This window comes from Cnephaeus nilssonii (genome assembly GCF_951640355.1).
Source record: "Cnephaeus nilssonii genome assembly, chromosome: 14".
NCBI classification, from domain to species: Eukaryota; Metazoa; Chordata; class Mammalia; order Chiroptera; family Vespertilionidae; genus Cnephaeus; species Cnephaeus nilssonii.
The window spans coordinates 77,626,086-77,694,290 of record NC_137085.1 but is presented as its reverse complement, the minus strand read 5'-3'; the positions used below and the strand labels follow the sequence as shown (position 1 = coordinate 77,694,290).

At 59.6% G+C, this 68,205-nt stretch overlaps 3 protein-coding genes across 17 annotated transcripts in view; 2 read left to right on the top strand and 1 right to left on the bottom strand.

Moving 5' to 3' along the window:
- Positions 1–19,578, top strand: part of SUSD3 (sushi domain containing 3) — a 27,888-nt gene extending 8,310 nt beyond the window's left edge. Inside the window, exons 2-5 of the mRNA XM_079790597.1 lie at positions 5,757–5,945; positions 7,009–7,156; positions 8,760–8,909; positions 14,600–19,578. Of these exons, the coding sequence (XP_079646723.1) occupies positions 5,757–5,945; positions 7,009–7,156; positions 8,760–8,909; positions 14,600–14,867 (755 nt within the window). The 3' untranslated portion in view covers positions 14,868–19,578. The remainder of the gene's footprint in view (positions 1–5,756; positions 5,946–7,008; positions 7,157–8,759; positions 8,910–14,599) is intronic.
- An 11,161-nt stretch (positions 19,579–30,739) lies between these two features.
- On the top strand, positions 30,740–48,497 carry CARD19 (caspase recruitment domain family member 19). 15 transcript variants are annotated; one of them, XR_013814545.1, is made up of 7 exons: positions 30,740–30,859; positions 39,369–39,511; positions 40,677–40,830; positions 41,666–41,725; positions 41,914–41,985; positions 42,498–42,733; positions 46,621–48,497. XR_013814545.1 is itself a non-coding variant. In XM_079791191.1 (6 exons), exons 1-6 carry the CDS (start codon positions 30,853–30,855, stop codon positions 42,611–42,613), a joined length of 552 nt encoding a protein of 183 aa, XP_079647317.1. In that variant the 5' UTR covers positions 30,740–30,852; the 3' UTR covers positions 42,614–42,775. The 15 variants fall into 15 exon arrangements, 2 of the variants coding, with proteins under 2 accessions (XP_079647317.1, XP_079647316.1); XR_013814547.1 differs by adding an exon at positions 44,813–44,875 and having other exon boundaries at positions 41,666–41,985; positions 42,498–44,768; positions 44,920–48,497; XR_013814546.1 differs by having other exon boundaries at positions 41,666–41,985; positions 42,498–44,748; positions 44,900–48,497.
- Positions 48,498–54,656: 6,159 nt separating this feature from the next.
- NINJ1 (ninjurin 1) lies at positions 54,657–62,207 on the bottom strand. The gene is made up of 4 exons (XM_079790388.1): positions 62,039–62,207; positions 56,587–56,812; positions 55,874–56,034; positions 54,657–55,104 (listed from the first exon to the last, which is right to left on the bottom strand). Exons 1-3 carry the CDS (start codon positions 62,111–62,113, stop codon positions 55,880–55,882), a joined length of 456 nt encoding a protein of 151 aa, XP_079646514.1. The 5' UTR covers positions 62,114–62,207; the 3' UTR covers positions 54,657–55,104; positions 55,874–55,879.
- Between the last annotated feature and the right edge of the window lie 5,998 nt (positions 62,208–68,205).

Sequence of the window (68,205 nt, the reverse complement as noted above, 5' to 3'; positions counted from 1 at the left end):
GACCCGGGAAAGGAGGAGGGCGTCCTGCGTGAGGTCGCCCGCCCCGCTTTGGCCCTTGTGGAGACACCGGTCAGCTCAGAGCCCAGACACGGGGCTCCGCCATGGCCATTGCCCCTCAGCGCGGGGCCACGGCGAGGGTCCGTGGGAGGGTCCTGGACATGTCTAGAGGGGCCCCCCGCCCTCCACCCCAGGGGTACCCCTCCCCCTAAGCCAGCAGCAATCTGGTGAGCTGTTTGTCTTTTTAATCTTGACCAAGCTAAGAGGCTAAAATCTGTATTTTAGGTTTCAAATTTGCATTTCTTTGACATCTATATTTCCCCTGAGTTTTTGTAATAACTTTATGGAGGTATAAATTACATACCATATGATTCACCCATTTAAATTGTACATTTAATGTGTACAACTCAATGGCTTTTAGAATATTCACAATTTTGAGACATTGTCATCACCCCAGAAAGAAAGAAGACCCATATCTCTTAGCACAGTCAGCCCCACCACCCCCAGCAACTGCCAATCTGCTTCCTGTCTGTGGGTTTGCCTTTTCTGGACATTTCACAGAAACGGATCGTACAATTCTGTGACTGGCTTCATGCGCTGATCGTCATGTTTTGAAGGTTCCTCCACATTGTAGCATGTCAGTGCTTCATTCCGTTTATTGTCAAATGAAATTCCATTGTCTGACGGTCATACTTCAGTTGGTGGACATTTGGGTTCTTTCTCCTCTTGGCTGCCGGGAGCCTTGTGCACAGGTGTGTGTGTGCACGTGTTTCCTCTGCTTATGTTCCTGGGAGGGCGTCACTGTGACCTGTGGTGATGCTGCGGGTAACTGCTGGAGAAGTCATCCGAGCAGCCCCGCCCCGCCCTCTGCAGCCCCGCCCTCTGCAGCCCCAAGCCCCGCCCCCTGCAGCCCTGCCCCACCCTCTGCAGCCCCGCCCCCTGCAGCCCCGCCCCCTGCAGCCCCGCCCCACCCTCTACAGCCCCGCCCTCTGCAGCCCCACCCTCTGCAGCCCCGCCCTCTGCAGCCCCGTCCCTGCAGCCCCGCCCTCTGCAGCCCCACCCCTACAGCCCTGCCCTCTGCAGCCACGCCCTCTGCAGCCACGCCCCTACAGCCCCGCCCCCTGCAGCCCCGCCCTCTACAGCCCCGCCCTCTGCAGCCCCACCCCTACAGCCCCGCCCTCTGCAGCCCCGCCCTCTGCAGCCCCGCCCTCTGCAGCCACGCCCTCTGCAGCCACGCCCCTACAGCCCCGCCCCCTGCAGCCCCGCCCTCTACAGCCCCGCCCTCCGCAGCCCCGCCCCTGCAGCGCTCCTGCCCTGGGCTCCGCATGTCCCTGGTACACCTGTCTTCTGTGTGCAGCCGATGACGGGGCTCCCTGGGGTTTCGGTGTGCATGCCTCTGAAGTAACAATGCTGAGCTTCTTTTTATGTGGGTATTGGCGGTCATCAGTAAACCTTTAGAGAACTGTCTATTCAGAGCTTTGGCCATTTTAAAATTGGGTGATTTGTGTTTTTATAATGCGGTTGTAATGATTTATACATTCCAGAGACAAGTCCTTTATCAGATGCATGATTTGCAAATATTTTGTGCCACTCTGTAAACCTTTTCATTTTCTTGGTCATGTCCTTTGAAGTACAAATATTTTTAACTTTGCTGAAGTCCAGTTTATTTTTTCTTTTGTTGTTTTGCTATTGTTATCATAGCTAAGAAACCATTGCCTAATCCAAGGTCAAGAAGACTTATCCCTATGCTTTCGTCTAAGAGTTTTAAAGTTTTGGCTTTTATATGTATGTCTTTGATTCATTTTCAGTTAATTTCTGTATAGGATGTGAGGACAGGCCCAACTTTATTCTTTTGCATGTGGGTATCGTCCCAGCACGATTGTTGGAGACCGACCCTGCCCATCGCATCGTCTTGGCACCCCTGTCAGAGGCCGAGGGTCTGTCCCACCCGCCATGTGTCTGTCTCTATGCAGGACCTCTGTTTCCGGCCCCATAGCTCTGTGGTAAGTTCTGAAATAGGGAAGTGTGAGTCTTCCAACTCTGTTCTTCTTTTCCCGTCTGGTTTTGTTTGGCTATTCTGAGGCTTTGCGTTTCCTTGTGAATTTTAGGAGCAGCTTGTCAGTTTCTGCAGAGTCAGCCTTGGGGCCCTGCTCCGGGCGTGGACTCAGCAGAGCCAGCCTCTGCCCTCTTCACAGCGAAGGCTTCCGACCCCGAGCACGTGGCAGTTCCCATTTATTTAGGCCTTTAATTTCCTTAACAATGTTTTGTAGTTTTCAGGGTTTACGTTTTGTGCTGCTTTTCTTAAATTTATTTCTACAAATATAAGTAATACTAGATGCCCGTTGAATGAAGATTCGTGCAATAGGCCTTCTTTCCCTTGGCTTCCAGCACTGGTTTTCCTCCAGCACCTGGGACCCAGGCCTTGGCTCCGGCTGGAGTCTGCCGTCTTTGTCTTTGCTGCGGCCGGTGCCGCTCCTGTGGATCCCTTTGCCCTCCGCCCTCCCTCTCATAGCAGGCGTCCTGCCCCGCCCAGCCACTCTGCGCCTGGAGCAGCTGGGCGGCTGCCATCTTTGTCCTTCTAATTTGCATATTTCCTCCTATTTGGCTGGTGGGTGTAGCAGAGTGATGGTCAATTTGCATGTTTCTCTTTTATTAGTGTAGATACTTTTCTTGATGCTCTTGTAAATTGACTTGTTTTCTTAATTTCATTTTTAGTGTGTTCCTGGCCACTGCACTGAAATGCCTTGGGTTTCATATATTGATCTTGTATCCTGCCACCTTGCTGGGCTCATTTATTAGTTCCCATAGATTTTTAGCAGATTCCTGGGGATTTTTCTGGACACAAGACTATGTTATCTAATAGAGAAGTTTTGCTTCTTTCTTTCTGATTTGGATGCTATTCATTTAATTTTCTTAACTATCCTACACCCCTGTTTGGGGCTCTTTGTCTTTTTTTTTTTTTTTTTCTAACTTAACCTTTTCTGTTGCTGTGATTATTTTTTATCCTCACCTGAAGATGTGCTTATTGTTTTAGAGAGAGGGATGGGGAGAGAGGGAGAAACATCGATGTGAGAGAGGAACACCAATCAGTTGCCTCCTGCGAGCATCCTGCCTGAGGGCCGAGCCTGCGGCCTAGGCACGTGCCCCGACGGGGACGAACCCGCAGCCTTGTGGTGCACAGGGTGAGCCCCCCGCGGAGCGCCGGCGGGCTGTTGTGACTGTTGTCACGTCTTACGAAGGACGTGGGTTTATGTCGCAAGTGCCGCACTCTGGTAGGCTGCACGCCCCCAGGCTGCCCTCGCTCTGTCGTGGGAACTGTGGATGCTGCCCGCCTGGCGCCGCTCCCTCTGTCTCGGGCAGCGGGCGTGCCAGCCCCCGCTGCGCTTGGCCTTCCCGTTAAAGCGGGGAGAGTGCTGCTCCCCGGGGCCTCGTGAGGCGAGGTATGCGGGCCGTGTGTGCGCTGCGGCCGGGCTGCTGACGTGTGAGCACCGCAGGGGAGGCGTGCTCCCCCACCTTCCGCTGGTGCCTAGCCTATCATCCAGCCTTGCCGTGGCTCAGTTTCCCCGTCTTAAGGTGGAGATGGCCACCTTCCTCATAGGCTGCAACCCATCAAACACCCATCAGGTTCCTAGTGCTGTTTGTGGGGATCCAGAAGTCAGCCCCCAGCTCACACTGAGCCCGGTTCCTCGTGGGGCAGAGGCAGGGTGGGCGCAGGCAGCTGGCCAAGCCCGGCCACGCCCGGCCTCCTTGTCACCCGCGAGGGGCGTGGGCAGCACGGCCTCCGAGCCCCGGGCCTGCGTGTGAGCTGGCCGCGTGTGTGGTCCCCACCTGTGCGGAAGGGGGCCTGTTTCACAGTGGAGCCGCCCCGGCTGCCGCAGGTGGACCTGACTTTGGGGCCCTCCGCCCAGTCCAGATGGCCGGCGTGCACTACATCGGGAAAGCAAGTTTGCTGATAGGTTGGTCGTGGATTGAGAAAGAGTCCAATTAAATTCTAAGATTTGGGGCCAAAGCCAGTAGAGAATAGAGGGTTTGTGAATGTGGGGGCGGCCACAGGGCAAGCTGGGAGGGAGCACTAGAGCGGGGCTGGGTGTGTCGGCCGAGGTGCAGGGCGGCAGTGTGTGAGATCTCTTTATGAATCAGGGTGTTGAACCTTTGTCCTGTATTCTCCAAATACCTTTTCCTAATTTTTATTTTTTTTTAATTAAAAAACACACACATATTTTATTGATTTTTTACAGAGAGAAAGGGAGAGGGATAGAGAGTTAGAAACATCAATGAGAGAGAAACATCGATCAGCTGCCTCCTGCACACTCCCTACTGGGGATGTGCCCGCAACCAAGGTACATGCCCTTGACCGGAATCGAACCTGGGACCCTTCAGTCCGCAGGCTGACGCTCTGTCCACTGAGCCAAATCGGCTAGGGCTTTCCCTAATTTTTAAATCCGAGTTTATGTTTGTTTTTCAATTATTAGGGAGTAACAATCCAGCACTCTCTTTGCTCTTCATGCTGCCCCCTCCTCCCCGCCCAGCCTGCCTTTGGAGCTGTGCTTGTGCTGAGACTCCAAGGTGCGGGCCAGCTGTCCTCCTCAGAGCGGAGGAGCCGGATCCACCCCCAAAGCTGTCTGCAGGAAGAAAGGCTTAGTCAACATTGCTAACATATACTGTTTGGCTAATTACACTTTCATTTCTTTGCAGTTGGCTACACTTATCTGGTTGGGTTCCTGTCAAGGTCCTCCTGTTTACAGCTGGTCTGCAAAATACTGTGCTACATTTTAACGTGTAGCAAGAATAGCATTCAGGGAGGAACGCCCAGACCCTGGGAACCTCGGCCTGTAATACGTGGATGATCCTTGTATCATTGCTTTCATTGTCTTCTGATGCGTGTTTTTTCTTTTTCTTTTTTCTGTGTGCCAAGCTTTGCACATGCGTTTTTTTAATTTTTCCCTGTAACTATAAAATCTACCTTTTTTTATTCGCAGGTGTGTATTACATCTCTCTTTTTAAAGAACCTCCCTGCTCAGAATTTTTTTTTTTTAACATTGGATTGTCTCCTTTAAAAAAAAAAAGTCTTACCCATCCCCCATTCCCGTCCCACAGGACACCACCAGCCTGTATGTACAGGTCTGTTTCTGGTTTTTGTTTATTAATTTGTTTTATTTTTAATTTTTTTAAAGTATATTTTATTGATTTTTTACAGAGAGGAAGGGAGAGGGATAGAGAGTTAGAAACATCGACGAGAGAGAAACATCGATCAGCTGCCTCCTGCACACCCCCCACTGGGGATGTGCCCGCAACCAAGGTACATGCCCCTGACCAGAATCGAACCTGGGACCCTTCAGTCTGCAGGCCGACGCTCTCTATCCACTGAGCCACACCGGCTAGGGCAATTTGTTTTATTTTTTAAATTCCACATATAAGTGAAATCACATGGTATTTATCTTTCTCTATCTGCCATATCACTTAGCATAGTCCTCTCTAGATCCATCTGTGTTGTTGCAAGTGGCAAGATTTTATTGTTTCTATTGCTGAGCAATATCCCAGCATGCGTCTTCCCCAGCACTGGCTCAGAGCACGGACAGTTTGCCTCAGGTGGGGTCAGCTCTGTGTCGGTTCCCAGCCCCTGCTCTGCCTGCCACTCCTGTCCGGGGGTGGATGACCCAGGGCTTCCCACGGCCGTCGGGCAGCCATGCCCATCCCAGCGAGGCTCCTGCAGAGCCCTGCCTCGGGAACGGGGCTCATGCTGTCACCTCTCTCCCTAGGCACGTGCACCCAAGTGCAGCCGCCCCAGAGGGGTACCCTCCAAGTGCTTCGCGGCGATGGGGCCTCTGTGGGGACTGTCGTCGTGTTCCACTGCCCCTCAGGACACCAGATGGTGGGGTCTGGCCTCCTCACCTGCACCTGGAAGGGGAGCGTCGCTGAGTGGTCTTCAGGGACCCCTGTGTGCAGAGGTGAGACCCACTTCCCTCCGCTGCCCCCGGACCCGCTGGCACCCTGGGAGGGGCCTGGTGCTGTCATGTGGACAGCGTGGTGTCCGCAGAGATGGTGCCGTGGATGCCACGTCCCGGCTGGGCCTCTGTGTGGGCTCCTGCTCCTGGTGCTGGTGACCCTGGTGGCTTCACGTCCGTAGTGTGGATTCAAGACCCAGGAGCTGCTCCAGGCCCTAGGCCTGCCACTGACGTGGCCGCCACCTCCCCGAGGTCACCTTGCTGTCTGAGCGAGCGCTTACTGTTCTGCATTTGTTCATTGATTCAGGCTCTAAGCATGCGCGTGGCAAGCCCTAATAGAAGGCTCCATGTGCCAAGAATTCTAGAACTGAACACGGAGGGCCAGTCTGCATCTGGCCCTGGAGCCTGCCGGGGGGAGGCTTTCTATTTGTATTTGTAGTGCAGGGTGATGCCCCGCACAGCCGTGTTCAAAGGGAGGCCACGTGTATTGTGTGATATAAAGGGCTCAGTAGTCAAGACAGTTTGGAAAAGGCCAAGTTAACTTAAAGGCTGCAGGACTTCTCAGAGCCTTTAAAATGCTCCTGTGTTGGGTGAATTTTGAGAAGGGGGGTATCTGTTAGGATTAGATTCCTAGAGTTACAAAACCCAAGATAACGGGAGTCAGCCAACAGGGGCTGTGGGAGATTTCTCTTGCCATAGCCCTCAGATTGGGCAGTCCTAGGCTCATATGGTGCCCACAGAGGGGACCCTTCCGTGTTGTGGCTCTGTTGGGTTTGGCCTTGAGCCCAGGCTGCAGTGGGTGAGAACCAGAAGGGCCTCCTGGCACCCGTCAGAACTTCTCTGTGTGCCCCCACGAACTCTTACACACGCTCCAAAGCCCTGCTCCACCCACCCCTTCTTGCGAGCAGTCTTCCCTGATAGCCTCACTCCTACAAGGGTTGGCACAGACCTTCCCCTTAGCAGCAGCTGCCCTGCCTCCCTATGGCATGGGCTCCTGAGGGCAGGGTGGGCACCACTGCTGGGCCTCAGCGGGCCATGCCAGGAGCTGGTCTTGTCTCTCTCACAGCTGTGACGCCCCACGAGACCTTCGGCTTCAGGGTGGCTGTGATCGCCTCCATCGTCAGCTGCGCCGTCATCCTGCTCATGTCCATGGCCTTCCTCACCTGCTGCCTCTTGAAGTGCGTGAAGAGGACCGAGCAGCGGCGCTTCGACAGGCATGGTGGCCCCAGCATCCTCGAGGGAGGGAGACGGTGGCCTTGAGCCCTGACCACTCCCCGGAGCCAGGAGCCGGCCCGGCACTGCGCCAGGGGTGCCAGCACCCACGGCCACCTGGGCCTCCTAAGGGTGCCCAGGGGCATGAGGAGCGGGGTCACCCTACCACAGCTGCCCTCACAGCCCTGACGGCTGCAGACACGGTCGGTCAGGGTCTGCACTGCGGCTGGGGCGTGGCATCGTGGTCATGAGCGCCGTGGCCCTGGCGGGCGTGTGGGCTGCGGCGCGCGGCACGAGCCATGTGTGCTCCGCGTGGGGTGTGGGCTGAGGGGAGGCTGTGGTGTCTGCAGCTCCAGGCGGACTCCGCTCACCGCCGCTGCTGCTCCCCTGTAGTTCGTCCTTTTGGGGAGTCCAGGGGAGCCTCAGCTCTCGGAAGGCTGTTCAGGAAGCGATGTGTTTGTAAACGGAACCGTTTTCCCCATTAGAATAGTGTCCAGTGAATTAATCTGCTCCAGACCCCCAACGATTCGTCTCAGCCCTCCTCACTTGTCTGTGATCATTGCTTCTTTCACACCCTTTGTACATCAGCTTTTTTGACGGCCGCTTTATGTTTTAAAATTGTGCTAATGATTGATTTCTCCATGACATACTCAGTAGCCAGATCAGACATGCAAACACTTCTATCCTACTTTGCAATTATTTCTTTTTTAAGCTCTAATGTTTTTCTTGCAACTTTCCTTTTCACTTTGTTGCTATCACTAACCTCAGGACCTGTGGTGACTTACTGTACATATTTAATAATAATCAGTAGCAACAAAAGCAGAAAAACATGGAGATATTCACAGCACCGTTTCCTGAGATGTTAACAATGCGAGGGTTAGCAGTAAACTGACTCTACTGGAGTATTTTCTTTGTTTGTCACTTGAGAGTCACGTGACTGGTCATACAGGTACAGCATGAAAGGGTTGTCAATCAACAACAGAGATTTTTTAAAATATATTTTTAATTGATTTCAGAGAGGAAGGGAGAGGGAGAGAGATAGAAACATCCATGATGAGAGAGAATCATCAATCGGCTGCCTCCTGCATGCCCCCAGCTGGGGATCGAGCACGAAACCCAGATATATGCCTTGACCGGAATTGAACCCAGGACCCTTCAATCCACAGGCTGACGCTCCATCCACTGAGCCAAACCAGCTAGGGCGACAACTGAGATATTTTTCTGTGAACAGCTGGGCTGAGAACTGAATTGTTTGAGGTGGGAGATGTATGAGAACTGAGGTTTGACTGTAGTTTTCAACATGGTGGTAAAATGTTTGTAACATAAAAGTTGCCATTTAACCATCTTTGTGAGGAGAATTCAGGGCGCTAGTTCCGTTCACTGCACTGTGCCGCAGTCCGTGACGACTTGTCTCTAGAACGTCCCTCGCCTGCCTGGCAGGCAGAGTGGTCTGGCATGTTCTGATGGACCGTGCCACGTCCTCACCCCCGCCCCACGCAGAGCTGAGGGGGCCACAGGCCTCCGGTGCGCCCAGCCCAGCTTGTAGAGGCTCAGGGTGGCGGCCCGGGCCTCGTGCACTGACTGCCTCGCATCTCCTCCCCACAGAGCGGCCCAGCTGTGGCTCCAGCTGCGAGGCGAAGACTTGGAGACGCTGCAGGCCGCCTACCTGGGCCTCCCGGGCGTGAAGAACAGCAGCGGCAGTGCGGGGCCCCGAGGCCAGCCTGGCCAGGAGCGTGACCACCACAGCTTCACCACGTGGGCACCGGCCTGGGCAGTGGGGCAGGGATAAGGGCGGGGGCCAGGGTTGGTCAGGACAGGGCTGGAGAACCAGGCCCCGCGGGTGCTGGCTGCCCCTCACGCTGTGCCGCTCCCCTGGGCCTCACATCCTGGCACGGAGACAGGCTGTGGTCCTGCTGGCGCCTGTGCCGAGCCAGCACCCTGCTGCGGGGCCGCCCACCCCCATGGCTTTATGTGGAGAGCCCACACTTACCGAGAAGGGAAGCTCCTGAGCCTGAGCGTCCAGTCCGCCCAGCCCCGCAGGCTGCGCGGTGTCCTGCGGGCTCGCTCTGTCCTCCCCCCTCTCCCTCTGTCTCCCTTTCAGTGCGCACGCACACACGCACACGCACACACAGACACACACACACACACACACACACACGTACACGCGTGCGTGCACACACGCGCGCACACACACACAGGGGTCAGGGTTCTCTCTCTGACTCCGGGCGTCTGGCCTGGCTGAACGTGGCCACCCGCTCTGCGCGCCCTCTCGGGACCCACGTGGCGCCGGCAGCCGGGTCGCGGCTTTCCGTCTTGGTGGCCAGCGGTCCCTGCAGAGCCCGAGCTCCGGACTGTGGGGCGCTGGCCCTCGGGCTGCACTGCGTTTCCTGCGCAGGTGCCTGGGGTGCTGGGACGGGTCGGGCACCGCCACGCACATGCAGACGGGGCTCCGTGGGCCGAGGCAATGAGAAAGGGGCTCTGCAAGGGGTCCTTGCTGGCCGGGACCGCTCCCCTGGCCTCGGCTCCTCCCTCGGCTCCTCCCTCGGCTCCTCCCTCGGCTCCTCCCTCGGCCTTACCAAAGGGTGGTTTTAGTTCTGTTGTTCTGTCCTTTTCCCTACGAGGAATAAGGACGGGTTCTGGTTTTCCCTTTTCATTTTGTCTGTTGTGTCACCATGAACTCGAGGCTATTCTCTCTAAAGCTTTATTTTGGGGAAATGTCACAAATGCAGAGGCGGAGGCAATGTGTGGGTCTCCTGTCCCGGCTGCTGTCCTCAGCAGTCACCGTCCTCAGCAGTCACCGTCCTCAGCAGTCACCGTCCTCAGCAGTCACCGTCCTCAGCAGCCACCGTCCTCAGCAGTCACCGTCCTCAGCAGCCACCGCCCTCAGCAGTCACCGTCCTCAGCAGCCACCGTCCTCAGCAGTCACCGTCCTCAGCAGTCACCGTCCTCAGCAGTCACCGTCCTCAGCAGCCAGTCACCGTCCTCAGCAGTCACTGTCCTCAGCAGTCACCGTCCTCAGCAGTCACCGTCCTCAGCAGTCACCGTCCTCAGCAGCCAGTCACCGTCCTCAGCAGCCACCGTCCTCAGCAGTCACCGTCCTCAGCAGTCACCGTCCTCAGCAGTCACCGCCCTCAGCAGTCACCGTCCTCAGCAGTCACCCTCCTCAGCAGTCACCCTCCTCAGCAGTCACCGTCCTCAGCAGCCACCGTCCTCAGCAGTCACCGTCCTCAGCAGTCACCCTCCTCAGCAGTCACCGTCCTCAGCAGTCACCGTCCTCAGCAGTCACCGTCCTCAGCAGCCACCGTCCTCAGCAGTCACCGTCCTCAGCAGCCACCGCCCTCAGCAGTCACCGTCCTCAGCAGCCACCGTCCTCAGCAGTCACCGTCCTCAGCAGTCACCGTCCTCAGCAGTCACCGTCCTCAGCAGTCACCGTCCTCAGCAGTCACCGTCCTCAGCAGTCACCGTCCTCAGCAGCCAGTCACCGTCCTCAGCAGTCACTGTCCTCAGCAGTCACCGTCCTCAGCAGTCACCGTCCTCAGCAGTCACCGTCCTCAGCAGCCAGTCACCGTCCTCAGCAGCCACCGTCCTCAGCAGTCACCGTCCTCAGCAGTCACCGTCCTCAGCAGTCACCGCCCTCAGCAGTCACCGTCCTCAGCAGTCACCCTCCTCAGCAGTCACCCTCCTCAGCAGTCACCGTCCTCAGCAGCCACCGTCCTCAGCAGTCACCGTCCTCAGCAGTCACCCTCCTCAGCAGTCACCGTCCTCAGCAGTCACCGTCCTCAGCAGCCACCGTCCTCAGCAGTCACCGTCCTCAGCAGCCACCGCCCTCAGCAGTCACCGTCCTCAGCAGCCACCGTCCTCAGCAGTCACCGTCCTCAGCAGTCACCGTCCTCAGCAGCCACCGTCCTCAGCAGTCACCGTCCTCAGCAGTCACCGTCCTCAGCAGTCACCGTCCTCAGCAGTCACCGTCCTCAGCAGCCAGTCACCGTCCTCAGCAGTCACTGTCCTCAGCAGTCACCGTCCTCAGCAGTCACCGTCCTCAGCAGTCACCGTCCTCAGCAGCCACCGTCCTCAGCAGTCACCGTCCTCAGCAGTCACTGTCCTCAGCAGTCACTGTCCTCAGCAGCCACTGTCCCCATCACGCAAGGCCGTGGGCTCCGCCCCTTCCCTGGGAGCCCCGCCCCCTACTGTGCCTGCGCCCCCCGCAGGCTCCCTTCTCCCATCGGGTGCTCTCCGGGGCCCAGGTGGCGCCCCTCCCGCGCTGGGTGGAGGCAGCCAGGACCAGGCCCGCCTCACAGAGCAGGCGGCCGTCCGCAGAACCCCGGGCGCCCGAGGCTGCTCCCCTAGGACCGCTCCCACCACGGCCGCCTCCCTGGGCCGCCTCCCTGCGCAGGGAGGTCCTGGCAGTGCTCGCCCGCCGCTGAGGCGCCTGGAGTGGGCGAGGCTGAGGGCGTGCGGCGCCGTCGGTGCCACTCTTGGTGCTGCTCTTGTCCCACCGCACAGATGAGAACGCAGGCGCGGGGTGGGCCGGCCGGCTGCCCAGGGTTGCGGGGACACCGGGCCTGCCCCACGGCGGGGTTGATCCCCTCTCCCACCCTCGGGTCCCAGACCTGGGCCTGCCTGCTGGTGGCCATGCCACCCGGCTGCCTTTGCCGCTGTGGTTGCGCGACCGGTGGGCCCCGAGCTTGGCTCCAATGGTCAGTGTTCGCGAGACCCCCTGACCGTTCAGGTTTGGGTAAATGGTGCTTAGAGCTGTTTCTCTTTTGTGAGATGACATTTTGGGGTGATCCTAGAAATAGACTGTTTAGGCCAAAGAGTCTCAATATTTTTATTACCAAACTAGAAGCCCAGTGCACGAAATTCATGCAGGGGGGGGTGTGTCCCTCAGCCCAGTCTGCACCCTCTCCAATCTGGGACCCCTCCGGGGATGTCCTAAACTGGCAGTCGGACATCCCTCTCACAATCTGGGACTACTGGCTCCTAACCACTCACCTGCCTGCCTGCCTGATTGCCCCTAACCACTCTGCCTGCCTGCCTGATTGATACCTAACTGCTCCCCTGCTGGCATGATCGTCCCCAACTGCCTTCCCCTGCCAGCCTGAAAGCTCCCAACTGCCTCCCCCTGAGGGGCTGAGGGGACTGGGGGACTCCAGCTGGATGAAGCCCGGGGCGCCTGCTACCCCCCGGCGGGGCTGAGGAGAGTGGGGGACTCCAGTTGGATGAAGCCCAGGGTGCCTGCTGCCCCCCGGCGGGGCTGAGGGGACTGAGGGACTGAGGCTGGATGAGGCGGAGCTGAGGGGACTGGGCGCCTCCATCTTGTGGCTGTGGGCACCGCCATCTTGTGAGGGTGTGACAGCCAATTAGCATATTCCCTCTTTGTTGGCTGTGGGTGCTGCCATCTTGTGAGGACATGATGGTCAATTAGCATATTCCCTCTTTGTTAGCTGTGGGTGCCGCCATCTTTGTGAGGGCATGATGGTCAATTAGCATATTCCCTCCTTATTAGATAGGATTCTTCAGGGACCCAGCACAGGTAGGTGGAGACATTTTCCCCCCGCGGACTGGCAGGGCTGCCTTGCGGGAGCCCCTCCATATGCCGTCGCGTTTCTTCATTGACTGCAGGAAGGGGTTTCCTCTGGCCCTTGCTTGGTGGCTGCATCCCCATGTGGTCTTCTTTTGCTTTGCTGACGGGCCTGCTGGTGTTTTCCCGTGCGTGCGGGGAGCGCTGTGCGCGCGTGCGGGGAGCGCTGTGCCCAGGTGGAAGTGAGCCTTACCCCAGAGCTGGCACAGGTCCTTCCTTTCCGTGCTGGTTCAGTTGGGGTGGTCCTGCTCATGCCTTTCCTTTCCGTGAGTCAGATTCCTCTCAGGCCCCGCCCGTGCGGCCCCTCGGGGTTCACCCTGACAGGTTGTCCAGGCTCAGCTGGGAAAGCCCAGCGGAGCGGCCGGTTGTTTCCTCCCCGGCCCCAGGCGGCACGCATCCTGGGCGGCCGGCGCTGCTGCGGGCTGCATGGGTCTCCCTGGGTGGGCGCTGCGGGGTCGGGGCCTGCCCATGGATGCCCGTCCTCAGACCTGGCCTTGTTCTCTCTCCTCTGATTCTGGCTCAGAGCCATGCAGGGGACTGCGTGACCGCCTCCCCCGAGAGCGATGTGGGGGCCACTCAGAGTCAGCTCTAGTCAGGGCAGCTCAGGCAGGAAGTAGGAGGCAAGGCTGGGGGAGCACTGGGGTCAGAGCCCTCCCCGAGCTCTCCCATGTCCCCCAGGGCCCGCTCTGAGCCCAGCTCGTGGGGACCAAGGAAGGCAGCGCCTGCCAGGACTGCACAGCCTGATGGAGGAGGCAAGGCCCCCAGCCCCGGCCTTTGGGTCTCCGGCAGGGACCCTGACTGCAGCCCAGGGTCTGGGCCATCCTAGCCAAGGCCCAGGTGCCCTTCTCGGTTCTCGCACTAATTGGCGGTGCTTGTCATCAGCAAGGCAAGGTTTGCCCGTGACCTGCTTTTACTTCATAAAGATGCCCCAGGGCGAGGCACGGCCGGCACTGTTCTCAGCTCCCTCAGATCTCCCGGTTCTAACCGCAGGGGTAAGCCCTGCTCTGATTCCATTTCAAGGAACTTGTCCAGAATCACGCACAGCTACTAAGCATGAAGCTGTTTTAATTCAGGCTTTCTGGCTCCAAAGTCCACAGATTTGCCCCCAAGCTGTCTTTCCTCTCCACTAATTCATTAATTGATTCATTCACGTATCCACGAAGCCAACAGATAATTTTGTAATTCCTACTACTTCCAAGAGCTTTTCTGAGGATTAGCTGTGGGTGGGAACAGAGAGCCAGGAAGGCTTCTCGGAGGAGGTGGTACATGAAGTGAGCAGACGGGGAGAGCCTGGATTTTGGGGAAGGAGGGAGACAGCCCCTGCGGGAGGGAGCAGCCTACAGAGGCTGGAGGTGGAGCAGAGGCCAGTGTCGGGGGAGAAAGAGGAGCCAGGTGACATCTCAGGCCCGGAGCTCAGGCCTGATCAGCCTGGGGACTGGTTGGTTTGTGGGTTGGGGAGTAGGGGCCACAAGGGAACAGAAGCTGGAGAAGGCAGGTGGCCTGGCCTCCCGCCCCGGCCTGGGGAGGCAGCCTGGCCCTGTGGTCTCACACACTGAGCAGGTCCCTTCCTGACACGGCCTTGGGACCCCCCCCCACACCTGGGAAAAGCTCGGGAGGCAAGGTCCCTGAGGCCTGGGTGTCTCCTTGGGTCACTCCCTCACACAGCCGAGGGGCCTGAGGCTCAAGGCCGGGCACTAACGGCAGGGCCTCTCCAGGAGGAGAAGTGGGGCTCCCCAGCCTTGGGTGATGGTCGGCTCCAGGCCCACTGAAGGCCATGGCTGGGGACCTGGGGGCCCAGCAGGGGGCAGTGTTGGGCCCATGGAGTCCTGGCTCGCTCTGCAGCTCACTCCTCCTCTCTCTGCAGAGACCTCGGTGAGCGCACCAGAGCGCTGGCTGCTGTGGCCTGCTGCGTGGACAAGGACCCCTGGGCCCCCGGCAGTGCCGCCTGCTCGCCCTGGGCCCCGGTGGCAGTGCACAGTGAACCCCAGGCAGACCCCGCCTGCCCCCGGGCCCACCGCTGCAATGCCCAGACGGCCCGGGCCCGAGCCGCCCTCCACGCCGGGGCGACCCGGCCGACCCATCAGCTGGCCACCTGTGTTGCGACGTGTGTCCAGCTCGAGGCGGGCCAGTAAAGGAAGCGTCTGGTTTCGGGAGCCCCAGGCCTGGTGCTGAGCTGGGAGTGCCCTGTGCGGCCAGTGGGGCTCCTGGGAATCGCCCTGAGGCGGGCAGAGCAGCTGCAGCCCCAGCAGGGACCTCAGAGGCTGGACAGAGGACACCTGCTCCGCACAGCCAGGAGGGAGGACAGCCACGTCGGGCAGTCCCAGCGCGAAGCTGCCCCGCAGGGAGCGCTCCTTCCAGGGCCTGTCAGGCTGCGGTGAGGGTGCGAAGTAAACGGTTCTCACACTGAACTCACCAAGGGAGCCCGCTGCTCAGTTCCGTCCCTGCAAACACTCCAGGGACGTGCCTACACGCAGCCTTCATCCCCCCCCCCCCCCCCCGGGCTCGGGCAGCGCGCTCAGCAGGGCGGGTCTCAGGGCCTCTCCTGGGGAGCCCTCTGCGCCCCCCGCGTGGGGGCCCGTCAGCGGAGGAAGGCGCTGGCTCGGGGTGCTGCTGGGTGTCGGCAGTTCCTGGGGCGGCGGCACCTCCAGTGCCGGGCTCCTCACGGGGCAGTGGGCTTTCCCGGGGAGAGCCTGCCAAGGCCCAGGAGTCCTGCTTGGTCTGCTGGTCAGCACAGAGGCAGACCCCACTTTGGGGGAGGGAGCACCGGGCAGGAGCTCCCTCAGGCCCGACAGAACCATCACAGTCCCTGACCCATCCTTGTCAAAGCGATCAGATACAGAGATGTCACGTCTCTTGCCCCCAGCCCTGCGCCCAAAGGGGATGGTTGGAGGGAGCCCCATCACAGATGACCCCCCTCAACCAGAGCAGCACAGGGTCTGTCCTGGGGTCCCCGCAGGCTCCGCTCTCCGGCTTGTCCCGGAGTGGCCAGCAAGGCCCCTCAGCCACGTGCGACACGTCCTGTGGGCAGACAGAGGTGGACAGCCCCCGTTCTTGGCCCTGTAGAGGGCGACGGGAACGGGGTCGCAGCTCCTCACAGCTCAGCAGCAGCCAAGGTCGGCACCGCTAGAAAGGCTGCCAGTTGCCTGCCGTGGGGGCTGGTGAGGGCTCAAGGAGGCTGGTGCTTTGTCCCTGGGTGCCTGCCTGACCCTGGGCAGCTGGTCAGAGGACAGGAGGAGTGGGGTGAAGTGGCAAAAGAGGGAGGCCCCATTCCCCTCAAGCTCCCAGGAGCTGAGAGGCCTCCAGAGGCCCACAAGGGCTGCAGGGGCAGAGGCGGGGGAGGCGGTGGTGCCCCCCTGGCAGGGTGCCGCCTGGATGCAGCCATTGCCAGGAGGCCTGGGGCAGGCGGCCTCAGCAGTGTGGTGCGTGGGCCCTGTGGTCTGGGGGGTCTCAGCTGGGTTGGGAGGTGCCCCCACCAGGAGCAGAGGGAGAGCTGTCTTCCTACAAGCATTCCCGAGCACAGCAGCCTCACCAGCCATGAACGTGAGGGGACGGGCAGCTGGCCCCAAATCACAGCTTGTCCTGGGAAGAGAGAAACCCTTTCTCTTCTGTTTCTTGACCCCCACCTCACCGTGGGGCTGTGCACCCGCTGCCCCCCTGCCTGCAGCACTGCCCTTGCTGGCCACAGGGCTCCCCTGCACCCCCTTCTCAGCTGAGAAATGGGGACTGTGCTGCTGACAACACTAGGCTCCGTGGAGTCAGGCTGTGAGACAGCCCCTTGGGCAGCTGGGCGCCCACAAAGCCACAGCCCCTCATCGCCTGGCCCTGGAGGCTGGACGCTCTGCCTCGGTGCGGGCGAGTTGGCCCCTGGGAGGCCCTTGGCTGGCCTGCGGACGGCTTCTCCCTGGGTCTTCATGGGCCTTTTCTTGGTTCATGTGCAGAGAGACGGAGAGGAGGACAGAAGTGAGCTCTGGTGTCTCTTCTTATGAGGACACTAACCCTATGGGACCAGGGCCCCACCCTTAAGACCTCATCCCCTAATTACTTCTTCAGAGGCCCATCTCCAAATGCAACCAGGTGGGAAGGTAGGGCTTTGATTGTGTGCATTTGGGGGCACACAAACATTCTGTCCATGACAACCCCCGTCTCCCTACCGCCTCAAAAGCTCAGACAACCTCATCTGCTCCTGCAGGTCCAGTGTGACGGGCAGGGCTCTGCCCCGTGGAGGCAGGGGCAGCATCCGCTCCAGCACACGTCTTGTTACAGGACTGAGGGGCTGTCTGCCTGAGCTTCAGACCCCAGTAAGACACACGCAGGAGTTCTCGGCACAGACAGCAAGGGCTTATTTTTAGGAAATGGCCCAGCCTAGAGACGGGGCTACTGCCAAAGACCTGGCTCCCGATGCTCCCAGGGAAATCATTAGTCAGGTGGCAGGGCCGGGCCTCTCCCAATGGGTCGGTGCTGGGGGCGGGGGCATGATCAGAGCCGCTGGTGCTGCTTTTCTGAGCCTGGAGCTGAAACACAACTGAGGCCTCGCTGTGATCTCTGGTTTGACTGAAACTGGGTCTCTGGAGTCAACAGACCCAGGTGTTGTTCCCAGGATGAGTCCATGCTGATGGGAACCTCCTTGTCCGGGGCTAAGGCCTGCGGGAGCGGCCGCAGGGGGGAGGAGGCAGGCGAGGCAGGTGCTGGGTGAGGCCATTCGAGTCAAAAGGAAAGAAAGGAGGTCTGCACGGGCACACCTCCAGGTCTCTGGGAGGGGAGGGAGCCCTGCGGGGCGGGCCCAGCAGACCAGGGTCTGCGCTGGAGGGACACGGCTCCCTGGTGGCTCCCTGGCGGCCCTGGCCACGGCAGGAGGAACCGCCGGGAGCGGGCGGGGCGGGCGCAGCAGGGAGAGCAGCACCCCTGGGCACTGGGCGGCGTCCTCAGGCCTGGGTGCCGGTGACCCCACGGGTGCAGCGGCTGTGCCGGCTGAGCCTGGGAGAAGCCCTCAGCCGTCGCTGCTGGGGCGCCCTCATCCGGAGAGGAGAGGCCGAGCAGAGCAGGGTCAGGCCGGGCGTCACAGCGCCTCAGGGCCAGGCAGCAGGCTCAGGGGCACAGGCTTCCGAAGGCGAGCCTCGGGCCTCCTCCGCAGCTGGTGCCTAGTGTCCCCTGACCCGCTGCGGGGAGAGAGCCAGACAGTGCCGACTCAGTGGCTACACCACAGCTGCCATGTTGTCTCATCTCTGCTGTTCCTGTCGGTTCTGCGGGGACCCCCTCCCCGCCCCCCCCCCCCCCCCACTCCCCAGCGCAGAGGCTGGGACTGGGCTCTCACCCCAGACACCGCCACGCATCTGGAGCTCAGCTGGTGCTCAGCAGGAAGCCAGTGCCTTGAGCATCCCTCCCGCGTGGGGCAGGGGCAAGGGTGTGTCCCAAGAATCAGGAAGCGGGTGCTACAGCTCCTCAGGCCTGAGCCCAGACTGTGCCCATGGGCCGAGCAGTCAGAGGGCGCTGCGCTCAGCCTGCCAGAGAAGGTCTAGGGATGCCCCCGCCCCCGCCCCCGCCCCCGGCAGAACACCCTGACACACTTGCTCTCAGACCCACATCCAACCCTGCAGCAAGTCCTTTAGCTCAGCCTCAGAGTCCGTCTGGGAACCATCTCCCCGCCCACAGCCGCCACTCTGGCCCCCGGCCTCAGCCTCTGCCTGGACCAGGGTAGGAGCCGCCTCCTGGCCTCCCTGCCTCCAATCCGGTCCCTGTCCCGGATTCAGTTTCCACACAGCTATCAAAGGGTTGCTTTTCTTCATTGTGGTAAAATATATATAACATAAAATTTTAGCATCTTAGTTATTTCTCGTGTACAGTTCAGTGGCATTAAATACATTCTCACTATTGTACAACCATCCCCACCATCCGTTTCCAGAACTTGCTCAGCTTCTCAAACCAAAACTATCCATTAAGCAATACCCCTCCCCCCCACCCCATCTCCTGTCTGCCGTGAACCCGACCGCTCCGGGAGCTCGCGGGACTGGAGCACCCCGGCTTTGTCCTCTTCTGGCTGCTGATGTCACTGGGCGTAACGTCCCTCAGGTGACCCTTGTTGCGTGTGTCAGAATTTCCTGCCTCTTTAAAGGCTGAAAATAGTTCCCTGCATGGATATACCGTGGTGTGGGGCCCTGTTCAAGGCCGCGCTAAGCATGGGTCTCATCGGAGTGCTCAAGGCCAAGATGCTTTTATGCAGGCGCAAGGTCGCCGCAAGCCTTACGCTGCAAAGACGTGCCCTTCTGTAGCCAAAATATGATTGGTGTAACTATTGGCACGAAGCCTTCTTTGTCCAAGGAGCACGATACAGGCTACTGACCAGCTAGTCGGAAGAGGAGTGTGAAGGAGACTAAGCTGGAGAGACGGAGCTGAGAGCTGGCACTGCCGACGGGAGGCTAAGAGCGCACAGGGAGCTCAGCTGTGGCTGCCCTGTGGACCAGCCAGTGTGCTGCGCGGGAGACGGAGAAGCTGCTGAGCCGGAGAGCTCAGGGGCCGCGACCGCGTGAGGCGTGAGTCTGGGGGCTGCGTGCGGCTGCTCAGGTAGCAGCTGTGGGGACGGAGATTGCTAATACTGTGCAGGGAAGATGTCTTCACCAGCTGCGGCCCGGCTGCCTGCCGTATGGACTTGGCTGTAATGAATGGTCCTTGTCTGATGGCTGTGTGGCCACTGGCTTCTGCAGTAAGACTCATCCTTGTACACCCTCAACTTCTCATGGCTTCTCCATCTAAGACCCGGCGTCCTAGAGGGTCCAGCCCCAGACAGAGAGGCTCGGACCCAACACCTATAACTAGTGAGCAGAGGATAAAGGAGGAACGTGGACTAAGTTCCCGCGGTCAGCACAGGGGGCAGGGTTCAGGCAGGAGCCAGCCCTGGCTCAGTCGGGAAGAACTGAGCAGATGCATGGACTCAGAGCAGCAGAGCTCAGCACGGCTCCAGCGGCTCTGACACGTGGTATCCGTTCGTTGTTGATGGCTGGGCTGTTTCCACCTCGGCTGCCGTGAATAGTGCTGCTATGAACATGGGTGGCAAATATATTTTTGAGACTGTGCTTTCAATTCTTGTGTAGACAGAGGTTGTTTTAAAAACATAAATCAGAGCAGATCATCAACCCTCCCTCAACTCCTAACTCTCAGACTATGGGCTCCTGACTGCCTGGCCTGCATGATCCACCCCTCACCGCCTGACTCCCCCCCATCACTCCCCTCCATCCCCCTGCTGTCCCACATGCACAGAAAGGTCATCCATGCCTGGGCTCTCATATGCGCGTTTCCTCTGGAATATTTTCCCAACTATCATGTGACTTGATCCCCCACTTCAGCTAGTCCCCCAAATGTAGTGGCTCAAAAACAATAATCATTTATCATTTCAGTTTTCAGTGAGGCCTGGCAGAGCGACTGTGGCTCCGGGGTCTTTTGTGAGGCTGAGGTCAGACAGGCCAGGGTTGTGGTTTCATTTGAAGGTTTGACTGGGGCCAGGGATCCACTTCCACATGATTTACTCCCTCATTGCTGGTGGGTGCTGGCCAATGGCTGGGGACCTCCTCCCCACATGGGACTCTCCTTACGACATGGGCGGGTGGCTGGCTCCCTAGAGCAAGTGGAGAGAAAGGCCGAAGCCAAGTGCGCTTTGTTTCCCAGCCTCCGAAGTCCCGACCATCACCTCTGCCCCATTTCACCGGTTGCACAGACCAGCCCGATTTGCCATAAGAGGAGTTTGCAGAAAAGTGTGACCCAGGGTGTGACGATTGTGGAGCCATCTCGGAGTCTGACTGAGGCCCACATGGCCCCTAACCTTGGGAGCTGATGTTCCAGTGGGGAGAGGGACAGCAAGAATGCCAGCGAGCCCTAACCGGTTTGGCTCGGTGGATAGAGCGTCGGCCTTTGGACTGAAGGGTCCCAGGTTCGATTCCGGTCAAGGGCATGTACCTTGGTTGTGGGCACATCCCCAGTAGGGAGTGTGCAGGAGGCAGCTGATCGATGTTTTTCTCTCATCGATGTTTCTAACTCTCTCTCTCCCTCTCCCTTCCTCTCTGTAAAAATTCAAAAAAAAATATATATATATATATATATTTTAAAAAGTGCCAGCAATAGGACTGGGGGCTTGGGGAGGAGCCCTGTGGCAGGTGTCCCCCAGGATGGACCAGACCCTTGGGTTTGTGCTGGATGGATCTGTGAAACATGCAGTTCTTATGATGAATGGAGTTGAGCAGCCTGGCATGCTGTGTTTTCTCTTCCTCTGAACATAGCAGTGTTGACCTCGTTCTTCCTGGCTGCTAGGAGCTCTTTGTTAATTTGGGAGATGAGCTGCCAACATTTCCCAGGTTTCTTGTTTGCTATTTGACTTTGATGGCCTGTTGGAGTGGAGGCTGGAGACAGGCCTGAACAGGGGAGCACCCTGAGAAATTCAGGGGACGGCAAGTGCAGACACCACGTTGCATGAGCTTTCCCTGGTGGTTTAAAGTGGTATTTCCCTTCTGATCAGGTGAAGACGCCATGATGGCAAAGTGTGAAGGAAGCAAAGGAAGGTGAAAGCTGTCAGGCTGAGGGTCAGGCAGAGCCTCCTGACCCAGGGACAGGGGAGCAGCCTCAGTTTGCACAGCCACAGGCCATCTGGTCCCCTCCAGGTGTGAGACCCACAGTCCGCTGTGGAGCAGGCGAGGCCCAGGACCCCCTCCCCTCCCACTGAATGGCTGCGCCTCCAGCCTGAGCACTCACTCCTGTGGCAGTGGGAGGGGTGGGGAACAAGCGAGGGGGAAGGGCTCTGTGCTCCTCAGCCAGAGGGCAGTGCCTGGGGACCGCCCTCTGACCCGGGGAGCTGCATATGCCCACCGGCCACCTGGAGCAGGGATCCAGACTGGCAGCGGCACCACTGCTGGCTCTGCATGCCCCTCGGGGGGCACTGGCCTCGGTCTGTGAGCTTTGGGCCCTGGGGGTGACTCTGCACCTGGGAGGCCCAGTCCCCTCAACCACACCACGACCCTTCCCCCCATCTCGAGCCGCTGGGAAGGTGGGATGCTGGTCGCCTGGGAGGGGCCTGGGAGCCCCCACCTTCACTGTCCCCACTGTGTCCCCTGTCCATCCAGACCCCCCCTTATGGCACTGACAGTACTTCTAAGCAGGGGTGGGGCACGTCCGGCCCACGGCCATATAAGGCCCAAGAAATCATTTGGTCTGGTCCTGCCCAGGCAACCGCAGGCGGGACTCGAAATTCAATAAATCGAGGAGCTTTCTTCATAGCAACCACATTTATAGTAAGTGAATCATAATAACAATGTAAATTTTGAGGGACAAGCAAGGAACGTTAATTACAAGATAGCCAGGACACATACGTGTACATGACAGGCCAGACACATATGCCTATCGCTGGCTGCCCGTGGCCGTCTGCCTAAAGCAGGACTCGGAGGGCAGTCAGCGCCAGGCAGGCTGGGAGAGTGCACACAACTGTGATGACAAGATGCGATGCAATGCGGTGATTCCCCACGACGTGGATGATACGTCTCCGATGACTGACAGTGATGTTGTCGGCTTCTTTATTGACACAGACCATAACTCCAATCCAACCTCTATCCACTCGTCCCCGATCAACAATCCTCGCAAAAACTGACTCTCAGAGGAAGATGACGGAAATTACGGTACCCAAAAAGGACCTCAAGAGTAGACGATACTGAAATGTGTGGTTTGGGGTGCAGAGTCTTCCTTGCTCTACAAAGTTTGAAGAATAAACTTGTGGATTAACAGACTTCTTTTAATAAAAATTAGTTTATTGGAAGCATACACAAATTCCATCTGGGCAGGGGTGTCCCCAAAGGGAACTCCTGGGGAGGAGCCCTCAAATTGGAAAGCCTGCTCTCTCTCTCTCTCTCTCTCTCTCTCTCTCTCTTGAAAAAATTAACCTAAAACAATCTGAAATCTACTGAGTCCCCTTGTCTCTGGGTTTATAAAGGCTGTAGCTCTTTGTCTGAACATGACCCTTTATAATTGGACTCTTCCTTAGTCTAGGACCCCATGCTTTCCTCATTGGTCACTCTGCTACATAGTATCCATTTCAAAGTCTAAAGCCCACCTGGTGCCCCCCTCCCCCCCCCCCACACACACACACTTATCTTGTAACATTTATTTATCCTCTGTGAAAGCATTCTGGCCTCTTGGAGCTAGTTCTGCCCTTCACATATCCATCTTACCTGTTCAGGTTGGAGTTGCTTTTGACCTCCCTATGGCTCTCCCAGCTGCTCATGTCAGGGCTGCTTTTGATCTGTCTTATGGATGCTGTGATTGCTCAGGCCAGAGGTACCTCTGTCCTTGGTTTGTGGCTATTTTAATTGCTCAAGCCAGCAATGTCTCCATCCTCCCTGGACTCCTGTCTGCCTAATTAAGCTAGCTAGCTAACCCTTAACACGAATGTTGGATATGTTTCAAATGCAAAATGCAGGATTAGCCCGGCCACAATGGCTCAGTGGTTGACTATCGACCTATGAACCAGAGGTCACGGTTTGATTCCCAATCAGGGCATATGCCCAGATTTCGGGCTCAATCCCCAATAGGATGCATGCGGGAGGCAGCCAGTCAATGATTCTCCCTCATCATTGATGTTTCTATCTCTCTCTCCCTCTCCTTTCCTCTCTGAAATCAATAAAAATGTATATTTTTTAAAACCAAAAACACCAAAATGCAGAATTAGAACAGCCCTGGCTGGTTTGACTCAGTGGTTAGGGTGTTGGCCTGCGGACCAAGGGTCATGGGTTCGATTCCCGGTCAAGGGCATGTACCTCAGTTGCAGGTTCACCAACCCCAGTAGGGGTGCATGAGGTGGCAACCAATTGGTGTGTCTCTCACATCTATGTTTCTCTCTCTCCCCCTCCTCCCTCCCTTCCACTCTTCCTAGAAATCAATGGGGAGAATATCCTCGGGTGTGGATTTTTTAAAGCACAGTTATCAAAGCAAAATAACCGTGTCGTTGGGGACACACGCTGGATAGCTATTAAAACTTGCATGGTGTGACACCCTACAAATGGTGACTACAAAGAAAAGAAAAGTTGACGCAGAGTGTCGATCTTTCCAAGAGAAATGGACAAAGGGTTACTTTTTGTTGTTGAAGTCAAAGGCAAGCCTGCGTGCCTCCTTTCTGGCGATGCGTTAGCAGCAGTGCTAAAGCCCACCCGGAGCCGCATCACCGCTCAAAACATGCTCCGCTCCATGACCTGGGAGCCAGTGGCGCTGGATCCTAAGGCTTTCGGCGGAGTTTGGGATCACAACCAGACAACGTTATTCCAGCGAGTTCTGCCGCGAGGAGCCCGTGGCAGAGCAGACAGCGCGGGCGGCGGGGGGCGCGGGGGCGGCGGGGGGCGCATGGGCGGCGGGAGCGCGGGCGGCGGCGGGGGGAGCGCGGGCGGCGGGAGCGCGGGCGGCGGGAGCGCGGGCGGCGGCGGGAGCGCGGGCGGCGGCGGGAGCGCGGGCGGCGGGGGGCGCGGGGGCGGCGGGGGGCGCATGGGCGGCGGGAGCGCGGGCGGCGGCGGGGGGAGCGCGGGCGGCGGGAGCGCGGGCGGCGGGAGCGCGGGCGGCGGCGGGAGCGCGGGCGGCGGCGGGAGCGCGGGCGGCGGGGGGCGCGCGGGCGGGCGGCGGGGGGCGCGGGCGGCGGGGGTCGCGCGGGCGGGCGGCGGGGGGCGCGGGCGGCGGGGGGCGCGGGCGGCGGGAGCGCGGGCGGCGGGAGCGCGGGCGGCGGGAGCGCGCACGGCCGCCGGAGCGGAGCTGCCCCGCAGAGGAATTGTTCCCGCTCCGCTGCTCTCGGAGAAGGTCTCCCCTCGGATCACCGCCCAGCGCAGGTGCTGGGCAAACCCTGAAGGAACCGGTTCGGCAGGGGATTCCCATTCGCTCTCTGGCAAGACCGGGGACCGAACACGCGCTGCCCGGCCGGCGGTTTGCGTTCCCGGGAGGAGGCGGAGTTTGGCAGGCAGAGGAGCCGCTGTCACCGGCAGCCACGCACGGGCAAGAGGTGCGGGCCTGAGAGACTCGTCTTAGGAAACCCGAGCTGACGTTTGAAGGGATAAGTGGCCTTTAGAGACGGAGCTCCAGGGTCGCCGCGCAAAGAGGGTCCATTGTCGGAAGGAGCTGGCGGGGCTGTGTCGGACCGGAGTGCTTTCACTGCGGCCCGCGGCACACGCCCGCAGCCTCTGCACGGTCTGTGGGTGACAGCAGCGGCGCCATGCGTGCCCTTTGTCAAAGCAGAGGGTCTCCCAGCCGCCAGCTTACGGAGTCCCTGAACGACCTTGACCAGTACGGCGACCTCGTGTGCCACCGAAGTGCGCGGCTGAGTGCAGAGCCGGCGCTGGAGGGTGTGTGACCTGCGGGGCGCAGCCGGCTTCTCGGCTCCCTGCTGTCCACCGTGAACCCACGTGAACCCACGTGAGGCTGGACTGGGGCTGAGGAGAGTGCAGCTCGAAAGGAATAACTCGTCCACTCTGGGAGGACAGAGCCTTCTAGGACGTGTGAGCATGCTGGGATGGGGACTCACCGAGGCCCTTCTAGGACGTGTGAGCATGCTGGGATGGGGACTCACCGAGGCCCTTCTAGGACGTGTGAGCATGCTGGGATGGGGACTCACCGAGGCCCTTCTAGGACGTGTGAGCATGCTGGGATGGGGACTCACCGAGGCCCTTCTAGGACGTGTGAGCATGCTGGGATGGGGACTCACCGAGGCCCTTCTAGGACGTGTGAGCATGCTGGGATGGGGACTCACCGAGGCCTTTCACGAAAGATTCAGGACGTGGAAAGTAAACAAATGGAACCGAGCATCTCTGCCACACCATTCAACATGGAACCCTTGATGAGCCTACAGCACGAAATCACTCAGCTGCAAAGCGATGATAAGCTGAGAGCTAAGTACAACGGCCCCCCACTGCTTGAGTTCTATAAACGTCACCTAAGCAACAAGGAATTTCCCACTTTGAGGAGACATGCATCTGTGTCCCCAACTTACTGCTGTGAGCAGTTCTTTCCTTTTTTAAAATTAACTCTTTATTGTTGAAAGTATTACATATGTCCCCCTCCCCCCACTGACCCCTTCTAGCCCGCCCCACCCCACCCCAGGCCTCACCACCCTATTCTGTCTGTGTCCATGGCATATGCAGATATGTATACAAGTTGTTTGATTGATCATTTCCCACCCACCCACCCTGCCCTGCCTTTCCATCGAACAGATTCCTCAGTCTGTTCCCTGCTTCCATGTCTCTGGATCTATTTGGTTCATCAGTTTATTTTGTTCATTAGATTCCACATGTGAGTGAGATCGTGTGATACTTGTCTTTCTCTGACTGACTTATTCTCTTAGCATGATGCTCTCCAGGTCCCTCCATGCTGTCTCAAAGGGTAAGAGAGCCTTCTTTTTACTGCTGCATAGCATTCCATGGTGTAGATGTACCACAGCTTTTTATCCACTCGTCTACTGATGGGCACTTGGGCTGTTTCCAGATCTTAGCTATTGTAAATTGTGCTGCTATGAACATAGGGGTGCATACACTCTTTACGATTGGTGTTTTGGGTTTCTTAGGATATATTCCTAGGAATGGAATCGCTATGTCAAATGGCAGTTCCATTTTTAATTTTTTGATGAAACGCCATACTGTTTTCTTTCTTTCTTTCTTTTTTTCTTTCTTTCTTTCTTTCTTTCTTTCTTTCTTTCTTTCTTTCTTTCTTTCTTTCTTTCTTTCTTTCCTTCCTTCCTTCCTTCCTTCCTTCCTTCCTTCCTTCCTTCCTTCCTTCTTTCTAAGTTCAGCAGCAGGGAGACTAAAAGTTTGACAAGTACTTTTTAAAAGATATATTTTTATTGATTTTAGAAAGGAAGGGAGAGGGAGACAGAGATAGAAACATCAATGATGAGAATCATTAATTGGCCGCCTCCTGCACGCCCCCTACTGGCAATCAAGCCCGCAACCCAGGCATGTGCCCTTGACCAGAATCAAACCCAGGACCCTTCAGTCCCCAGGCCAACACTCTATCTACTGAGCCAAACCTGCTGCACCAGTCTGCATTCCCACCAGCAGTGCACTAGGGTTCCCTTTTCTCCACATCCTCACCCGCACTTGACATTTATTGATTTGTTGATGGTACCCATTCTGACAGGTGTGAGGTGATACCTCATTATCATTTTAATTTGCAGCTCCCCGATGATCAGTGCATCTATATATATAAAAGGCTAATATGCAAAGTGTCCCCTCGGGAGTTCGACCAGGAGACCAGGAGTTCGATTGCTAGCTATGATGTGTGCTGACCACCAGGGGGCGGTGTGGAACAAAGGAAGGCCCCTACCAGCAGCTGGAAGGAAGGCCCTGGTCAGCCCTGATCGCCGGCCAGGCCTATGGACCTTACCTGTGCACCAGGCCTCTAGTGTTTTCATATGCCCCTTGGCCACCTGTATGTCCAATTTGGAGAAATGTCTATTTAGATTGTTTGCCCATTTTTTAATTGGATTGTTTGTCTTCCTTTTGTTAAATTGTATGAGTTCCTTATATATTTTGGATATTAACCCTTTATCAGCTGTAACATTGCCAAATATGTTCTCCCATACAGGTGGCTTCTTTTTCATTTTGTTGGTGGTTTCTTTTGCTGTGCAGAAGCTTTTTATTTTGATGTAGTCCCATTTGTTTATTTTCTCCTTAGTTTCCATTGCCCTAGGAGCTGTATCAGTGAAGATATTGTTTCGGCATGTCTGAGATTTTGCTGCCTGTGGTTTCTTCTAGGATTTTTATGGTTTCACGACTTATGTTTAAGTCCTTTATCCATTTTGAGTTTATTTTTGTGTATGGTGTAAGTTGGTGGTCTAGTTTCATTTTTTTGCATGTATCTGTCCAATTATTCCCAACACCATTTATTGAAGAGACTGTCTTGACTCCATTGTATGCTCTTGCCTCCTTTGTCAGATACTAAATGGGCGTAATGGCTTGGGTTGGTTTCTGGAGTCTCTGTTCTGTTCCATTGGGCTCTATGTCTGTTCTTGTGCCTGTACCAGGCTGTTTTGAGTACAGTGGCTTTGTAGGATAACTGATATCTGGTATTGTGATCTCTCCTACTTTGTTCTTATTTCTCAAGATCGCTTCAGCTTTTCAGGGTCTTTCTTAGTTTCCTATAAATTTTTGGAGTATTTGTTCTAGATCTGTTTAATATGCCATTGGTAGTTTAATAGGGATTGCATTGAATCTATAGGTTACTTTGGGTAGTATGGACATATTAATGATGTTAATTCTACCAATCCATGAACATGGTACATTTTCCCACTTGTTTATATCTTTCTCTATCTCTGTTCAATGTCCTGTGGTTTTCTGAGTACAAGTCTTTTACCTCCTTGGTTAAGTTTATTCCTAAGTATCTTAATTTTTTTTGTTGCTATGGTAAATGGTCTTGTTCCTATTCTTAAGGGAAACATTTTTAATTTTTGGACATTGAGTATGAGGTTGGCTGTCAGTTTGTCATATATGGCCTTTATTATGTTGAGGTATGATCCCTCTATTCTCACTTTTCTGAGAGTTTTAATAAAAAAATGGGTGATGAATTTTATCAAATGCAATTTCTGCATCTGTTGCTATGATCATGTGATTTTGTTTATGTGATGTATCACACTTATTGATTTGTGAATATTGTACCAGCCTTGCATCCCTGGAATAAATCCTGCATGGTCATCGTATATGACCTTTTTAATATATCTGTGGGAGCCTGGCCAGTCCTTCTGCTCCTCTGCGCTTCCTCCCAGTCTCTGTGTGGTCTCCACTTTCCTTGTTTATCAGGGTTCTCTCCAGCTAGTCTTCAGTTGATTATTCAGGATGTTGGGGTTTTTTTGTATTTTAATTTTAATTTCAGTTTGTTCCTGGGAGTGCGTCTGTGTAGCATCCACTTACTCCACTGCCATTTTTAATCTGTGCAAGCAGTTCTTTCCAAAACGTACCATCGCAGAGTCCACTGCATTCCAGACTGACAGGCGCAAACCCGGAAAAGCAGTTGGGAGTAGCAATATCATCAATACCAGCTAACATCACAGGCCTCACCAAAGAGAAGCAGTTCTAGCCATCACATTAGGGGTGATTTCATTCTATGTTTGACCAAATCTAGCAAGCTAATTTTTAAGTTGATAATTTTGTATGGCCCACGATGATGCTATAAACATCCAAATGGCCCTTGGCAGAAAAAGGATTGCCCAACCCTGTTCTAGAGGGTGAAATGAACTAAATGGTAAATGCTAAGAGCCATGACACAGGGTGACAGATATGGGTAACCGAGTTCAGGCTGGGTCCTACTGTGCGCCAGAGGACCGCTCCAGAGGTCCCTGCCAGGACTGTGTAGTAGGGCTTTCCAAGGAGAGCAGGCTCAGGCTGGGCCTTTTGTGGAAGCCGGGCCAGGTGCACCCTCAGTGTTTGGAGAGTGGGTGGCTCCCAGGAAGTGACCACCACGACTTGGCCCAAGGGTTTGGGGTGTCCAGGAGATAATTGCATCCATTCTCTGCATACCCCAACTGCACAAACCTTTGATGGTCAGTTCTAGTCCTGTTTTATAGAGGACAACCGAGGCACAGACACGGAAGGGGGGCACATGGACTTGGGAACCTGAGCATCGGTGCTGTCCAAGAAGTAAATACTGAGCTTGGGCCCCACTCCAATTCCAGCCCCAGCATCTCAAATGAGAGCATGCTAATGGGGGAACAGCCAGCACAGGCAGAGAAGGAACCAGGTATAAAACCAAATGGCTGCCGGGAGGCCCTGCCTTCCCTTTCCGCCACAGCTCTCCGTTTAGTGGTGGGAGCCCTGTGTGTTCGCATTCTGTGGGCCTGGAGGCTTCCTGGAGTGGGCACCAGAGCTGGAAAGGCCAGGCCTGTGACAGAAAGGGAGTGGACTCTGGGGAAGGAGATATTTGTCCAAGGTCACCCATTTTACAGACTGGAAACCTGAGGTTCAGGCAACTTAAATGACCTCCTAGCCAGGGTCACACTGATAGACTGGTGGCCCCCTTTTGCAGATGGGGGCCCCCGAGAGGGGAGTACCCCACTCAAGTCACACCGTTGAGTCCAACTTCTACCTCGGATGGGGCGTGGTCACTGTGCAGGCACTGCCCTCTTTGGCTGATCCCTTTAGGGCGCTAGACGGTCACCGACCTTTTGCTTCCAGTTGGTGACCTGACCTTCTACATGACCTTAAGTCACTTCCTCTCTCAAAGCCTCAGCTAAAAAAAAAGAAATTGGTTTAAAGTGGTTTTTGGGGAGAGAGGGAGAGAGGAGGAAAACACTGAGGTGAGAGTAACATCCATCAGCTGCCTCCTGCACGTCCCTACAGCCATGGGGCTTGCAGCCTGGGCGTCGCTCGGACCAGAAATCCCACCGCGGCCCAGCGGGGCAGGGCCGGGAGCGACCCACGCCGGGAGGAGCCCACGGAGGGTGCGGCGGGCCCGGAAGGGGCGCCGGGGCGCTCCCCGCGGCTGCCTCGGGCTGGGCGTGGCTAGAGGGAGGGGCGGGCAAAGGGCTCCGAGAACACCGTGCCCTGCGGGCGGGCTGAGGCTCCCGGGCCGAGGCTTCAGGCTGGCGAGGGCGGGGTTCCGAGAAAGGCGGGGTTCCGAGAAAGGCGGGGTTCCGAGAAAGGCGGGGTTCCGTGAAAGGCGGGGTTCCGTGAAAGGCGGGGTGCGGGAGCCCGGGTCCGTGGGGGCGGGGCCCAGTGAGGGACGGCTTCAGGGCTTGGGCGGCGCCGTCGCCGTCGCCGTCGTCGGGGCGGGGCTTAGAGGGAGGGCGGGGCTTGGAGGAAGGGCGGGGCTGAGGAGAGCGGGGCTGGCGCTTTGGGCGGGGACGCGGCCCAGGACCGCCCTGTTCCGTTGGGGGCGGAGCTAAGGGCCCCGGCGGGGGCGGGGCTTAGGGGTCAGGGGCGTGGCCTAACGGGAGTGCGGGGCCTCATGAGGGCGGGGTCAGGGTTGTGCGAGCGACGTCGCGACGCTGGGGGCGGGGCCCTCCGGGAAGAGGCGGGCCTCCCGGGGCGGTGGGCGGAGGTCAGCGGGGGAGCGGGCGGCAGCGGCCGCGGAAGGACGGGCGGCTGCAGGGGGACCGGTCGGTGCCCGCGGGGCACCCGTGCGGCCAGCATGACAGGTGAGCGTGGGCTGCGGTCGTGCCTGCAATCCCGGGCCGGGCGCGCGACCCCGGTGGTCTCCAGGGCCCGGCTGCCCCCTTGTCGCCCTGGGGGCCGCTCCTCACGCCTTGCCCCAGTGACCTTGTCCGTGACCGTGACCGCGTGCCTGTGACCACCTTCTCGCTCGGCGGGACTACGGGACCGAGGGCGTGGTCAGGCCCTGGAGGGCTCGGCGGACCAAGGCCTGTGCTCCTCTGGCGAGGGCGGTGCTGGGTGAGGATGGCCCTGCCCGAGTGGGAGTGAGGTTCTGGGTCCTGCTGTGCTTTCAGCGGGAGTGACAGACACTCCCCAGCCTCCTGACCTGGGCCGCACAGGCGCTGCACTCCTGGGCTGTGTGGGACCCAGAGACTCTGGCACCCCCTGTGCTGCACACCCAGGCAGGGACAGGTTGGGGAAATTGGGGGCTAAGCCTCCAGCAACTACCCCCCCCCTGCCCCCGACCCCCATACCTCTATGAACTGGAGCTCTCAACTCACTCCTGACCTAGCAAGTAGGGCCACACTGTCTTGGAGAAGCCCCGAGAGTGATGGGCCATTGCAGACCCATGCAGAGTGGTCAGGGAATGTGGGGGCTCCCAGAAGTCACACCTCATCCCTGAGGGGCCCTCTCTTCTGCCTCATGGGACAGGAGTCCCTGTCCTTTCCCCCCAGAACTCAATGGAGTCTCAGAATGGATCCTGCACACACAGGATTTCCTGGGCTGGAACCTGTTGACTTCCGGGACACCAGGTCTCAGTCTAGGCCAGAAGGGACCCAGCTGTCGCCTGCTCCTCCCCTGTCATTCCTCTGAACCCTTTTTACTTGTGGCTGCCGTTTCTGAGCACCCAACATGCTCTTGACCTGCAGTGGCACTCGCCGTCCGGCAGCACCGTGGGGACATGTGGAGACTCTGTGTACGGATGGATAAGGAAACAAGCTCAGATTAGGCAGAGGCCAAGTGCCCGTGGCAGAACCGGGACTAGACCCGTGTCCTCCCCGACCCCCTCTCTCCCTGCCATCTCTGTGTGCTGGACTTGTAGGACCCTCTCCACACAGCCCTTCTGTTTGGGGATGGGGAACTGAGGCCCAGTGAGCACAAGCCTGGAGCATCAAATGGGCAGCCCTGCAAGGCTGTGGCTGATTGCCCCTGTGCACTGACAGGCCGCCCATGCTGGTTCCGGGCCTCCGTGAGGGGCCGTGGAGTGATGTGCGGGGCCCGCTGTGTCTGCACAGGGCGGGCCTGGCCATGTGCCTCAGCTGGTACTGCTGCAGTGCTGCGGCTGTGGGTCAGTCCCTGCCGTGTGGTGTGCTAGAGAGTGAGCAATCTCAGCTCAGCTCTTTCATGCCCAAGGCCAGGTCGGACCCTGAGACAGGAGGGAATCCTGGGAGATTCCATTCAGGAGGGGAGGCTGAAGCCCAAGCATCTGAAGTGCGTGGGGCAAGGCCTGGGGGAGGGGGACGGGGGGGGGGGGGGGGGACAGTGCGTTGAGCATTAGCCAGGTGGAACCACAGGGATGGTGTTCTTGCCTGGGGCAGGGTTCCCGGGCAGTGTGGTGCAGCTGGGGGCTGCCATGTGGGAAGGCTCAGGGGCCTGGGGGCCAGGTGAGAGCAGGTGGGGCGGGCTCCCACCAGGCCACTAGTGCAGGCGGGTGCAATGAGTCTGTAGTCCTAGCGCCAGCTGGGCACGGAGGTGGGGCTGGGCAGAGGGAGCTGGCAAAATCCTGGTGGGTTTTGTGCCAGAGCATTTTTCTTCCTTTATCCTGTAAAAACCATCCGGGGCTGTGTGTCAGGACCTAGACCAAAGTGGTTTCCTTTTCCGGTGCCTTTTCGTGCCTCCGAGTGGCCGCCTGGGTGTGGTGTGCGTGCCGTTTACAGCGACCACAGGGAGCAGCAGAGCCTGCAGCCTCATCCCAGGGGCGGCGCCACTGTGCGGGTGGCTCACAGCGGGGGCAGCAGGAGCCCGCCTGGCTGTGGGCCCGCAGGGCTGGAGGAGCCGCTGCAGGGCTGGCCTAGGTGCACCCACCTACGTCCGTTCTCCCAGACTTCTAGTGACTGCCCACTGTGTGCGTGCACAGATGCGCATACTGGACAGGACGGCCTTGGGCCTGCCCTTGGGGGCCCGCTGAGGAGCAGACAGGACGCGGCTAAGTGCACGGTTAGTTAGTACGTCACTTAATGGGGCAGAGATTCTGGATGTCAAGAGGTGGTGGACCCACCTTGATCCATCACTCCCTAGCTGGCTGAGTTGTCCTTGCTGTGCCTCAGTTTCCCTGTCTGAAATCAGGGGAAGGGGGTTGTGCTTGCACTGTTCCAAGGATGCAGATGACCTGTTCCATAGAATGCACACTCTGGCTGGGGTCCTTAACGAAGGAGTAATCGGAGAGTGCCAGAGCCGGATGGCCGCAGGGGCCTGCTCACGTGGCTGTGGCAGGTCCCTGGGCATCCTGCGTGCCGCTTGCTCACTGCAATGGGGCTGCTGACGAGTCTGTATTCGGGTAGATTTCGGGGGCTGGGAGAATTTAGAAGTTAGACATTTGTTTTCTAGGGTAAAAGGACCCTAGTGTAAGCGGGCATTGGGAGAGCGAGATGAGGAAGACAAACGGTCTGTTTAGTCAGCCCCACAGAGGAAACTGGGGAGGAAACCCACTTGTTCCAACGTGATGACCCCATTTTAAAAAATCACCTTTACTGGGTATAAATTTCTTACAAGTAAATGAGTCCTTTTTAGTGGATAATTAGGTAAGTTTGGACAAGTGTATGCACCGTGGAACGACCGTGCGGCCGGTCAGCCAGGACATCGCCGTCACGCCACGGTGTGCCCGTGCTCCCTCCCAGGCACCCGCCCACCGAGGCGGCGTCTGCTTGCTTTAGAATTCAGCAGTGGCATTTCCAGCTAGGGTTTCTTTTTAATTACTAGGTTTATTTTAGAGCAATTTTAGTTTATAGAAAATTGAGCAAATAGTACAGAGGATCCGCCCCACCCCACTTCAGTTCCCAGTATTGTTGACATCTTGCATCAGTATGTGCATTTTTGGCACTTGATAAACCAATTTCATAGATTAGTACTAACTATAGTTTACGTTATGGTTCATTTCGTGTGTTGTACATTCTATGAGTTTTGAAAAATGTGAGATGTCCTGTGTTCACCATTATTGTCATACCGGGTAGTGTCACTGCCCTAACACTTGGCTCCATCCATTCGCCACGCCCTTTCCCTAACCTCTGGCAACCACTGATCTTTTTACTGTCTCCATAGTTTTGAATTTTCTGTTGGAATCATGCAGTGTGTAGTCTTTTCACATTAGTGTCTTTCACTTTTAGAAATATGCATTTGTTCCTCCTTATCTTTTCATGACTTCATAGGTATTTTTATCACTGAATTATATTTCATTGTATGGATGAACCACAGTTTAAATAACCATTCACATTTTTTTTGGTTATACCACTTTAACAGCATTTCAGTGGCATTAAATACATTCACAATCACCACTATCCATTTCTAGAACTTTTTTATCAAGCAGAAACTCTATCCCCAATAAACAATAACACCCCTTTCTTCCATGCCCCGGCTCCTGAGTTTCCTTTCTCTTTCTAGAATGTGCCTGTTCTGGATATATCATATACATGGAGTCACACAATGTTTGCCCTTTGGTGTCTGACTTATTTAAACTTAGCATAATGTTCTCAGTGTCCACCCATAGCATGCGCCAGCATCTCCTTCCTTCTTAAGGCTAAATTGTATAGACCACATTCTGTTTACTCATTCATCCATCAGTTGCTGCACCTTTTGGCTATTGGGAATAATGCTACTCTGAACATTGATGTTTATTCAAGTATCTGTTTGAGTTTTCTGCTTTTAATTTTTTTCCCTTTTTATTTATTTGTTGATTTTAGAGAGAGAAAGGGAGAGGGAAAGAGAGAGAGAGAGAAACATTAATTGGTGGTTCCACTTTTTTATGTAATCATTGGTTGACTCTTGTGTGTGCTTGATTCGGGATCGGACCTGCAACCTTGGTGTATCGAGATGGCACCCTAACCAACTGAGCTACCTGGCCAGGGCTAAGTTCTTTTTAGTATATACCTAGAAGTGGAATTGCTCAATTATATGACAATTCTATGTTTAGCTTTTTGAGGAACTATCATACTCTTTTTCTACAGTGGCTGCACCATTTTACATGCCCACCAGCAATGCATGAGAATTCCAATTTTTATATCTTCATTCTCCATGTATATATATCACACAGAATTCAGCAGCACATTAAAGGAGAATGCAAGGATAGTTCACCCTAATAAGTATGAACTGATATCTCATTGTGGTTTGATTTGCATTTCCCTAATGACTAATGATATGAGCAACTTTTCATGTGCTAAGTAGCCACTTGTAGATATATCTTTGGAGAAATTCCTATTCAAATACTATGCGCATTTTTTAATTGTATTGTTTGTGGTTTTTTGTTGTTGGGTTTTAGAAGTTCTTTATATGTTCTGAATATTATTCCCTTATTAGATATATGCTTCACAGATATTTTCTCCCATTCTGTGGGTTATCTTTTTCACTCTCTGTTTTTCTCCACTCAAAATACTATTTATTTCTGGACTCTTTATTCTAGTCCATTGGTCTATATGTCTGTCTTTATGCCACCCCCACGCTGTTTTGACTCTTGTGCTTTTAAGTACGTTTTGAAATTAGGAAGTGTGAGTCCTCCAACTTTGTTATTTTTCAGGATTGTTTTTGCTATGAAGGCTCCTTGATATATGAATTCTAGGATGCTTTTTCTGTTTCTGCAAAAATCTTCATTGGGATTTAGATTGGGATTATATTGAATTTGCAGATCACTTTGGGTAGTATCGTCATCTTCACAATATTAAGTCTTCCAATCTATGAACATGGGATATCTTTTCATTTATTTGTGTCTTATTTCATTTCACTCAGCAATTCTTTTTGTAGTTTTCAGTGTACCAGTCTTTCACCTCATTGGTTAAACTTATTCCTTAGTATTTTATTCTTTTTTATGCTACTTATAAATTGAATTGTGTTATTTTTTTATTTTTCACTGTTAGTGTATAAAAAAGCAACTGGTTTTGTGTGTGTTGATTTTGTATCTTGCAACTTTGCTGTGAATATATTAGTTCTAACAGGTGTCTTTTAAAAAAACATTGGGGTTTTCTATATATAAGATCATGTCATCTGCAAACAGAGATAATTTTACTTCTTCCTTTCCAAATGAATGCCTTTCCCCCCTTTTCTTGCCTAATCGCTCTGATGAGGACTTCTAGTACTACGTTGAATAAAAATGGTGCGAGTGGGCATCCTTGTCTTATTTCTTATCTTAGAGGAAAAGCTTTAGTCTTTCACTATTGAATATGATGTTTGCTGTAGATTTTTCCTATATGACCTTTATTATGTTGAGAAACTTCTTCTATTTCTAATGTATTGATTTTTTATAAATCAAGCAAGTGTATTAAATTTTGTCAAATTGTTTTTTGCATCACTTGAGATGATCTTTTGTTTTTTTTCTATTAATGTGATCTATTATAGTAATGGTTTTCATATGTTGAACCATCCTTGCATTCTTGGAATAAAATTTTTTTTCAAATATATATATTTTTATTGATTTCAGAGAGGACGGGAGAGGGAGAGAGAGATAGGAACATCAATGATGAGAGAGAATCATTGATTGGCTGCCCCCTGCATGCCCCCTCCTGGGGGTCGAGCCCACAACCTGGGCACATGGCCTGATCAGGAATGGAATCATGACCTTCTGGTTCATAGGTTGACGCTCAACCACCGAGCCACGCCACCGGCCCTGGAATAAATTCTTTTAATATGCTGCTGAATTCCATTGGCTAGTATTTTGTTGAGGATTTTACATCAGTATTCATAAGCAATATTGGTCTGTAGCTTTCTCGTAGTGTCTTTGTCTGGCTTTGGTATCAGAGTAATGTTGGAATTACCCTACCAAAGCCAGAGTGGAGTGTTCCTTGCTCTCCAGTTGTTTGGAAGAGTTTGAGAGGGATTGGTGTTAGTTCTTTAAATGTTGGTAGAATTCACCAGTGAAGCTGTCTGGTCCTGGGCTTTTACTTGCTGGAACAATTTTGATTACTGATTTAGTCTCCTTACTAGTTATACATCTATTCAGATTTTCTGTTTTTTCATGAGTCAGCTTTGGTAGATTGTGTGTTTTTAGGAATTTGTTCATTTCATCTAGGTTGTCCAATTTGTTGTCATTCAAATGTTTATAGTGCTCTATTATAAGCCGTTCCCCCGCCCCACCCCCTGTAAAACTGGTATTAATGTTCCCACTTAAATTCTGATGTTAGTAATTTGAGTCTTTTTGTTGTTGTTGTTAGTTTGGCTAAAGGTCTATAAATTTTGTTGATTTTTTAAATGAACCAACTTATGGTTTTGTTGATTTTTTAACTATTTTTTTCTCTATTTAATTTACTCACACTCTAATATTTTTTTTAAATATGTTTTTATTGATTTCAGAGAGAGGAAGGGAGAGGGAGAGAGAGAAAGAAACATCACAAGAGAGAATCATTGATTGGCTACCTCCTGCACACCCCTATTTGGGGATTGAGTCCGAAACCAGGCATGCGCCCCGACTGGAATCGAACTGTGATCTTCTGGTTCATAGGTCGATGCTCAACCAACTGAGCCACACCAGCTGGCTGTACCCTAATCTTCATTATTTCCTTCCTCCTGCCTCTTTGGGTTTAGTTTGCTCCTTTTTTAGTTTCCTGAAGCATTAGGTTATTGAGTTAAGATATTTCTTCTATAAATTCCCCTCTAGCACTGCTTTCACTGCATCCCTTAAGTTTTGATATGCTGGGTGGCGGGGGGGGGGGGGGGGGGTTTTCATTTGTTTCAAGGTATTTTCTAATTTCCCTTGAGACTTCTTTGATCTGTTGGTTATTTAATTTTCACATACTTGTGAATTTTTCAGTGTTCCTTCTATTATTGATTTCTAGCTTTATTCCATGTGATCAGAAAAGATCCTTTGTATAATTTCAATATTTTTAAATCAATTAAGACTTGTTTTGTGGCCAAACTTGTTTTGACATCTACCTTGGAGAATGTTCCATATGCACTTGAGGAGAACGTATATTCTGTTATTGTTTGTTGGAGTACTGTATACATATGTAAGAAATTCCTGCCCTGAACGGTTTTGCTCAGTAGTCAGAGCAAAAGGGCCGTGGGTTCGGTCAGGGGCACGGACTCCGGTTGCAGGTTCTCCAGCCCCAGAGGCAACCAGTCCATGTGTCTCTCTCATGTGTATGTTTCTCTCTCTCTCCCCCCTCCTCCCTGCCTTCCACTCTCTCTAGAAATCAATGGAAAAAAATATCCTTGGGTGATGACTAAAAAAATAAGAAAAATTCCAGGGTTTCAGGAACTGTGTGCCAGGAAGCGGGACAAAGACCAAATATATATTTCTTATAAATCATAACATCACAGATCCACTTTGCCAGTCTCTGCCTTTGATTGGACAATTTAATTTATTTAGATGTAAAGCAATTACTGGTATAAATAACTTGGTTCTGCCTTTGCTGTTTCTTTTTTGTATGTCTTGTAGCTTTGTTGCCCTTCAACTACTGCCATCTTTTGTGTCTCGTTGATTTTTTGTAGTAACAATACAGTGTGGCTATTTTCTTTGTGGTTACCATGAGATCGTACATACTCTCCTAAACTTGTAACAATCTAATTTGAATTGATACCAACTTAACTCCAATCGCACACAAAAACTCTTCTCCTGTACAGCTCTGCCCGCCCCCAGCCTGTGCCCACCGGGGCACGGGACCAGCTGGCACAGGCAGGTAAGTGAGGGGGTGCGTCTGTCCAGGCAGCTGGCGCTCAGGGACTCAGCATCCTCCCTGGGAGACCCTGTGTCCCCCCTGCCAGCCTTTGCCCCACCCTTCATCCTTAAAGGCTGTCGTTCAGAAGAATGTTCTTAATGGAAAGAAGGTGCAGTAATGATGTTTGAATGGTGATCCTGAAAGAAAAGACAAGAGAAGAAGCCTCCCCTAGCACCCTGGGCAGGCACGCGGGCCGCTGCGGGGGCTGAGGGCGATGCCGTCTTCCTGTGACTGGGGGTCCTGCGGCCTGCCACCGCCGCCCCTGCGCTCGGCCCGGGACATGGAGCTGTGAGCTGTGGGTCGGGCCGTGCCCAGGCTGCCGAGCCCTTCCCAGGCCTGGGCGTCTCCAGCGGGCTTGGGGGGCCGTGAGCAGCAGACTCAGCCCCGAGTTTGTTTTCATAGGAGAGGGGCAGAGGCTCCGTCCCTCACTGCGGACAGTTCTCTCCGCACCCACACCCATCTTCAGGCCCAGGGGCTGGCGGACGTGGAGGGCTCTGGGCTGTGCCCGCGGCCATGCAGGCTGGGTGTCAGCTGGTGTGCCTCCCTGGCCTGGGGCCGTGCTGGGGGTTCGTGCCGAGGCTGCGTCTCGGTGGTGGGACCTGCTGGCTGAGGCCCTGCTCTGCTCTGCCTGTTTCAGAGCAGACCTACTGCGACCGGCTGGTGCAGGACACGCCTTTCCTGCTGGGCCCTGGGCACCTGAGCGAGCAGCAGGTGGACAGGATCATTCTGCAGCTGAACCGCTACTGCCCCCCGATCCTCAGCAACAAGGACGCGGAAAAGGTGAGGGGCGGCCTGGCCTGGCCTTCCTGGGGCGGGAGGGGCAGGAGGGAGGAGAGCTCGGAAGTGAAAACCTGTCTCTTTGGGGTGACCTTGGACCCGGGGCTGGAAGTATCATAGGAGACATGGGACAACACGCCACAACGTGACACACCGGGGAGCGGGGAATGGGGGAGCAGGGGTGCTGGCTAGGCCCCACCCTGGCGTCACAGGGCTCTTCCGAAAGGTCATATGGGAAGCACGTTAGATGTCACCTGGCCAGCTGTTTGTGGACACTGGGTAAGAGTGGGTGACCTTGCCCGCTATCCCTGCTTCTCTGGCTCCCCCATGGGGCTGAGGTGGGTGCCAGGGATAGCTAGGGCCTTGGGGTACAGAGCCTGCGCCCCGCTGGGTGACGGGGCTGCAGCTCCCTGCCTTGGCACAGGCAGATGGGGCCTCTCCAGGGCAGGGGTGGGCCCGGCCGGTCGGAGTGCGCAGGGGCTGGCGCTGGCTGCTTCCTCAAGCCATGGACGTAGCGCAGGAAGTGGAAAGGAGGCGCCCACATCGTATGCACTGTCGGGACTAAAACCCTAATGCACAGTCATTGTAAAAACCGTTTGAGCCGTTTCCCACGTTTGCACAGGAGAAAGGACACTCAGGCCTGCCCTTACCTCCCCACTGTGTCCATGTAGAATGGTATTTCGCCACTAGGTGGCAGCACCAGGCCACGGCCTCCAGCTCCTGGAGGTCAATGCCACGTGCCCTGTCCACTGACCTTTAGAACCACACATTTCTCCATCAGACACATCAAAGGAGCCAATTCTTTTCTCCTTAACCCTTTTTAAATGCTTGCATCACATTCCTGTGGACGCCGAACTACTGGAAGTTATGCTATCACCTCATCGATTCCCTCCACAGCCCTGCAGGGGGCTCGGCAAAGCCAGCGTTCAGTTTGCCGAAGTCACACGCAGGCCCTGAGTTCCCTGCCGCCCTCCGTGGTGACTGTCTCCATGTCCCGGGAGTGCGAGGACCAGCCATGCTGTGACCAGCACAGTCTTCAGTCACTGTCTCCGCCCGGGGTGTTGGGAGCCCCTGGTCGGAGGCACCTCCCAGGAGAGAGCTGGAGCCAGCGGGGGAGGGGCGGGCGCGGCCCTGGGCCTGACTGTCCTTTGTGTGCCTCGTGCCCCAGTTCCGGAACCCCAGGGCGTCCCTGCGTGTCCGGCTCTGTGACCTGCTGGGCCACCTGCAGCGGAGCAGCGAGCGGGACTGCCAGGAGTTCTACCGCGCCCTCTACATCCACGCGCAGCCCCTGCACAGCCGCCTGCCCAGCAGGCACACCGGGCGTAAGTGCACGCCAGCGCCAGGCCTCGTCCGCCTGCTCGGCCTCCCAGCAGCCTCCCGCCGCCCATCTCCTCTCTGTGGCCCCAGCGCGGAGGGAGGGTGTCTGGCCACACAGATATCTCTGTCTTCCTGTCTCTGTCTCTTTCTTTTGTGCCAGTTTTTACACAAAAGGCAGCATGTGCCTCTTCCACCTGTAACCCAGTGCATTGTGGGCTCCCTCCCTTCCTGACCACACGCCCCGGTGGGCCAGCCCGCGTGAACTGGCCCGTGGGTGCCGCCGCCGCCGCCCAGTCCTGAGGCGTCCGCACCAGGCCCAGGAGGAGGGGCTGCTCCCCCAACTCTTAGGACTCAGAGGCCCCAGGGATGGGGTGGCTCACCCGGGCCCCTCAGCCGTGACGCGGGTTGGCGTCTGCCCCACGGCGGGCCGCAGCACTGGCTCTGGGCTCCGGCACCGACAGTGCTGTCACGCCAGCCGTGGCGCCCTCCGGCCCTGCGCGGCCCGGCTCGCGGGTGCTCTCAGGGTGTCTGGCAGGTGGCCACTTGGGGCTGACGCGGCATCGTCAGACCTTGGACCGGCACCTCGCGGTCACGAGGGAACAGTGCCCCCCCTCCATGACTCCTCGGGTCCCAGGAAGTGGACACAAGGAGACCCCCAACTATGCAGGGTCCCTTCCCCGGCGCCAACTCCACCACGCGGGCCGGAGGCTCAGGGGCAGCACAGCCTGGTCCAGCGCCGCCGGGGGCTGGGGGGCGCGGGGGCAAGGGACCTCGGCAGCCCCCTTGGCGACCACTTTCCTCTCTGGCCCCACCACCTGCGCCCTCTGCTTCTGTTTCCAGAGAACTTGGAGTGCGCAGACCTGGACTCGGGCACCACCAGCCACGCGCTCAGCGACAGGGGTAACCGCCGCCCCGCCCAGGGCTCCCCTCCACCCGGGGCTCCCCTCACCGAGGGCTCTGGCCTGTTGAGATTGCTCCCCGCGCCCTCGCCCAGCGGACCCGGCATGGGTACCAGCCTGTCCCTCGTGGCCCAGGGACTGCACCCGCCCTTAGCGGTGCGAGAGCCGCTCACCCTTGCTTCTCCCCAGGACCCATGGCCTTCCTGGCCTGCCTCGGCCTGGCCGCGGGGCTGGCCCTCCTCGTCTACTGCTGCCCTCCAGGTGGGTGCCGCTCGGTGCGGCCTGGCTCCGAGCCCAGGGCGGAGGCTCCCCCCATGCCCCCCGGGCACAGTGCCCGCTCAGCTCTGCAGGAAGGCCCGGCCCGGCCCTCCGTGCCTCTGTGCTCCCGCCGCAGCGGGACAGGGGCCGGCTGAGGGGGGCGGGTGTGGGGCCCAGGGTGGTGGCCCTGGTTCCTACACTTGGCCCTCAGTGACCCCTCCAGGGTCAGAGAATGAGGCCCCTTTGGGAGGAGGGGTGCATGAAGCAGGGCTCAGGGCTTAGAAAGCCCTGCCTGCGTGGGGCCTGGGGTCCCCTCCAGTGTCATGGCCGTGACGGGTGGGCCAGAGGCCCGGGGCTGAGGCCCCAGGCCCGGCAGGGCGTCTCTGCCGCTCCTTTGTGGCATGGTGACATTGCCGAGGTCGGGGGTCAGTGCCTGGCCGGCCTCTCGGCGGTGCGACCAGCATCCCCGGGTGTGGGCTGGCGGTGCTGAGGCCCTGAGACCCCCTGTGCTCCAGACCCCAAGGTGCCGCCCGGGGCCCGGCGCGTCCTGGGCTTCTCGCCGCTCATCATGGACAGACACGTCAGCCGCTTCCTGCTGGCCTTCCTGGCGGCCGAGCAGGGGGGCCTCTGACGACCAGCCCCGCCGCCCGCCGCACACCAAAGAGCCCGCCGCCCCCGCCCGGGCCTCCGCCTTCCCGAAGGCTCGCCTCTCACTCCCGGTCCCTGTGAGCCACCTCCTCCTCTTGCCAAGGTGCTCGGTGATTAAACGCGGGAGTCCCCTCCCTTCTCAGGAGTGCTTCTGGTGATCCTGACCTGGTTCCTCGCCCGGCCGGCCGTCCGCCAGCGGGTCAGGCTCAGGCCGCACTCCCCAGCACAGGCCCCTGCCCTGCCCGCCCAGACAACCCCCACTGCCCCGCCATGTCCCCTGCTGCAGTCCCCCCTCCCCCGCCTCCTTCCACTGCTCTCCTGAGCTCCCACCCCCCACACCCACCCCCTCTCACCTCCACCTCCACCCGCGGGTAGGAGAGCACTCACCACCAGCCTCTGCACCAAGCCTGGGCTGTGGGCCCTGCCTGCCTGTGCCACCCGGTGAGGAGCAAGGCCGAGGTGGAGGCTGGTCAGCCACGAAAGAGAACCCGGCACGGGGCGTGCAGGCTGAGCCACATTTCCTCCCCCCCGCCCCCCCCCCCTCCGTGGCCTGTCCCCAGGAGACCCGCCTCCGGGGCTGCTGGCCCCACAGCAACCCGTGGGACCGTGCCCTTCATCCCACCCACACGGGAGGGGCGGGCAGGTAGCAGTGGTTCAGAGCCTGGAAACAAACACCAAGTCTTGTCTGGGATCCCAGGAGAAAGGGAATCCAGACTGCAAACAGCCCAAGGAACATTCTAGAAGTTTTAGAGATGAAAAACACCATTGTGCTTCCCCAGGTCCTGAGCTCTGGCTCCTTAAGCCCTCCATCAGCTGCTGCGGTTTGGCACTGCTGTCCTCTTCCTCCTCAGTGCAGGGCCCCTGCCCAGGTGCTGCTGCGCTCCCCCCTCGCCGCGCTCCCCCCTCGCCGCGCTCCCCCCTTCCCCGTCTCCTCTGCTCACGCTGTGGGAGTAGCTCATGCATGAGGGTGAGTAGCACGTGTGGGGCCCAGCACTGCTTCTGGTACTCACTGCTGCGGACACGCTGGCTCCCCGCGGGCCTGATGGGCGCCACCCTCCCCTTGTTGGGCCCAGGACCACACCGAAGCCGAGAGTGGGGCTCCATTGCCCTCCCAACGTGCAGGGCACAGGCACAGGCAGTCATACATGCAGGCCACACGCAAACACATGCACAGCTCTTCTGTACACGTGCACACGCATGGAGAGCAGGCTGCGGGCCTTGGCCTGGCCCGATGGGTCCTCCTGTGATTGTCTCCCTCTTGCCAGCCCCCCCCCCCCCCCCCCGCTTGGGGAAACAGAAGCATATTTGTCAACCCAGGGATCATGAGTTTGTGTTTTCCACGGACGTTTCCGGAGGCACGAGGCACAGAGGAACCAGCTCCCGGACACGGGGTGTGCCCTCGGGGAAGTGGGTGCAGGAGCCCTCCCCCTGCCAGGCGGCCAGGACAGTGGCTGGCCACCCGCTCCACCGCTTGGGGCTGCAGGCTGGGGCCTCTGTGCGAGGGCACCTGGCTGGGACTGCTCCTCGGCACACTGGGTAGCTCTGCCAGCAAAGCTGTCCCTGCACGTCCCCTCCCGTTGACCGCCTTGCTGGGCCCGTGGCCCAGGCAGGTTTCTGGGGCAGCGAGAGCAGTTATTGCCCGCAGTGGGCAGGTGAGCGAGGGGACGCCTCTGGGCCTGGCTCTGGGTCAGGGTGAAGGCTGTGGTGAGCCTGCCGCCCCCGCCCCAATGGGAAGATGTGTGGCGCTCCACCCCCGTGTGAGCCATCTCCCATCGCCCCAGAGGCCCAGAGCGAGACGGGCCTAGTGCCTGTGCCACTTCCAGGGTGAGCTGGGCGGGGCTGAGCAGGTCCTCAGGCCAGCAGACCCCTGCGCTCAGCCTGGCACAGCCTGTCCATCTGCAGCTTCTCCCACCATGGCCTGGCAAGGTCCTGGTTCCTGGGTGAAGGTCTGCGGGCAGAAGCTGGGGTGTTCTCCATGCTTGTCCTGCGCCCTGAGACACAGCTGGGGAAGGTGGCAGGCAGACAGCTGGGGAAGGTGACAGGCGGACAGCTGGGGAAGGTGATAGTGCTGGGTGAATGTGACAGCTGGGAAAGGTGACAGGCAGACAGCTGGGAAAGGTGACAGACAGCTGGGAAGGGTGACAGACAGCTGGGGAAGGTGACAGGCAGACAGCTGGGAAAGGTGACAGACAGCTGGGAAGGTGACAGGCAGACAGCTGGGAAAGGTGATAGACAGCTGGGGAAGGTGACAGGCAGACAGCTGGGAAAGGTGATAGACAGCTGGGGAAGGTGACAGACAGCTGGGAAGGTGACAGGCAGACAGCTGGGAAAGGTGATAGACAGCTGGGGAAGGTGACAGGCAGACAGCTGGGAAAGGTGACAGCTGGGAAGGGTGACAGACAGCTGGGAAAGGTGACAGCTGGGAAGGGTGACAGACAGACAGCTGGGGAAGGTGACAGGCAGCTGGGTGAATGTGACAGGGATGCGATGTCCATGTGAAGGTGACTGACAGAGATGCCAGGGGGCAGGGAGCAGAGGCCCCAGGGGGCAGGGGCAGACGCCCGTCCGCAGGCTGTAGACAGAAATGAGAGCCTGGGTCTAAGCTGCCCAGGACAGCATCCTGGACGGACGGAGGCAGGTCCGACAGACAAGGGGCCCAGCTGCCCCTCACCTCAGGCCCACGAGGCCCACGGGTTCCCTCCCGCGTGAGGCGTGCTCAGTGCTGGCCCAGGGCTGGACTGCCTGGGAGCTGTGAGGCCGGGGTGCTTGTCTCTGGCTGGGGCTGGACCACATCCTGTGACTCCTGACTTTTTCTTTTATCCACAACCCCCCAAGCCCTGCCCTCGAGGCCCCGAGCCCACCCTTGAGCCCAGGCCGTCTTGGAGCTTCCTCAGTTCTCAGCCCCGACGGCCCTTCCCCAAAGCTGCCTGGAGCGGGTGGAGCCGGCAAGGCCTCCCCTGGGCTGGGACTCGGGGAGGGAGGAGCCGGGCAGCTGTGTCGAGGCCCAGCCAGGGCCCAGCTGCCCGCCCCCTTGTCAGTCAGCGCTCGTGACCAGGGGTGAGTAAAGCCCATCCGGCACGGAAACCACAGGCCAGCCCTTCCTGTTGACCCGCCCGCGGGACCTCACTGTCTGTCCCCAGCTTCCCACCGCCACACGCTGGTGACGGACAGGTGCGGCCACACCTCTGCGCCTGTGACCGAGTTGCCCCTTGCCTGGAGCACTCCCTACTGTTCCCCAGCGCCTCCTACTCCCACTCTGGCCCCGGGCAAAGTGCCACCTCCTCCAGGAAGCCCTGCCCGACAGTCCACGTGCCGCATGGCATTCACTGCACATCAGACCACACGTGCAACAGGGCCATGGATCTGACTGGAGCCTCAAAATTCCTCTCCCCTACGCCCCCATGGCCCTGGAACGTCGTAGGCAGGCATCACTCACGGGCTCGTGGCGAGGCTGCTGACACAAGCTCGCCGACTGCCGGTCATAGAACACGTGCAGCACATGCAATTGTGCACAGGACATAGTCTTTGATAATAACGTAACTGTTACTGTTTATATGTTTACTATTTATACTTCTTACTAGAGGCCCGGCGCACAAAATTCGTGTGCGGGTACGGTCCCCAGGCCTGGCCTGCTATCAGGCCCATCTTCCCCCGCTGCCTGCAGCCGGCCCCACCCCCCACTGCCACCCACCCCTGGTTCCCCATTCGCCATCAGGCAATCGGAGCCTGCTGGCCAGGGAGAGGCGGCCAGTGCGCCTCATAGTGCTGGTCATTCTGCCGGTAGGGTCAATTTGCATATTACCCTTTTATTATATAGGGTTGTTATGGTAGAGTACACTCTTTCTACTTATAAAAGAAAAAGTTTGCTGTAAAACAATAAGCCAAGCTAAGCCGGCCGCAGCCTCATGCATCTCATTTCCCGCATCTCAAGCGCATCATTTTCTCTGGCACTCGATTTATTCTCATGTTTTGTTCATTGTGGCCACTCAGCAAGCAAGTCCACCGCCGATGCCAGTGAGGGACACACTGAGTGACGCCTGGGGAGGAAGGTAGAGATGACGAGCAAGGTTGCAAAGGTCGAGAGCCAGGCCACGGCTCCCAGGTGGGCGTCACCTCAGCCACCTCCGCCACGATCTGGAACAAGAGCAGCGAGAGGGGAGCTGTCCTAGCATCTGCTCCCCCGACGCGTTGGGAACCACTCGGGCGCCCGTGACCCGCAGAGCAGTGAGCCTCCTGGTGGCCGGCTCTTCCCCCAGAGGCCCCTCACGTCCAGGCGGCGCCATGGGGAGGGCCGTGTGGGGAGGACACCTTCAGGAAGTGCTCACTGTGGCACGCGCCCTTGTCGGTGCTCTCCATCCCCAAACCCAAGTGGTGGCATCCTCTCAGCCGCCTTTCCCGCCAGGAACGGCTCGGAGGTGCAGCCTTAGCGTGTGCCTGGGCCGCCTGGGCCTGGCTGTGCGCAGCCGAGGGAGGACGGGTGCCATTCCGAAGGGTGACCGCGTCCACGCTGCACCCAGAGCCTCGCTGTGAGCCCCCGCGAGTCAACGGCTGTCACTCGGGGAAGACACTCACGGGGTTCGTCAAAGGACTTGCCAAGCACGAGGGGCTGGCAGCTCAGCAGCTGGCGAGAGGCCAAGGGCTCCCCTGGGCGTGGAGGGGGTGGCCCGAGGAGCTCCTGGCGGGGGTCCTGGGCAGCTGACGGATGAGGAGCTGTGGGACCTGGAGCAGGAACACAGGGCTGAGAAGAGACGGGAAACGGAAACTGCGGGGGAAGGAAAAGAAGATCCCCAAGAAAACGCCAGTGAAGCGTTTACAGGAGCTCTGCAGACTCCGCCAGCTCCGGGACGTTTGCAGCACCTTGCAGGAGAGGGTGGTGCCTGCTAGTTCCCATCATGGAACTGGGAGTCTCCTGACTCCCTCCGGGCCCCTCCCCATCTTGGGGCTCCTTGAGGGCTGACAGCCGAGGACTGAGCCTCCTTTGCTCAAACCTCTGACATCTAAAAAGCACTGGAGGCCGGAGGAGCCTAAGTGAGTGGCTCTCCACGGGTTTGTGATGGGCTGAGGAGCGCCATCCCTTCCGAAGCGCCCGTCTCCCGTCTCCTGGCAGCTTTGTTGCCACCTCAGAACAGACAAATCGTGAGTGAGCTAGAACGTGGCAAGAACGCAGTCACCGGCTGTCTCGGGACGGAAGTGCACACACGGAGCTCCCCAGCGCAGCGCCTCGTGCGGCCTGGGCCGCTGCCTCGGCCCAAGGAGGGCCCTGAGGTGGGAGAAGGCACTCCGCAGTGAGCCTAGACTGGGTGAGCGTCCCCCTGCTGAGCGGCTGCTGGGGTCCTGGACGGCACTCCTGCCGCCTCCATCCTGAGGCGGGCGCAGGCACAGGGCCAGCAGAAGAGGGCCCCTTTGTGCGGCAGCTCACCACCCGGGCCCTGGGAGCTCTGCTTCACGTAACACAGGCCGAGAGCACCTGGTTTTCATGGCAAAGCCCCACCCCAGAGCTCCTTGAACATGTTTATTAAGTGCAATAAATTTTTCTAGAAAATGGCAAAAAAAAAAAAGTTTGAAAGAATGGAGCCCAACACCAAAAGGTTTTCACTGATAGAGAGGAATGTTCATGGAGCATTATATGCTTGCAACCTAATCTATGATTCAAAAAGGAAATAAATTGCCCTGGAGGTTGCTCAGTGGTTAGAACATTGGCCTGTGGACTAAAGGGTCTTGAGTTTGATTCCCAGTCAAGGGCACACACCTCGGTTGCAGGCTCCCACCCCTCACCCCCAGCCCGGGTCACGGTGCATGTGTCTTTCTCCCATCGATGTTTCTCTCTCCTCCCTCCCTCCCTCCCTCCCTTCCACCATCTCTAAAAATCAATGGAAAAATATCCTTGGGCTTAAAATCTACACTAATAAAAGAGAAACATGCAAATTAACCATCACTCTGCTACGCCAAGCCACGCCCACCATCCAATCAGAGTGAGTATGCAAATTAACACATCAAAGATGGTGGGTAAATCTGCATACGCAGGTGGGGCGGGCAGTGCCATGGCCCGCCCCTCAGGATCCAGGTCCATCGGGGTGGGGGAGGCCTGGCAGGCAGCGCCAGACACCGCTGGCAAGATACCAGTCCATCAGGGCCCTGGGAGGTGGGGTGGGCAGCACCAGACGCCACCCGCGTGGTCCGGGTCCATTGCAGGCCCCGCAGCCTGCCTAGCCACGCCTGCGGGGCCCTGGGAACATCGCCACCCCGGGGAGGAGCGGCTGGGCCCGCCTAGCCACTCCCGTGGGGCCCCGGGAACATGGCAGCCCAGGGGAGGCATGGCCGGCCCGCCTAGCCACTCCCGTGAGGCCCAGGGAACATCGCAGCCCAGGGGAGGCATGGCCGGCCCGCCTAGCCACTCCCGTGGGGTCCGGGAACATGGCAGCCCAGGGGAGGCATGGCCGGCCCGCCTAGCCACTCCCGTGGAGCCCAGGAACTTCGTAGGCGTGGGGTTGCTGAGACCCAGACAGGGCCTCTGGCCACAGATTCACAGCTTCGTGGAGACCGACTCTACCAGGCCGCCCGGTGGCCATGTGGCTGGGCCACAGGGTGCCCGTTCAAGATGTGACACAGAGAGGAGGTGCGGGCGGAAATCCAGAGAATGGGATGTGGGGGTTCAAGACTCCCTTCCTTTGGGCTTTGTCCTTCTTGGTCTGGGTTCTTTTCTGTCGGGCCTGGAGGCCAAGCACTGCAGGAGAGAGGGATGGATGGAGGCCGGATGTGGAAGAAGAGGCGCGAGTCCCGACTGCGGGGCTGCCTGAGGGGCGGCTCCAGGGCGAGTGCCACAGCTTTGGCAAAGCGGCTGGCCAGGAGGCGGGTGTTCTAAGGGGCGCTGAGCAGCGCCTCACCATCCCTCTATGAGGGCACCCCACACAGGCGTTGCCTTCGCCAGCAGGCTCTGGGCGACATCTGCAAATGCTACTGCAACCTCTAACATTCTGGGCAAAGAACTGACCCTGTGCCCCGCTGGGTACCAGGCTTGCTAGGAGTGTGCTGTCACCAATGCCACAGATCAATGGCAAAAACCTGGTGAGGCAGGGTGCACCAGAGGGGGCTCGGGCTGGGGCAGGGGACTGGCGGGCAGGGATCTGCCTCGCCTGCAGAGACAGAGGTTCTGCAGTGGCCCCAAGACGCGGGTGGGCCGGCCAGCGATCAAGGGGCATGGAAGGACACCGGGCGGAGGGGCAAGGACCTGCAGCCCTGAGGCGGGGGTTGAGGGCAGTGCCACCTCAGTGGAGGGGTGCTGCACTGCAGGGTACTGGACTGACTGATGTGATTCAGAGAAGCTCCCAGTGCTAACCAGCGTGTCCCAGTGCCTTCACTGAGCTTTGATGGCCAATGGAGATGCTATATAAGGAAAATGAGGGAAGAAGTGAGAAAGAAAAGGAAAGACTGGAAGGAACCTGTAAACCCTTTGTCACTTAAATAGGGAATATAGTCAATAGTGTTGTAATGATGGTATGATGCCAGGTGGGTACTGGAAATATCGGGGAACACTTTGTAAAGTGTATGATTGTCTAACCACTATTCTGTAACTAATATAAAACCTGAAACCAATACAAAATAATGTTGAATGTAAAGAAATGAAAATTGGAGTGAAATTTTTATAAATTTCAAAGTTTAAATAAAGGCTGTAAAGGAAGGAAGGGGAAGAATAAAAATAGTGTTTTTCATTTTACCACTTTATTGTCTTCTCAGTACATGAAAAAGACAGTTGTCTTTATATGGTGCTTTTATACTTTTTAAAGTCATTATCTCATTTTAATTTCAGGGCAACTTAAAGACGATAATTATTCCCTCCACTATTCAAAGAAAGGAAATCTTGGTGTCTGGCCCCAGTGTTTCAATTGTTAAGCCCTTATTGTAAAGCAGGGTTAGTGAAATTTTCTGTGAAGTGTCATATCTATACTAATAAAAGCCTTGGGGGTGATCAGGCCAGCAGGGGAGGGTAGTTGGGGGCGATCAGCTCTGGGGCAACCAGGGATTGGGCCTAAACCTGCAGTTGGACATCCCCCGAGGGGTCCCAGATTGGAGAGGGTGCAGGTTGGGCTGAGGGACACCCTCCCCAGTGCGTGAATTTCATGCACCGGGCCTCTAGTAATAATAATAAAATAAAACAAACTGAGCAAACCGCCACTGACATAGTTCTGAACCGAGGGGCAGAGTTGGGTCCCACTGGCTCTGGCCCAAGCTGGTACAAGCTGTATGACAAGCACTTGTTTTCAGAGCCCGAAATGCAGCTGCATCTTGCACAACACGGGGTTCCCCTTGGCGAGGGGGATGGAGACTGCGGGCACCGGTCTCACAGGGCGCTGACGCTGCTGGAATGGCTTGTTTATGCTCCACTGACTCAGCTGAGGCAGCGCTCCAAGGGAGCCCCGCCCGCCATGCTCCCCTGTATCCCCCCAAACTTTTGCATGAACCCCAGGCCATACTAGGCCCTGGGTCAGGCCCCTGCCAGACGGGCCCTGGACCACAGTCTCACAGACAGGGCCCGGCTTGCAGGGCTCAGGAGATGAAGCACTGGGTGGGCCTGTCCTGCCCTAGGCCTGCCCTGGAGCCTGGGTTGGCTCCCCTGTGTATCGGGGGCAAGAAGGGGACCGCTTTAGAGACTGGGGCCTCCATCAGCACTGGCCAGGGGCAGCTGGGCCCCTCATCTCCTGCCGAGAGGACCCCAAGGGCAGGCGCTGCTGGGCCAGGGAGGTCCCTTCTCGGTCCCCTAGCCCCACCCTGTCCGCTGTCACCTCCTGGGGGCGAGAGGGCCTGCCCTGGTCGCCCTCTCCCTTTCTCCTTCAAGTGGGCTGGGGTCTTGAGTGGAAGGTGAGGGTGAAGAGCCAGGAGAGGGAGGCCTGCAGCGGGAGCCAGGCCTAGACACCGCGGGTCAGCCGGGCGGGAGTGGACACGGTGTGCTGGGTGCACGAGGACACCCTTGGGCCCCCCTGAGCGCGAGGAGATGCCTGCAGGGCACCTGGGCGGCAGAGGCCCGCCCAGCTCTCTGGTACCGAGCTGCTCCCTCACCCCACCCCGTCTGTCCGTCTTCTCCTGTCTGGCATTAATGTCTGTTGATCTTTCACCTATCACCTATCACTTATGTATCCACTTCTCTTTTCTCTGTTGATCAAGTATTCAATTATCTTCCTGTATCTATCTATTATCACCTACCAATCAGTTCACCTATCATCTCTTGGTCCATTCATCCATCATCGCCCATCTTTTACAGAAAGAAGGTTAAGCATACAGTCCCCTGCCCTGTCCCACTCAGAACCCTACTCAGGCCCCACATGCGGCTCCCTCCCCCGCAACCACTCCAGGCTCCCCCAAAGCCAGTGCAGCCACAGGCAGGGCTCGTCCCTCTCAAGGTTCCCTCTTGAGCCCTCCCCAAACCCCCTTCTCTCTGTTGTCCCTCCAGGACACCCCCACACACGTGTGTGCTCCTTAGACCCTCACTCATGCTCGGGGTCTCTCATGTCCCCTGGGGGGACAGGGCTGAGCTTCAGGAGCGGTGGGTAGGAGTGGAGTGTGAGGGTCCAGGAGGAGCCCAGAGCGTTGGCTCTGCTCTGCCCCCTCTCTGGGCCTCAGCACACATGGATGAGTGAGAATGCTGTAGACGCCTACTGAGGACCTACTGTGTGCCAGATACAGTCCATGGGTGGTGGCACCCGTGGGGAGACCCAGACCGACCAAGGTCCCATAAGTAGAAGCACAGGCATGAATGGGGCCACTTCACCCCTCTGGCAGAACTCCTCCGCGTGGGGACGGGTGGGCAGGATGGGTTGCAGCCTGGTCTTAGGCCGGCATGGCGAGGGTGGGCGGGGCTCAGACAATGGCCAGGGGGACATGGTGGTCAGTGGGGCCAGCCCACAGCTCTAAAGGCCAAGTAAACCCAATGGCCCCCTGTGATAGTGTCCAGTAGAGGGTCAGAGGCCTTGGGAGGACTGCAGGGCTGGACACTGTCCCAGGAGGTGGTGGCGCGTTCCAAGGCCCAAGATGGGGACATGTCTGGAGTGAGGGTCAGGGCTGGCGTGGCTGTTGAGGTTTGAGCCGGGGACCTAGTGTGTTGGGAGGTGGGGGCCATCATTGCCTGGCGGGGCACCTTGGGATGGGGCTGTCCCCAATGCCCCAGCACCCACGCAGGCCAGCCTGGCTTGGTGGCCCAGCCCCCCCATCTGGGGCTGCCCCCCAGCTGTGTCCACGCAGACTTCCTGGTCCCGGCTGAAGAAGGAAACAAGCCATCTGCTGGCCACGTCTGAGGCGCTGCCGTGGCTCCCCGTGGCTGCGGGCCACAGGCCACGCAGGAACAAGGTGCAGTGACGTTGGCCTGGACACTGGGTGGCCAGGAGCGGGGGTGAGGGGGGCCACAGGGCACTTCATTGGCTGGCACAGGGCCAGTGGGGGACAGGCACAGCGGGAGCCTCAGAGGGGAAGGTGAGATGTGCTCAGAGCGGAGCAGGCGAGACGGTGTGTGGGGGACACTCTGCCCACCCAGGCCCACCCCGCACAACTCTACGCCCCCCCCCCCACTGCCCACTCTGCCCTCTTGCTTCTCCTGGACCGCATCCACAGGGGCCTCCTTCAGAGCCCTCTCCACGGGACCCCCGGCCCCCGCAGGGCTGCCCGGCGCCACGGAGCCCCAGCACTCTCGGAACCGCTCAGCATTTCCTGTGCTCACGCCTGGGTGTCTCGCCCACAGGCACTTCCGGTGACCACCCCTTTGTGCCAAGCTGACCTTCCCGCCCCACAGACCGGATGGCAGGGTCACCTGACCGTCTTCAGGGAACTGGGTGTGTGTGGGAGAGAAGTGATGGGGAGAGGAGGAGGAGCGAAGACCACAGGGGTTCCTAGGGACCCCAGGCCCCACCAGGAGATGGGGGAGCAGGGGTCCTGGTGGAGGAGATAGAGGGCAGAGTGAGGGCTCAGGCCCTGGCGGCCTTGGGGGTGAATGGAGGGAGCTGGGGGTTCCAGCCAGGTGCAGTGAGAGCCCTCGAGACAGGTCAGACCCCAGAGAGCACCAGGCCCTTGTTGGGGTCTCAGCCCACCTGGCGCAGCCCTGCTCCCCTTGCCCTCCCAATAGGAGGGCAGTGCCGGGCACCACGTCGGATGGGTCACGAGGGAGAGGAGGAGGGAAGACGGTCAGGGGCCCAGGCGGAGTGCCCAGGAGGAGGCCCCCTGCAGCTGCCTGCCACTCTGCCCCCAAGCCGAGGAGGCTCCAGTCTAGGCTTCTGACCCCAAATGCCCCCAAAGTTGATGTGGGGACCAGCCACGCCTCCCCAACCCTGACACGGGCACCCCAGGCCGTCGCCTTACAAATGCGCCACGGGCCCTGGGCCTGAGAAGTGCGGGGCGGCCCTGAGCCGGGCAGGGCCGGGCAGGGGGTCGCTCCGCCGTGAGCCGCAGCCAGTGTCGGGCCGGCCCGCGGGCTGCCCATCGGTCAGGCCGGCGCCCACTCCTGGGAGGTTGCAACTGAAGCTTCTTTTGTTTTTCCAGTCCTCGCCAGAGGACACGTGTCTACTGATTTCAGAGAGAGAGAGAGAACATCCATCAGCTGCTCCCGTACTCGCCCCAGCTGGGCCTGAATCTGCAGCCGGGCACGTGCCCTGACCGATCCAGCCGCAGCCTTGGCGTATCGGGACCACGCTCCGGCCGCCTGAGCCCCGGCCGCGGCCGCGAGGCTGTGGGTCAGCGCTGTGCGCTTCCCTCACTGCCCGCCCGCTGGCCACACCCGGGGAGGCTCCGACCGCGGTGACCCTGGCCACGGTCTTGGGCCGGGGCTGCGGGCGCTCTTCAGCCGTTCTGTGAAAACAAGACACTGGGCACTGGGGACCTGAGGCTCTGGTCTCCGCCTGGAAACCGCCTGGAGATGCCAGGCACCAAGGAGCCGCCCAAGCTCCCGGCCGGAGGCACCGAGGTGTGAGCCAGCCGGCTGCCTGGCGGAGAGGCCGGCACAGGCCGGCCGGGCAGGGAGGGAGGGAGACGGTGCTGGGAGCCGCACGGGAGGAGCAATCGTTTTATTGGTCATTTGTGCTTAGAAAAGCGGGGCTGGGGGAGGTGGGCGTAGGGCGGGGCCCCGGGGGAAGCTGCTGGGCCAGGGTCCCAGGCAGGAAGGGCAGGGGCCGGGGCCCCCGCGGTGTGTTGGAGGAGAGGGGCATCTCCCTGTCCTTTTGGAAATGCCCCCAGACTAGGGCTGGCCCTGGCCCTCGCCGCCCTCCTCGGGCCTGCTGCGTGTCTGTTGGCCAGGGCCCTCCTTGGGATCTAGTTCCTCCTCTGGCCTCGCTGCCCCGGCTTCAGGGGGAGGAGCCACAGATGGAGCAGGACTCGCTGGAGAGTGTCTTCCAGCCCAGTCCTGGCTCTGGCGTTCTCAGGGGTGCAGCGCTCAGGCCGGGGCCCACGGCGGAGGCAGCTCCTGGGGTCTGTGTGGCTGTGGCGGCATCAGCCGGGCATCTGCAAAGGGCAGCAGAGTGGTGAGGGCTGCCAGGCCAGGGGCCCCGGGCCATCCTGTGACCCTGCCTTAGTGGTGTCCACAGTGTCGGTGTCACTCCGACTCCAGAAAAGCCCCATTCTGACCTGGGCAAGCCTCAGTTTCCCCTCCGGAGTCACTGAGGGCTGGAGGGCCTGGCCCCAGCACACACTGACGGAACCTGGAGAACAGGGTCGGGAGGGGCCCCAGGCCCTGGCACTGAGGCTTGGGGAGAGTCAGGGTCATGTTTGAGGTAACCCTGGCCATTAATCCCCGGCCGGGTCATCATGCCACGAACAAGGCAGCACGCTGCCGTCCAGGTGCTCTGTGGGGCTCCCACGCTGCCAGGGGGGTCCCTGCTGGACAGACAGCTGCCCGTCAGCAGCCCACCCTTCCTCTGGGCAGCCAGGCCCACCGCCCTGTGGTGTGCAGCCCTGGCCGGGGTCCCGAGTGCAGGACCCTTGCGCCCCGTGTCCCGTTGCTGCCGTCAAGCTCGGCAGAGTGCCCTCCTGAGCCTGCCCTGGCGACCCTCAGGGCGCTCTGCACAGGAGGGCCACTGGCCTCCTCGGCGCCTCCGGCAGCTGCTCAGCCTCCGAGCAGGACAGGGCTGCGCGTGGGGTGGGAACGCTCAGCTCAGGAGCCACCACGAGGCCCGGCAGAGGGGGACGTGAGGTCGGGGGCCCAGCTCACGGTCAGGGCCAGAGGGCCGGGGCGGGCTGTGACGGGGGACGGCCCGCCGGTCCTCACACTCACCGGAGCCTACTGCCGGGGCGCCAGCTCCCCCACAGGCTTCTGGACGCCGAAGGCCGTGATGAAGATGTTGACCACGACGATGATGAAGACGAGGCCGGTGGCCAGGTTGTTGAGGAAGTCCAGCTTGGCGTGCTTGGCTGGGTTGTTGAGGTCGTACCTGACTGTGGGCGAGAGGGTGTGGACACTGCCCAGGCCGCCCGCCGGGCCCAGCACGGCCGAGCAGCAGGGCCACCTCCGTCCACCAGAGACACGCCTGCTTCACGCACTACTGACCAGGGGCCTGGCCGGCCGGAAGCCCAGAGGGGCCTGGCGCCTGCGGTCACACGGCCAGCACCTTTCTGAGTGTCCTGTGAGCGGTCCTCCCGCGAGCCTCACCTTCACGTGACAGGCAGGGCAACTGAGGCAGGAGGTCAAGTAACCGCAGGAGGTCACACAGCAGCCAGGGGGCGGGGAGGCACCCCGGAGCCCTGCCGCTCCAGGCCTGCCCGCACCTGGGACGGGGTGCCGGCCGGGGGAAAGGACCCCGCCGGCCCCTGTGAGAGTCAGGGCCCGGGCAGCCCTTCGTGTGCCGTGACCTTCTCCTGCGCCCTCCCGTGCGTGGGGGGAAGGACAGAGCCACGGGGGGCCCTCTGGGGCACACCCTGGACTGGGGGCCAACTGAGGGCTCCCTGCTCACAGGTATCCGATGGTGAGCGCCCCTCCCCGGCGCATACCCAGGAAGATGAGCAGCACGCCCACGCTGATCTGCAGCACCAGCGAGATGGTGATGAGGGCCACCAGGGGCACGAAGAAGCCGAAGCCGGGGCCCTGGTCGATGACGGCCTTCAGCTGCGAGGCGTTGGCCATCAGCAGGGCGATGTCCAGCATGCTCTCAGCCGCGCTCTTCTTGTTGGCGTAATGGTTCACGTTGATGGGCCTGTTCCTGCCCCAGCGCGTGGGCTGTGGGGAGGGGCGGTCAGCGGGCTGGCCACTGGGCAGCAGGGGCTGCAGGCCCGCCCGGGGCTCCTCCCGGAACAGGCGGGGAAGTGGGGGCCCAGCTGAGGCTTGAGAAGGAAGCGCTTAACAGAACAAGAGGCCCAAGAGGTGAGTAGCCCCTGCAAGACCCTCCCTAGGAACCGAGTCCTGGAAGAGAAGGAAACGCGCCGCCTCAGCGCACACGCAGGCTGGGAGCCTCCCTGGCCCCTGCCCACGGCACCCCCATCCTCGCCTCCCGGTCTGGGGGTGGGGGTGCCGGGGCAGAGGTGGCTTTTGGGGTGGGAGCCAGATCCCTTCACTCGCCCCGCCAGGAACTGCCTGCCTGGACCCCGCCCTGCCCAGAGCACCCCCCCACCCCCCACCCCCGCTGAGCAGGGCGCACAGCAGACTCCAGAGCCGCCTGGGAATTCTAGGCTGCAGTTGAGCTTAGAGCAGCGATGGGCAACCTTGTGAGCTCGGTATGTCAAACTTCGCCAAAAAACTGAGCATAACTCGGGTAGTGTGTCACTTTGAGGAAAAAACATTATTTCGCAAATGTTTCATCCTCAGGAGCAGCAAATGTTTCATCCTCGGCATGTGGCTGCCTCAGCAGCCGCGTGTCATCAGAAATGGCTACGCATGTCAGTGCTGACACGCGTGTCATAGGTTCGCCATCACTGGCTTAGATCGTCCTTAAGTTTCATTTAAAAAGTTTAAGCCACATAATTGCAATGTGGCTGATATGCCAAAAGCTGCACACGTTTAACACAGATGTTGCAGGCGGGAGGCGAGTCCCGCCCAGGCCTCCACACGCAGGCCCTGCCCGTGTGCACGGGGTTTGTGAGGACACGGCCGAGGCCACCCCTCAGCCACCCGCAGGCGGCACTGTGACCCGCCGCACAGGAGCTGCCCCTCGCCCCCTCCAGGCAGACCCCCTCGCCTCTGCTGAGAACAGCCCGCTCCCAGCAGGGCCCCTGCCACTCGGGGCGTCTCCACCCCCAGGTGACCTCAAACTGCCCCCACTGGCCCTCCCGCCCTGGCCCTTTGTCCTCAGGGGCCGGCGTGCTGCCAAGCTGGGACTGGCCTCCTGGGGGACCGGTCGGCAGGGGGCCTCCTGGGGCCACAGGAGATCCTGTTTCTAGACTCGGGAAAGCGGGGAAGGGGGCGGGGGCGGGAGGGGCCGCGCCTGCCGGAGGGAGGGCCTCACTGCCGCAGCGTCTTCCCGTTTAAATCTGGTCCCGAACGACGTGCCCGGAGGCAGGAAGGACGGGCACACAGAACCGGTGGCTCTGCTGCCTGCCCCACTTTCCCTCACGTGAGTGGCTCTAAAGAGTGAATCCACTTGGTTTAAAATTCCAGACCCAAAGGCACGGGGAAGGCGGCTCTGCGGCCCCGCCGCCAGCCGGACGCTCCTCCCTCGCAGCCCCTGGGGCCTCCTCTGCCTCCCGCAGGGCTCCAGCTGCGCTCACGGCGGGGGCCATGCCTCACCCCTCGCCTTCAGGGCTGCTCCTCGCCAGGGTCTGCAACCGGCTGCACTGCCCACGGCCTGTGCCCCACAGCATGAGCCACCCCTCACCCACGCCCAGTCACGCGTGCCCCTAAGTTTCAGAAACCAAGAGGGCCGGAGTGCTCTCACTCGAAGCACCCCAATGCTCATCCCAGTCTCCACGCCAGAGGAAAAGCCAGGTGCGGACTCACAAGGGGCTCCACCTTCTGTGGGCCACATACGTACACACGAGCTTATGCACACACACCCACACGTATACACCCACAAATAAACACAAACATGCACACACACATAAAACCAAGCCAATACATAAACATAACATGCACACATGTGGACACACGTGTATTAACATACACATACTAACATGCACATATATACATACACAATACAGGCATATGTACACATGCATAAACACTCACACATATGTACACGCCCATATGAACCGCTGCCTGCCTCCCCAGCTGCCAGGAGCCACCCTGGGAACCTCCTACCAAGACCTGGCAGTGCAGGGGACAAACACCCTGTTAATGTGCTCCTGGGCCAACAGGACTCCCCAGCCTCCCCTGTGCCCGGAGCTGGGTGACTCGGGGCTGTCCGACTGTTTCCCCTAAAAGCCAGGAAGGGGCCTCGTGGGCAGGGAGCTGACTGCGTGCCGGGCTGCCCACCCTCCGTGGACAGAGGGTTTCGTGGCACCTCTCCAAAGGTAGCTCACAGTTACCCAGGCCACTTGGCCCAGAACACACTGCTGTGCATCCTCCGTTCAGCAGGAGGGGGATTGGGACTTGATTCGAACCCAGGATTTGAACCCAGGTCTGAGGCACCCAGGGTTGAATGGGAAGAGACGGAGGGGGCTTCCTGAGCCTCCAGTCCCCACCCCTGCTCTCCGGGGAGACCAGGCAGGACGGGCTGAGGCGCACTGAGCCCCTGTAGAACCTGGGGGGTTGGTTACTGACCCCCTCCCATTGGGCCTGACTCCACTCTGCCTTGGACCCCAATCCTGAGAACAGTGCAGAGCAAGGAGCCGCAAGGGAGTCCCGCCTGTCCGCCCGGAGCCCATTTTCACATCTGCTGGGTGACAGACCGAGGGCCCCAACAAATCTATGAGGCTCATTACCTGCCCACCCCCCCCCCCCCCCACCGGCATCCCTGCCCTGTGCCCGGTTCTCTCCCGTCTGTAAACTGGGCTGGCGGGATGGCATAAGGGGTCCGAGTGGTGGCCGACAGCGGAGGAGGGCTGTCCAGGAACAGAGACCTAACCGGCCTGGCAGGGCCCGGGTGTCCCTCATCGGAGCTGCCATTGAGACCTGCACAGGCTGTGCAGGCACCGCCTGGGGCCACATAGGCCCGCACCATCCCCAAACTGCCCCCCTCAGCCAGCAAGAGGTCTTGACCTGCTCCAGGCAGGAAGTTTGGTGGAGGACGGAGGGGGTGTTTCCGGTGGCAGCTGGACTGTGGGCTGGGCACACCCACTTCCTGTGGGCTCAGCACTGGCCTCCAGTGACCCTGCGGCCACATCCACGTCACCTTAGAACTTGGCTAGGACCCTGTCAGCCTTGGAATCTGCCGGGAAAGCAGAAAGGAGAGGAGCAAAGTCCCCCAGCGCCTCGGGCCGCGCCGTGGCCCGTCCCGTCCACCTCCTGCTGTCCTCGGCTGGCCACAGCCCCAGGATCTGCTGCAGGTGTCCCCAGCTGCCCCCGCCCAAGCCCCCAGGCAAGACATAGCTGCAGGCCGCTTTCACAATAACACGGACACTCACCGTCCCGCCTGCCATTGGCAGAGACGAGCTGGCTTAAAGAAAACACTGCCGGGAGGGCCGGCAGATGGGCCTACGTGCTCGAGCACACAGTGAGGAGCATCTCGGATCTCCCCACTGCCCCGGCCCAGCGGGGCTTGTCTGCCCACAGGTTACAAGTCTGACTCCTCCGCCGGCCTGGCCACCTGGGGGTGAGCCATACCACCCCACTTCACAGACGAGAAAACTGAGGCTGGGTCCACTCTGCCCCTGCCCACGGCTGCATGTACAGCCAGGCTTCCCCGTTGGTTCTCCTGTGGCCAGGGGCACGCTGGGGACACAGCCCCCCTCCCCGCCTCCCCTGAAGAGCCCCTGCAGGTGCTCTGGCTTATCCCTCCTCCCAGCAAACCTTTCTTCCCGCCCTCCTGGTGCCTGAGGCTCAGGTTCTGGCAGGGACAGGAAGGGAGGGCCTAGGACGAGCCGGGAGCGTGTAGTGGAGAGTCACGCATGTCCGGCACCTGCGGGGAACACGCGGCGGCGCCCCACCAGGAGAGGGCGTGTGGCAGGCGGAGATGCGGCACTTCACACGTTAGCTCCTTGGGTGCTCGCAATGACCTCGAGGAATGCACTGCTACCACCCATTTCACAGAGGAGAACCCGAGGCAGAGTGAAGTGCCTTGAACACAGCAAGGCAGGCCTGAGCGTGGGAGGGGAGGGAAGAGGCTGGGGAGCGCCTGGAGGGTGGCAGCCACAGGGCCCTCAGCTTTCCCACTCCACCCACACCGCACCCAGCCTCTTCCCCGGTGGCCAGGCCGCGGAGGAGGCAGACACGCTTGGAGGCCCAGCCTGAGGGCCTTTCTCGCCCCATTCCCTCTGCCTCGGGGGCCCTGCTCCACACCGCGGGGTAGGAGGCACACCTGCACACTCCAGTCCTCCAGGCCCACAGCCATCACACCAGCCCCTGGGGCTTGTCTGCTCTGCCTACTGGATGCAGAGCCGCCCCCCCCAGAGCCCATGCAGTGCCCCCTTCCCCTCCAGAGCCCATGCAGCGCCCCCTCCCCCTCCAGGGTCCATGCAGCGCCCCCTCCCCCATTCAGCAGTCTGCAGCGAAGTGTGCAGCCAAGGCTGGGAGGTGAGGGGACCCCTCCCTTCAAACTGACTTCCACCCGCTGGGCCTGGTGTTACCTGCTGTGCGCCCCGCACAGCCGCAGCCCAGGACCCAGCCCAGGAGGGCAGCAGCTCCCGCACGCAGCCCAGGCTCCAGGCTCCCGCCGGGCAGGGCCACGGAGCTCCCTCCTCGGAGCTTCCTCCTCTGACCGGGACGGGCGCCCTGGGCCCGGCTGCCGGTTTCAGGAAGGGCGGCAAGGGGCGCCCGGAGGTTTGCCGTGGGAGGAGGAGGGAAATGATGGCTGTGTGCGACCCGGGCTCCAACCACGCCACCTGGGGCCCCATCATCCCGCCCCCAGGCCCTACCCCAGGGGCAGAAACGGAAAGAATGCCGACCAGTCCCCAGGCTCTGCCCAGGCAGCTTCACACCCAGGCTGGGGTGCCGGGCCCCCAAGAGGCCCAGACCGCCGCTTGGGCCTGCCCAGCAGCAGAGGGGACCCGGGGCGGGAGGGCACCGCTCTGATGGGGGCACCGCTGCCCTGGCCTGGCGGTGGGTGCGGGAGGGGCGGGCCGGGGCCCAGGCCCCCGGGAGGCGGCACGGACCGCGGCCTGAAACTGCCGCCGGGGCCGGGCTGGGCCCCCTCCCGCCGGGGCGCCGGCACCAGACGGCGGCTGGAGTGAGCGGCTGTGCGGGCGGAGGCCGGCCGAGGGGAGGCTCCGCACCCCGGCGCGCCCGACGGCAGCAGCCCGCGCCCCTCACCTGCGGGCGGCGGGGCGGGGGGCGCGGGGCTCACGGTGCCCGAGCCGCGGCGCGAAGCCCAGGGAGGCGGCCCCCGGAGGCCGCGCGGGGGGCGGGAGGGCTTACCCGGGCATCCGGGGCGCCGGGCGAGTCCGGCCGCAGGTCACCGTTGAGCTCGAACCCCTCGGGGGCCGAGTCCATGGTGCGCACGGCCGCCGCCGCTCCGCCGCGAGCCTGAGGCCGCCCGCCGCCCGCCGCCCGCCGCGGGTGTCCCGCCCCGGGCCCAGACCGCCGGGCCCCGCCCGCCCCAGGCCCCGCCCCGGGCCCCGCCCGCAGCTCCGGGGGCTCCGGGGCCCCGCCCCTTCCGAGAGGGCCCGCTGCTCCCGCTCCTCCCGCCGGCGCCGGTGCAGTGGGGACGCCCGCCCTCCTCCGCGCCCCCGTCGAGGCCAATGTTAATCCGTAAACGGGGCCAAGAGCCCGGCCATCCGCACACGCCGGGGGCCACGGAGGCCGGCGCCCCGCACTGTGCGCCCAGTCTGGCCTCCGCCGGGAAACGGGACAGCCTGGGCGTCCCCGGGGGAGGCAGGCCCTGGCGCCTGTCCAGCGGGTGGGGCGGTCCGAGCCCGGCTCCTGCAGCCCTATCTGGACCCAGAACCTGGGCCTCCGGTCCGAGCCCGGCTCCTGCAGCCCTATCTGGACCCAGAACCTGGGCCTCCGGTCCGAGCCCGGCTCCTGCAGCCCTATCTGGACCCAGAACCTGGGCCTCCGGGGCCTCCGGGCGGCGCGGAGCCGGCGCGCCAGGGCGTTATCGCCCAGGTAGCGGCTGCTGGGCCCTCCTGTCGTGACCCTGACGGGCTCCCAGGCACAGCGCTTCCACCCCTTCCGGGCCGGCACCCCGACTGCCTTTCCCCGCGGTCTGTGGGTCCCGCTCTGAAGCCCTGCCCCCAGCGCTCTGAGCAGAGCTGCCCCCCATCCCGTGCGCCCCCGGCCGCCTGGGAGGAGCCGGTCCCTCTCGGGCGGGGCCAGGCGGCGTGGTCACACTGCGGGACTCCACGGCCCTGAGCACGCCAGCCTGTGCGGGCTGAGGCAGGCGGCTCGGCCTCCGTGGGTCAGCTTCCTGTGAGGGGAAAGGGGTCCTCTTAGCACGCGGCCGGGGCAGGGTCCCCCCTAAACTGTAGGCCAGAGAGGGTTAGCGGCGGTGCCCGGGCAGCGGGGTGCGCCCCTGAGCCCCGCCTGGCTGCAGGGAGCCTGCTGTGTGCCGGGCCCACGGTCGCTGGAGCTGTGCTCGTGGGCGGCACTGCTGGACCCAGGGGCACCGCTTCTCCCCCCTGGGAGCAGGTGCTCCCGAACCTGCGGGAGGAAACTGAGGCACAGCTGCCTGAGTGGTGGACCCCTGTGGTCTGCCTGCCTGCAGGTGGGCACCTGTGGGGCTGGAACCCCATGGGGCCTTGCCCAGCACTGCTCTCCACGCCCCCCTCCTCCCCCTGCTGGCGGGCTGGTGCTTTGTGCGTGAAACCGAAGGCATGGAAAATGCAAGTCACCCTGGGGATTTACCAGGAGAGGAATCATCCCCTCAGCCCTGGTCAGGCCGCCCTGTGACCCATGGCACATCCATGCCACCGCGGTGGCCGCCCCTTTGGGCCCCTGCTGCTGTAGGATCTGACGGGTCCGTCTGCTCACCGAGGCATTTGGATCCGGCCCCTCAGGGCTCTGCTCATCTGGGCTCTGAGGTCAGGGTGTGTGAGCTGCCCCAGGAGCTCACCCAGCGGCAGCCCCAGTCTGCCCGCCCTCAGCGCAGACTGCCAGCTCGGGCGGGCGGGCGGGCGGGCGGGCAGGGTCCCCTCCGGGGCAGCATTCCCAGCTGCTGTTTCCGCGCTCCTGCCTCCCCGGCTACAGGAACAGGAGCTGGGGTGCCTGGGGTCAGTCAGGCCTGGGCACGCGGCCTCGCAGCAGCGGTTGCCGATATGCTCACGTAACCCAACCTGCTGCTCACAAGCCGCTGGAAGTCCAGGCGTTTAGATGTTGGCACCATTCGCACAGAAAGCACGTGCCCCTGCCCCAGCCACATGGGACTAACACCCCACCCTCCGGGGCAGCGCTGGTTCCGGGACGGGCCAGGGAGAGGCGGCCAGGAAAGAGGTCCCTGTGGCGAGTGGAGGGGGGGGGGAGGGGCTGAGGAGCCTGCCCCTGCCTGTCCTGCACCACGAGTGTCTCCGGGGCTCAGCGGGGAGTTTGGGGCGCCTGGCCTCCCACCCTGAAGATGCTGTCCTGTGGGGCTCCCGACAGCTCTGCTCTGGGGTCCCGTGTCCCGGCGTGCAGGAGGCAAGAGCCAGGAAAAGGCGCGGTGGGCAGTGGGCCGCCGGGCACTTAGATCTGGGTATGTCACCCTACTCTGAAGGGAGACACGTGTGCAACTAGCGCACGCATGCAGACACGCACGAACGGGCTGCACACGCAGCGTCGGGCTGATGCACTTGCCCCTCTGAGCGGTGTGACTGGGCCGTGCCTCCTGTGTGTAAAATGGGGGTGCCGTGAAGAGGTGCCCCTCCGCACTCTGCTGCTTTGAGCAGGCAGCCTCGACCCGTGGGCGGGCCCGGCCCAGGGTGCAGCCTCGCTCTCTCAGGGCACCCTCCCCGCCGCTCTCAGTGGCCCCGGAGGAGCGTGGGTGTGGGGAGGTGCGCTGAGACACCCTGTTTGTGACAGTGGCGGCTTCCTGTCCCTCTCCACCTCCGAGAGGCGGGAGTGGGGCGGGGATGAGAACGCTGAGGTGGCGAGGCCTGCCCTGGCATCCTGGGCGGAGGGGGCAGGCCTGGCATCCTGGGCGGAGGGAGGCAGGCTTGTGCAAGGCCTGGCCAGGAGGCTGGCTCTGCAGCTGCGGCTCTGCCCTCCTGGGCCGGGGCCCGGGCCCACCCACACATGCCCACCGCCAGGGAGCAGCGTGCCTGGGGCAGCGGGCACTCCCTAGGAGCTGGTGGCTGCCCACGGGGCGCCCCGGGCACCGTTACATGGCAGTGGGTGTGGCCAGTGCTCTTAGCTCTGTCAGGTACTTTTAGGAACCACAGCCCCCACCAGGTGGTGACAGAGTGAGGGGAGGGCGGCACCCGAGGAAGGTGCCGTGCCATCACCCCACTTGGAAGACAGGAGAGGGAGCGCCGCCGTGTCGCTCAGGCGGCCCGGCCGTGCCTGGTAACAGGCCGGTAACGTGCGGTGGGCACTATGCAGGCGCATCGCCCCCTCGGCCCTGGCAGGACTTGACATGCCAGGGCCACATGGAAAGGAGCAGCTGGCCCTCGAAGGCTCTGAACCCCAGAAACAAAGTGGGTGCTGAACTGCCTTGCAGCCATCAACAGAGCAGGCGCGACAGCAGCTGGCTCCAGCAAGGGGTCCCGATTCACAGGCCGTCTGCTCGGTGCGCCCTCCTCTCCCCGGCGTGGGTGGGCCTGCCTCCACCGTCAGCTCCTGGCACCTGGGCCAGCAGAGCCCCTGCCCCACAGTCAGGGCAAAGGCGGCGGGGACAGCGCTCAGCCCGTATGACCCCTGACTTCGGTCCTCCTAGCACACGGCCGGGGTATGGTCCCCCATAAACTGTAGGTCAGAGAGGGTTAGCGGCAGTGCCCGGGCAGCGGGGTGCGCCCCTGAGCCCCACCTGGCTGCAGGGAGGCGCAGGCATTCCGGGTGGTCAGAGCCTGCTGTGTGCCAGGCCCACGGTCGCTGGAGCTGTGCTCGTGGGCGGCACTGCTGGACGCAGGGGCACCGCTTCTCCCCCTGGGAGCAGGTGCTCCCGAACCTGCGGGAGGAAACTGAGGCACAGCTGGGGAGAGGCCGCGCAGGCCAAGCTCAGAACTCCTGGGAGGTGGTGTCCCGTGGACCTGCAGCTTCGCGTGCCTGTGGCTGCGTCCGGGGGGAGGGGCGGGCTGTGCCGGCCTCATGGCTCACCCCTTCCTGCTGTCTGGAGCACGCTAACCCTCTCTGACGGGGGAGAGGTGGGCGCACCGAGCAGTGGGGGCAGGCCCACCCACGCCGGGGAGAGGTGGGCGCACCGAGCAGTGGGGGCAGGCCCACCCACGCCGGGGAGAGATGGGCGCACGGAGCGCCCGCAGCCACTGGCCCAGGAGGAGAGCGTGGGCATGGGGTCTCCCACAGCACAGTGAAGACAGAGCCTGTCTCTCCAAGGGGCACCGAGCCCAGACCCTCCCGGGTGCCCCCCAACCTGTCTCGGTGGGAGTAAGACAGAAATCTGTCTTGTTTTGAGGGCGCTGTAATTTTTTTCCTGATGTCCACAGCTGACCTCAATCCTATTTTTCATGTTATATTTTCATTAATAAATCATTGTTTTCTTTAAGCACAGAATACACGACAGATTAAACACTTCCCCTACCCCTCAATCCTGTGTGAGAAGTACATCCCACTGGCCAGCTTGAGTCCCTCTGGAGTCTCTTTCGAAAGCCCTCACTCCTGGCTGCTCCCCGCCCCTCCCGCCGCCTTCCCGTGCTGCATGGACTCCTGCTGTCCTCGGCCTTTGCATGGCCCCTGCCCCGGCCTCCGCCTTGTCCCCTGACTGCAGACCCCTGTCTGCCGCGGCCCCTGGCCCTCACCATGCCCTGGGGCAGGCCTGAAAGCCCTGGACTTGTTCGTGTGGGGCTGACCGTCCCCCCTGGGGCCCGGACACAAAGCCCAGGCACTGCTGACCGTGGCCCACCTGGCCCTCAGCCCGGGGCACGCCTGGCCATGTCTCTGCTCAGCCTCCAGGTCTCCCTCAGCGGGCGGCGGCTGCGGCCTGTGCTCCACAGACACGACACAGCCACGCCGGAGCCACCGGCCCGGGTCTCGGCCCGACACGGAGAGCGGCGTCAGTGGCTGTGGGTGAGTGTGGAACCCCGGGGGCGAGTGGGCTGTGGTTTGGCGGAGAGCGGGCGCTGGCAGGCCAGGTCTAGTCTGGGTGCCCCTTCCTCTTCCCAAGGCCACTGCTGGCTGTGGCTGTGCGGGGTGGCCTTCTCCCGGGCGGTGGGGCGGCCTGGGCCGGCCTCGCTGCTCCCCGGTAAGCTGGGTCTGAAGCTTCCCCTCTGGCCGGTGCTCAGGGACAGCCGCTGAGTGAGCATGGACCAGCACTCCCAGCCGCGGCCTCCGCCTTCCCTGCCCAGGCCAAGGCTCTTTGTTCACAAGGTCTGGGTGCTGCCTCCTCCAGGGAGTCCCAGGTGCCCCTGAGGGCGTCCTCTCTGTACCCCGCGGTTTCCTGCCCCCCTGGGGCTCAGGAGCTGCCCCTGCGGCACCCACGGCGACCAGGGTGCTCCCCAGCCCGGCTGGGCGTGGCTTGAGGCTCTGAGTGCGACATGACCTCATGGCTGTGGCCGAGTGAGGACACTGCCACCCAGAGGCCGCTGGGCCTGACTGCTGCTCACTGCGGAGCGCCCTGCTCCTGCTGCAGGTGGGGAGCGTCCTGCTCCTGCTGCAGGTGGGGAGCGCCCTGCTCCTGCTGCAGGTGGGGAGCGTCCTGCTCCTGCTGCAGGTGGGGAGCGTCCTGCTCCTGCTGCAGGTGGGGAGCAGGCTCCCAGAGCTGAGACCGAACACAGGCCTCCGGAGCCCGCCCACCCTCCCGAAATGGGTGCCGAGAGCCCCCTGGAGGCCACGGTGAGGCTCGAGGGCACCCGGCTTTTCCCCGGAGTGTGGCCACCTCAGACCCCAGGCCAGCACGCTCCAGGGCCTGCGGGGAGCGAGGCTTCAGGCCCAGTGTGCATCCGAGTGGGGAGGGGACGGCGGAGGCCTCACCCCGGGGTGTCCTTGTCCTGCTCTGGTTGGCCAGTCTCAGCACAGGGGGCGGCTCACCAGCCCCCCCCCACCCCGCTTCCATTTCTGCCAGGCCCAGGAGGGGGTTGCTCTGGGGACCTCACTCTGCGCCCTGACGTGGGGACTAGGGTCAAGTCATGGGTTTGACTGGGGACCCACTTCTGGGCACGTGCCACGTGCTCCTTCCCACGCTGCCCTCCCTGTGCCCTCGCCTGTGCCCTCGGCCGTGGCAGGTTTGGGCCTGTCCGCGAGGCCCACGGAAACGGCCGCCCTCAGAGGCACCGTCTGCAGTTGTTTCACTGGCATAACTCCGGGGAGGGCAGAGCTCCCGACGACCTGGGTTCCCGCCCGGTCCCAGCTCACAGTGAAGAGCAGATGCAGCAGCCGATGCACGCACTGCGCGCCCCAGGGCAGGCGGAGGCGGGAAAGCAGCGCCCGCACCTGTTTGCTGAGACCTGCGGGGCGGCGGCCGCGAGCAGGCAGCTGCTGGCTTCTGCCTCTCCCTCTGA

Excerpts from the sequence above, each read along its gene's own strand:
- CARD19 (XM_079791190.1), top strand. Across the intron at positions 39,512-40,676 it reads GCAACAAGGACGCGGAAAAG|TTCCGGAACCCCAGGGCGTC; the intron begins GTGAGGGGCGGC and ends CTCGTGCCCCAG. Across the intron at positions 41,986-42,497 it reads CGTCTACTGCTGCCCTCCAG|ACCCCAAGGTGCCGCCCGGG; the intron begins GTGGGTGCCGCT and ends CCTGTGCTCCAG.
- NINJ1 (XM_079790388.1), bottom strand. The coding sequence starts at position 62,113 with ATGGACTCGGCCCCCGAGGGGTTCGAGCTCAACGGTGACCTGCGGCCG. Across the intron at positions 56,813-62,038 it reads CCGGCGCCCCGGATGCCCGG|CCCACGCGCTGGGGCAGGAA; the intron begins GTAAGCCCTCCC and ends CCCTCCCCACAG. Across the intron at positions 56,035-56,586 it reads CGTGCTGCTCATCTTCCTGG|TCAGGTACGACCTCAACAAC; the intron begins GTATGCGCCGGG and ends TCTCGCCCACAG.